The 71,538-nt window shown below is 41.3% G+C and overlaps 2 protein-coding genes across 4 annotated transcripts; one reads left to right on the forward strand and one right to left on the reverse strand.

Annotated features, from left to right (window-relative positions):
* Positions 1-19,496: 19,496 nt before the first annotated feature.
* On the reverse strand, positions 19,497-25,517 carry TFPI2 (tissue factor pathway inhibitor 2). Of its 2 annotated transcripts, none has more exons than XM_061468484.1 (5): positions 25,260-25,517; positions 24,978-25,157; positions 24,399-24,578; positions 23,002-23,175; positions 19,497-20,542 (listed from the first exon to the last, which is right to left on the reverse strand). In XM_061468484.1, exons 1-5 carry the CDS (start codon positions 25,339-25,341, stop codon positions 20,442-20,444), a joined length of 717 nt encoding a protein of 238 aa, XP_061324468.1. In that variant the 5' UTR covers positions 25,342-25,517; the 3' UTR covers positions 19,497-20,441. The 2 variants fall into 2 exon arrangements, with proteins under 2 accessions (XP_061324468.1, XP_061324467.1); XM_061468483.1 differs by having other exon boundaries at positions 19,497-20,545; positions 25,260-25,511.
* A 2,923-nt stretch (positions 25,518-28,440) lies between these two features.
* LOC133276999 (guanine nucleotide-binding protein G(I)/G(S)/G(O) subunit gamma-11) lies at positions 28,441-32,729 on the forward strand. 2 transcript variants are annotated; one of them, XM_061468486.1, is made up of 3 exons: positions 28,441-28,568; positions 29,094-29,197; positions 32,272-32,729. In XM_061468486.1, exons 2-3 carry the CDS (start codon positions 29,102-29,104, stop codon positions 32,395-32,397), a joined length of 222 nt encoding a protein of 73 aa, XP_061324470.1. In that variant the 5' UTR covers positions 28,441-28,568; positions 29,094-29,101; the 3' UTR covers positions 32,398-32,729. The 2 variants fall into 2 exon arrangements, with proteins under 2 accessions (XP_061324470.1, XP_061324469.1); XM_061468485.1 differs by lacking the exon at positions 28,441-28,568 and adding an exon at positions 28,708-28,958.
* Positions 32,730-71,538: the final 38,809 nt, after the last annotated feature.

Consider the following 71,538-nt stretch of genomic DNA (forward strand, 5'->3'; position numbering starts at 1 on the left):
TTCAATTTTGTATTATTTTTCCCTTGTTCATTCCTTAAATTGTTAGGACATCATGAAAGAGCACATTGAACATCCTCTGCATTTGCTGGAAACATTTTTTCAGGAGACCTACAATGATCCCAGATCTAGTAAGTATAAGAAAAAACTGCCTAAGGATGCATCACCGTTTGCTACCAAATGGGAATTAATATGATATTCAACATTTCTCTGACTGGATTTGTTTGCCAAGACTCTGGAGTGCCTGGGAGCTCTCACCAAGGCAAGAAGCTGCTGTGGGAGGCATTGCACAAGCAAAGGGCAAATTAAAAACCAGTACCCCAAGTCACACAATAAACCACTTGCAGTCTGCATAGATATAATTGCAGGAGGAACATTACTCATTGTTTTGTCTCATTTTGTCAAAATAAAAGGCAAGCTGATACAGCAGCCCCACACTAGGGACGCACAGTCTCCCATAATACTGGGCATGAACTCGTTAGACAAAATATCTGGCTCCTCATAGTCAGTCCAGCCTGACCTGTGAAATCCAACAGTTTGCATCTTCATTTTTGCAATTGCTATCAAGATGACATTACAAAACAAACCTGCAAGGACAGAAGTGGGAGCACTGCCGTGGAAACAAACTTGAGAGTGACAATGAAAAATAGCTCTGCTTAAATGCGGACATTTCCACAGTGAGACCAGACCCCTTACAGGACAAATGTGATACCCTGGTTAGAAGCTACAACTGTTGGAGGCTGTGGTTTCCTATCTACCCAGCAGTAGTAACAGTAGGAAATAAATACCTCTTATATTTGGCAAACAATATTAGGGGTTCCAGGTGAGTTACAATGCAATGTATGTAAACAGCTTTGTCTGAGAATTGCTGCTTATTTCCTTGAGACCCAAAACCAGACGTGGCTTTGTCCAGCAACAGAGAAATTCTTTATTTAGAGTTAGTGGAAGTTTTCAAGAGAAACAACATCTTTCTTAGCCTTTTTTTTTTTTTTTTGCCTTTTGCTTGTTTGTTTGTTTTTCTGTTTGTATGAGTGAGGATTCTTTACTTAGCTTTTTCCTCTGGAAAAGGTTTTCTATATGCACAAGACTATTAGTGTCTGAGTGCAGGTTTTCTTGAAAAAAACAAACATTACAGAAGGTTTGCATCCTCATGTTAACTCTCATTAGATGTTTAAGCCTGTTCAGTTGGCAAACACTGATCTAGAGTTAGCAAGTAACTTCCTCTTTCATTTCTATCTTTTCAGTCTTTGACAGATGTCCCAGCTGGATAAAAACATCATAGCATGAATATGTATAAAAGAAGAGGGAAAGAGTAGAGAAGATGATAGCCTTCACTTCTCTAGGATGGTCCATAATATGGTACACAGCAATGGTAGAGTCCTGCACACTCTCTTTTTCAGGCAACTTGTGCTGCTTAAGATAAGAAGCAAAACAGAGCAGGATTTGGAGGTGCAGAAAAGTCACTATGCCTGTGATAATTCAATTTCTGACACTCCTCAGCTTCTGGGATAAGCTCTTAGACAGCTTTTGTTTATCAAATTTGCAAACCTTTCACATACATTCACGAACATCTGCTTTTCAAACTAAATGTAGGAGACAATCAGTATTTTAAAGCAGATCAATCAGCACTGAGGATTTTATTCATATTTGTTCGGTTAATAATTTTAACATGTAAATTGATTTAGTTTAGAAGATATCTGGAGCCTCCTTCAGCAGGTGAGACTACCCAGACTGAGTAGATTATACCCCTTCACCGATTCCAGTAGGAACACCATTTCACCCCTGACTTTATTTCTGCAGCAATAAATGCATTCATTACTTTATTAAGCTTTATTTTAAAAGTAATTTGAGAAAAAAACTGGGACAATATTTGTACAATTTTTATGGAGGTACACAGGAATGAGTTCATCATGGCAGTATTTCATTTGCCAGAATTCTTTTCTTAGGTATTTAGTAATTTCTTTGCCTAGCTCAAAGATGATTTGTCCAGGGAATACAGCTGGGGCTTAAGTATCATTTAAGAAATCACTGAGAAAGCAGCATTTTGCATGCAATCAATTTATTTCACCCCCCAAACCCAAGAACCTTTTTTTACAATGATACTGTTTTCAGTGGTTAAAATAAGTATCTCCGTAAAGGGATCTGCACTTATCTAACTTCACTGTCTTCTAAACTGATTCATTTGAAACCACACACACACACTTCTCATAGCAGACAGAGATGCAGCCTAAGGGGGAGCTTGATCTAACAGTGCAAGGTAACTGAAATCACAACACAACGTGAAACTTTGCTTTCCAAAGGGAACTGGTCTAGCAATTGGTCTGGACATACTGCAGCAAAAAAACTCTTAAAGCACAATGAGTTGTCCTCACATTAGCATAGGTTTTCTTACCACAGGGAGCTGATTTGCTGAAAAACTTCCTTGGCTATTTCTCTGCATTGTGCAATGCTTAGTTACAGCAGTTAAAACAGGATTGCTTAGCAGCTGCAATTATTTAATCTACTGGATTTATTGCGTTTGAAAACTGAAGTGAGTTAGATGGTACTCTCTGGAGGGAACATGCAGTTACTTAGAAATTCATGTGAAATATTTAGGGTGAAGTAATTCATCTGGCATGGTGAACATTTCATCTCTGTAATTTAGCCCTTGATCTGTAACTGTACTTTGTTTCACAGGCAATTTTAGGGGTTGTTTTATCTGCTTAGCAATATAGAATAAAAACCTGTAAATGTTAAAACGATGCTGAAGGCATTCACTGCAGAATCACAACTGAAATAGATGTGACAGACCCTACAAGCAGAGTATGCTGGTATAACAGCACTGGCTCCAGAGAAGTAGTAAAGTGGAGAGCCAGCCCAGGAAATTGTTATTAAGAGCAAGATGAAAAGACACATACAAGAAAACTTGTCAGTGGCTGCTCTACAGCTGTCTGCATTCAAAATCCAGGTCCTCAGACTCCCAGATAATTTTGAAGATGTTAAATTCTGTAGATACCCACATTTTTTCTTCAAAGACTTCAAGTGAATAAAAATCCTTCAGCCATGGTAAACCAGCATCTCACTTGTAACCACTCTGGTGAGGCTTACCAAGTTGTCATTCTTTCATGACTCATAATCTTCTAGATGTTGGCATTCTTAGAGCACATACATGAGGAAAGTCTTGCACACACAGGGCCCATGGGAGATGGAAGATGAGCCAGAAGCTAGAATATGACTGTAAAGCTGTTGGGTTTTTTGACGGTGCTTGAGGGAAGAAGAGAGGAAAGTTATGCTTTTGTTGTTGGTTGGTTTGTTTTAGGGATTTTGTTTTGGTTGGTTGATTGGTTTGGTTTTCTGTTGTGTTTTTTTTTTCTGGAGAGGCAGATTCAGATGACAGATTCTTACGTTTTTCATACAAAATGTTCTCTGAAGCAGATTGCTGGAATCCAGGTCTCTCTTTTTTGTGTATTTCATTGGAATACAGTTACACTTAATAAGATCTTTCTCTTTCAATGAACTACTGACTGATGGAGTAATTTCAAGAAGAGTGATTGGGAGAAACTCAGCTACAAATAGGCTACACTGTGAGGCTAGAGTATTTATGAATACCTTAATAATACTACCAGATGTAGTTTCTCTCATCAGCACTGAGCTGATGGATGAAACAGTAGGAGTAATATTATTTAGTACTGACTTCCCTCCAAGGAAAGGTTCAGGTATGGACTCCTAACTGGAATGATAGGCCAGTACTCTGATGAGACTGAATCAAGTCCCAGTTGCAACCCACTTTTTACTACTGCCTTAAATATTAGCTTTAATGGATCCTATCCTCACCTGGAGTATTGTGTGCAGTTCTAGGGTCCTCAACATAAAAAGGACATGGAGCTGTTGGAACAAGTCCAGAGGAGGGCCACGAGGATGACCAGGGGACTGGAGCACCTCCCGTATGAAGATAGGCTGAGAAAGTTGGGGCTGTTCAGCCTGGAGAAGAGAAGGTTGCGTGGAGACCTCATAGCAGCCTTCCAGTATCTGAAGGGGGCCTATAGGGATGCTGGAGAGGGACTCTTCATTAGGGTCTGTAGTGATAGGACAAGGGGTAATGGGTTAAAACTTAAACAGGGGAAGTTTAGATTGGATATAAGGAGGAAATTCTTTCCTGTTAGGCTGGTGAGGCACTGGAATGGGTTGCCGAGGGAGGTTGTGAATGCTCCATCCCTGGCAGTGTTCAAGACCAGGTTGGACAAGGCCTTGGGTGAGATGGTTTAGTGTGAGGTGTCCCTGCCCACGGCAGGGAGGTTGGAACTAGATGCTCTTAAGGTCCTTTCCAACCCTAACTATTCTATGATTCTATTTGCTGGCAGTTAACGTTCCTTATGTGCAATATAGGGACCTTAAGAATGCCATCACAGGTCGTGGATTTCTACATTTGTACTGTGACAAAGCTGAATAAGTATGCTTGAATTTATTTCTTTCTTTTGTTTGATGAATCATCTTTTAACTAATAATGAGGATTTTTTAGCATAGCTGAATCTTTCCTGTACACTTCAAAGCTTCTGCTGGCACTCAGGCAGGCACATATTGAAGTATCTGCCTCTCCACTCAGGAGGCTGGGATATGCAGACTCCCCCAACAGCAACATTCAGAGTGCTCCATCACATGCTTGGCCAGCAGTTGTAGTATGTTTGTGTTGTCTCTCTAGAAACTATCTAAATCAGCTTCTAAATGTTGCCAAATTCTTCTGCCTGAGGAGCAGAAATCTGACAGTGGCTTTGAAAGGCAATCCTCCCAAGAGATGCTGTACACAAGCCTGCCACAGGGCCCTTCAGCCAGAAATACTTCTTCCTTGTTTGTCTTAAGGCTTTATGTTGGCTTTTTGCAGCTTGAAATAATGTTTTCTACCAGTTCAGGTAGAACATCCTTCTAAATGTTTATTTATCTGTTCAGTACCACAATGAGATCTGGGGTTAAATGCTACAGATAAAAAGGAGATTGAACTAACATGCACAGAGATGCAGCTAATACCTCTAAGTAAATGCCATGTTCATAGTACTCTGAGTGAAATGGCATTAACCAGAGGAGTGTAATTTCTCTCATGTCTTCCCAATCATTCACTCTTCCTTTCTAAACTGATAAACTCCCTATCTTCTCATTCTTGGTCTTAGTGACTCTGTAGCTTGGCAGAGACTTTACATTGTACAGGAGCACCCCCAGCAGAATTTCTTCAGATGAGCTATTTACAGATAAAATCAGAAACAATAACAATTTTAACTTGTCTTACTGAAGTATTTCCCTTCCCTTTCCTTGCAATACATCTGAAACAAACATGCAAGATGTTGAAGTGAAGGGGGAACAAGGAAACATCCTGTTACCTGTCCATTTTTGAAGTGCTTCTTGAGATACCAGATGCAGTTACTCAGAAAATCAACTGTTCATGAAATACAGAAAATGCAGCTTACGTCTAGGAAAAGACTGGGCAGAGGCTCAAATATTATTCCAAGTATTTAAGCCCTCCAGAAGAGATCAAATTGGCTTAAAACAGTTGCTTGCATTTTTAAGCCACCAACTCACTAATTTCCTCATCAGCAGGAAAGCAGCTTCTATATAAAGATGGAAACGAATTCAGAAAAATTGCTTAAAGATGGATCAGTACTGCTATTCCATAAAGGATATAGCACAGATCTTCAGGTGACCTACCTGGCTGACCAGTGACAACTTGCAGCAGGTAAGGATCTTCAGAGCAGTAACATGAGAGTTGTCAATGCAAGATGCCATGAACACTTAGCTCTGATTGTTAAGTAATTAAGCCTTGTTGGGTGCATTCTTTGCAACCTAACAGTGCTCTACCCTGCTAAATGATAGGCAAAATTAGTCATTAACAGGTCATGATCAAGGCTTATCATAAGTTTTCATGGGTATGAAATATTAATTTCTTAAAATTACCTGCATATGAGCCAAACATCCCTCACGTGAAAAGAGGGATTCCATTTTTCTGTAGAAAACTAACCTCAAAGGCTCTGGGAGCTCTGAAAACAAGCTCCTTGGTATTTCTAATAGGCTGAAAGGAGAGGAGGAAAAAAATCCTGCCATGGTATAATGAGAATATTGCCTTTTTGAACACCCTTTTCAGCTGCTGGGCCCCAGGACCCAGCAACTGTGGGCTTCAGTCATGTGGTGTGCAAGGAGGAAGCCTGTGGAGAATGCAGGGAATGCATCTTCTCATCAGGTTTTGGAGAATGCAAAGCAGGATCAGGATAGGGAGACACTGTAGCAGCTGGGGCCAGGGAAGGCTTGCTTTGGAAACAGCATGTCTCATGTTGTTCCTGCTCTGGAAAGAGAGAATGAAACCCAGCACAGTGCTTCTGGAAGGTTTCCAAGTTCTCTGCACGCTGATAGAGAAGCACAACATGAGAAGCTGTGTGTATATCATGGAGTACTGGGCAGCTGAATACTTCTGAGGTTCTTGATATTCTATAATGTGCAGGATGGGTCTCACAGAACACTGGATTTCCTGGAAGATTAGAGAATTTGTATTTTGCAGTAGTTCAGCATTTATCAAGAATAATCTCTTATTGTAATAAGGAATGAGACAAATAATACATTTTTTTAATGATATTGAGATTGGGTTCAATTTTGTATTCTAAAACTTCTCACTCGAGCTTACTGAATATAATTTCTCATTCCGTTCCTCAGTACTTAGTCAAATGGTATCTCATTTCATTGCGGAATATGCCAGCTCTTTGTGGCATTGGAACCAGAATAGAGTAAAAGAAGGAATTATACCAGGGACAGGGTAGGTTCTGCTCCATAGTGGAAATTCAGATTGAACAGTTGTCCCACAGTGCCATGTGACTGGCCTGTCCAAACCCAGCCCAGCATGATCCAAACCTTGTTTCTAATAACACATAAGGTGATCACTTCCTCAGCCCAGTTTGCTGCCAAGCCCCAGTGGAATGGAAACACTGGAAACAGTACCACAAGGGCTGAGCTTCATGGCACTGTGACAGCATGACCTGGGAAATCTGACAGGCATTTGTTTCTAAAAGTGAATTTATCCCCTTCTGAGCCATTAAATAGTTTCTCAAACACCTTAATGAAAAAGCATTACTTTACAGAAGGAAAAGTTGTCTTTTGGAGACCATACATTACATATTTTTGAGACATTAAAAAAATAAAGAAAATGGACAGTCCTCAGGTCAGTTCAGAGGACTTTTTGAACATGGGAAGAAAATCTCATTACAATACCAAAAGAGTTATTTTAGCATTTTTCCTGGTTCTTACATTTTTAAGAACATTTCCTGGTTTAATTGGCGTTGCTAACAGCTTTTCATTTTTTAGCAAACGTGTGGGAAGAATTGTTAAGTAATGTCTATCAATAGTAAAAGGCGGTAAAGAATGAGCTGAGTTACACAGAATACAACAACACAAAGCAAAAATTTCAGGGAAGAAAACTATTGAAGAAAAGCTAGTATGATTTTCTGAAAGATGTTGTCATCATATCTGGTTGCGGTAGGGCATGCCTGAAATTAAAATTGCTGAAGCAAATGGAAAAACCTAAGAAGGTTTTAAAGCCAAATCCTATTGTATAAAGTTAGTCTTAACTCAATTCCCAAGAATTTTAGTAAGAGTATTGCATGGAAAAAGACTGGAGGTTAGACTTCTGGATAGCAAGAAGAATATGGTAGGATGCTTCTGGGTTAGTTTTATGGAACATCATAAAACAGTGGGCTATAAAACCAGTGGACTATAAAAACAGAGGTGCATAATCAAAGCAAACTGCAAATACTCTAGAAACCAATCTTTCCATTTTAACTTTGGGGGAAAAAAATGACTTAGGAAGTGAAGGAACCATCTATGTTTCTTCCAAACACCCCTAACTAGCCAATATTTTATGTAGAAAACTAAGTAGGAGACAATAGTTTCTTTTACACTACAGTATATTAGTAACCCTTCATTTGAAAAAATAAATGCTTGCTCCTAAGATTATGATTTTATGGCAAGAGCCTATTACAGTTAGTTTTCTGGGCCCATTTTATTTGATTAGAAAAAGCATTCCAAGTGATCTCGCTATGCTTATACATTTCTCAGTACAATTTGTGTTCTATATATCTGTCTTAGATGACAAACTTTTAGGGACAAGGTCTTTTGCAAAACATCAAATAAGTTATTTATCTAAGAAGCAGAAAAGGGTAGTCTTGTACAACAACAGGAACTGCTGAGTAGATCTAACTTTGGAAAAATAGTATGACTATTTATGTAGCTTCTAAGAATCAATGGAATTTTACTTTTTGAAACATGGTATAGGAATGGGTCAAAGACACATGAGAAGACTCCCACCTGTGTCTACCTATGTCAAATATTGCTGCAGTATGGGCTCTTTCCATTATACCAGGTTTCCAACTTATGTGTTTAAAGGAAAAGAATCCAAATATTTAAAGTAGAGAAGAAAAAAAAAAAGTATGTAAGAAAAATAAATACAAAATAAAATTGTATTGACATAGAAGCTTGAAATAGAAAACACTTGGCTGAGCAAATTAAGAGTACATCCATTCTTCTTTCTGCAGACAGACCAACTTTGCCTTGCTTGTACTGCGATCTGTCTGGACGCAACTGTCTTAGTGCTAAGACAAATAACCTATTTGAGAGGCTGATTTTCTTAGGATTAAGTACCAGAATTACCCAAACTGAAGTTTGTCTTGTATCACAGACTTTCTGTTCTGTTTTAGGCAAATCAGTTAGGTCCTCTATGAGTTAACTTATAAGTAACTTTCATTAACTTTGTAAGAAATAGGTGTCTAACTGTCCTTCAGGACATGGCTCCTCTTTCTTGCTCTGCACAATGAACATTAAAGGACCTCACTTGTTCACGTAAGTACAACTGACAACACATCACCTGGGAGACTGTGCCCTGAGGCCTAGCCATGTGCTGGGTGTGGAATTGTCTCCAGTTTTCCTGTTGATAGGATTTCTTAGCTCATGTACAGTGTCAAGAAAATACAGCTCATTATGTTTTCAGAGTCACTTCAGGTCAGCAGCAGCATTGGTGCTTTCATGCAGAGCTGAGATGGGGCTGGTAACTGCTGACTCCAAGCTGAAAGTCTGCGGGCACAGCGCAGAAACTGATTATATGGCTCTGTAGGAATCCGTGCGCCTGCAGAAGCTGTAACACTTTCTTTATCTGCTCACCCACAACCCCAATGCCTCAGATAAAGGACACTCGTGGTAGACCAAACATGCCTAATAACGGCACTAATGGTGAACATTTAAGGACCCTGAAAGGACTCCTAGGCCTTGTAGATATTCAAATGATGTAACACTGGCTTTTTGGCTGCATTTGTTTGTGAACTCCTCAGCCAAATGATCGTACCAATTTTGTCATCTGCCAGGCTTCCAATAATTCTCATGGATATGAAAGGTTCATATGAACAGTGCATACATTAAATCCCTGACTGTGACAGCATTACAAAAGGAACAAACATTTTATTGAGAAATACCAGTCTGAGTGAGACTGACTGTTTAGTGAGAGCATACTTCTCCCCACACTTCATAGGGGAGAAAATAACAAAACATTTTGGTTCTTTACACTCAGTACTTTTTGGTCGGACTTGATTACTCATGTACTTCTTTTAGTAAAAATAATACATTTGAAATGTAATTCAATCTTACAAAACTCATCTTTCAATAAATCCCTGATATTTCTACTTTTATTTTCGTACCAGCTCAGCAGCAGCAGAAAATACTTAGAGTTTCAGAATTACCCAAAGAAAGGGAATTTTGTTTTTTGACAAGCAGCACTGCTTACTAGGCCTGCATTTCATGTGTACTGAGTGCTCCCGTTGCTTCCAGGCCACATTCTTGGAAGTTCAAGAAGTTCCTTACTGTCAGGACAAATTCATCAGTTCATGATTTACTCTTACGTTGGTCGTTCTCAGCCATCAATGCACTCCTGAGATTCCCTGCCATTTTATCAGCATGACTGGATCCACATGAACCCAAATCTCTGGCCTTTCCCACAGTCTGCTGTAAGGCCACTCCGTAAGAACGTTCTGATTCAAATCATGTCCAGGGAACCAAAGCAAAAACCATTACACAACACATAAGGTGCATATGATTTTTTCCATTCTACTCTCCACCCATTCAGCCACAAACCAAGTATTGTATGTGACAAAAGAACAGCTTGTCAGAGATGGGTAAGTGTGGTAGATCGTCCATCTCCCTTGTCTTCGCTGTTGCATTTGTATTTCCTCTTTTATTCAGCAGTCAGTGGGAGAATTTAGTTCTCAGAAACTGACTGTGTTTTCTACAGATTTCCAAAATAAACAAGGTAATGAACAAAAGAGCCAGCATCTGAAATCTCTTTTGGGTTGAATCTTGGGGAGGGCAGGTGGAAATTAAAAAAAAATAAGAGAAATAATTTCCATTTATATCACAATCTCTGCCAAAAATATTAGCAAAAAGTCAAAATCCCTGCTGGATGAATTCGGTGCAGCAGCACTTCCATTAACTGAAAGGACATATGGGTGCCATGACAGAACTTGACAGTAACTAGACGCTCACCTCAGTCCCATTACTGAGATTTTGTGATGTGACAACAGTGTCAGACATAAACAAGGACAAAAATAAAACCACCACCTCAGGACAAAAATTACTAAAATAAGATAATAAAACCAGCCTGTTTATCCTCATTAATTTTCCTAATTGCAGTATTATGAATAGAATGGCAGTGGTTTTATGAATACTTTTTCTGGATTACCTTTCAATTGGATGATAGGCATACATGAAATTCAGTTTCAGTTCCCTCCCCTGCAAAACTATTACCCTTACTTTACACTGCTTTGTGGCCTTTTCATGCAGTGCAACTCCCTTAACTGATCTGACCGACTTACCTCTCCTTACATTATTCACCAGGCAGTCTACTTCCCTAAGTTCTCCTTCTCTTCCATTATACAAATAGATACATATGGCATAAGCTGCTGCACTTTTGATTGAGTTTTAGTGCTCATGAAGATGCCAAATGACAGCACTTGGATCTTTTAACATCTGCATATCTTTTAGTCAACTGTGTTTAGGGTTGCTAGTTAGAGGTACTTCAAATTTCAACTTCCTTCAAAGAAAGAGATCTGTTCTTTGCATGCCAGCCTTGGACTATGAGCTCATTCCATAGTGTGCAGTAACCCTTGAGAGCAAAAATGTTCTGATCTTGGGTCTTACTGGAACTGGAAGTGGCAAGTGAAAGGCTGTGTATCACAGGAATCTGAACTATTCAGTATGTCAACACTATTTGAAGAGCCAGGTGTTCGTCATGTTCTTGTTTGCAAGCTAATCAGATTACTTGTTTTGAAATACGGATTAATGAATTAATCACAGGGTGCGGTAGATGTTGTTTCTTAATGTTCTGAGACCAGTTTAATATGAAGGGGTTTATTTTTTTTCCATGTATGATTCATTTCAGAACTGGAAAGCACAGAAAATAGAAATGCGCAAAGGATAACCGCTTTAAAAAATGAAAATGATAATCAGTGCCATCTTTGGCACAGCAAGCTTTCTTTTATGTTATCTGAAACTGTAGATAGTACCAGCAACTGTGGAAAGAGGGAATGATATGAGAGCTTTCTAGTTAATAAATCAGAGCTGAATGGAAAAGGGTGTGGTTTTGATTGTGCAAAATGCCAGACAGGTTTCTGGTTTGCAAAACTGAAACCAGGGGTGGTTCACACCTTGATATCTTCTGCATCATACTGCAGCATTTACAGAAATTCTACTTTTTTTTTTGTCTTTACCCAAATAATACCATTTGGGCACCCCAAATTTTACAAAATGCACTGACCTCAGTTTATTGATTCAAAGGCAGAAGGTAGCAGACTGGGATCTGGCCCTAGATTCTGCATAGAAGACACCATTTCTGACCAATTTACTAAGCCAGGCACTTACATGTGCACTTTTCACTTGTTTTCCTGTTTTTCAGCTATTCTGTTCTAGACAGCTGCCCACCTAGTGAGCCAGATTCTTGCCGAGCACTGCATGGTGGGATCCTGGCACCTGGCACACAAGGGAAAGGGTCTCAACACTAGGCAATGCCAAATTGTGTGATTCTGAGCGGGACGATTTGCATGAACTATGAACCATTTGGTCTTCAACCATTTTGAAAATGAGAGGTGGAGCTAGATTTTCAAAGATAATTACCTTAATACATAAAGATGGAGATAAATGTCCAAGGACAGAGATAATGTGACCTACACACTTTTAAAAACTGCCTGTGAAATTCCCACTCTATCAATAAAAGCTAGGCAACTAGACGCTTATTAAAATCCCATACATTGAACACCTTTGAAAATGTGGTCTGTTTTCTGATCCTTTCTTCTTGATTCTTCAGCTGTACACGCTGTACAGATACAGGATGTGCAGTTTCTCCCTTAACAGTCTCCTTTTGATTGTCCTTTGTTACTAAAACTGAGGAAATTCAGAAGCCAAAGTACAGACTGCAAAATCTGCATTGCTAGTAAAGGGGACGTAGTACAGACCAAATATACCAAATAAGGTCTCTCTGAGACAACGCAGAATCCCATACCTGTTGATTTGGAAATTAAGCATTTTTCTTGAACATTGACTGACTGTTAAATGGAAACTTAGCAGAAAAAAAAACACACAGAAAGACGGTCCTAATGATGTTTCAGAGCATGACTGTACCAGTGTCTGAAAGAGAGTAAGTTTGACAACAGTGAATGAATGCTACCAGTAATCCATACCACTGCTAGGTAAGTTTTTTTGTTATGTATTGCAATTTCTTTTCATATCTGCTTAGTTTGAATGCAATAAAATAGAGAAAGAGCTGTCATAGTCATTCAGCAATAGCAAAAATATTGAAGTCATGCTTTGGTGTGGTTTATGGAGCATTCCCTCCAGTGCTGTTGAGATTTACTGCATCAGCTGGAAAACAAAATAATCATTATTTTATGGGTTTGGATGTCTGAAGGAGAAAAACATTGTTTTTAGGCAGTTGCTGAGTACAATAATGTATTTCAAAGCTCTATTAATACTGTATGCTCCCACCTCCATGGCCAGATAGCTGAATTTATTTCTTTTGCTTTTTGCATATTAGCTGGTATACAGTAGTGCTGCAATATGACCATGTGGCCAAGTTTACCATGCAGTACTCAGAGGATGTAAATCAATATTGTTCCTTTGGGTAAAACATGCTGCTTTCAGCCCTGTGCAGAGCGTACTGTATAGAAAAGGCAGTGGGACGGTTTTGCTGGAAAGGGCCAGGGAATGAGCATCGCTGCACAACTTGCAAAAGTGTCTCTCATGAAGAGGAGGGAATCTACAAGAGCTGTGATCTATTCTATTCTATTCTATTCTTTATTTTATTCTGCTTTGCCTTTCTCAACTGCTCAAGATATGTCCTACTCTTTTGCTTTCCACAGAGCCATCTGAGTATTTCTCAGTGGTTTCTTCATAGGGCCAAGATTTTCAGCAATAAATAGTTCAAGGGTGTTTTGTGGCTCTGAAGTCTGAAGCCTCACCCTCTGCAGCTGACACTCAGCAAGCTCTCTCCTCCCTAACGCCTTTTGGGATGAAATGAGAAAGTGATAAACTGAGAAAAAAATAGAATCAGATTTTTAAAGAAGAAAACTAAATCCAAAATGCTACTGAGTGCTCACTATCACATGCAAAGGCATAATTCTGTCTGTTGGGGATAGAAATATAAACTATAGGTGTCTGTTCAAAAATGAGGCAATAAACAGTTGATGATTCTGTGTCAGCTTCATTGCAATAGGCTTGGAAAATGCTTCTTTATTGTATATCTGGAGATCAAGATCAACTTTCTATCAGCATAACTGCAGAGTACAGCTTGCAATCTTTTTTCAGTCTCAGTTTGGAAATAGAAAATACAAAACTGAAAACCAAAGTGAAGCGAGCTCTACTTCAGTGACACTTTTTTTTCCCAAGTGCTTGTAGCTTTAAATAGTTTTATGAGAATTACAAATTATTGTGATTCATACTGCACAGTTTTGCTTTAGTACTGCTTAGGTTAATTCCCACTAGAAGGATGCAAATTTGCTATTATGAGATCAGTTAAGGAATGCAAAATAATTGCCAGTACAAAAGCGACACTTAAAATAGATATCTATGAACATATAATACATTGGAAGGAAGAATATCCAAGCTATTTGATGACTTTAATCGAAACTAAGGGGATTTAAAAATGCTTCCTTTGAGATAAACCCATTTCTAATTACCATAGAATCATAGAATAATTCTATTCCTTCTGATATGCTATATGATAGTAAACACCTATTCTAAGTGTCACTTTCATACAGTGATATAATTATCTGAATATTGCTTTAGGTTTTAAAAGAAAAGTCTTGGAAGGAACAAGCCCTGATGAAACCCAATCAAGTAAATGCCTTTAATATTAGAACAGAATTTTCCAGCGTTTTTATATAATAGGCTTCATAGCAGTTTTGGTCCTAATCCCCTTTGAAGACATACTGGAGCAAAGAAATGAGTTAGTTTCCTTTCCCACCTGAAAGGAGCCTATAGCCCCACCAGAGCACACAATAATTCACATCATACATCCAGCAAACGTGTGGGCTCTGAAATAAAGGACGGGATTTTTTTGCTTAGCCTTTGATTATTTGCTTGCACCCACTGAAAAACATTGACAAAGAGCTCAGGCAAATCAGACACATGCTTGTGCAGGAGGATGCTTCTCTGTGCAAAAACATGTTTCTGCACTTCGAGGAGGTTATTGGAGCCTCTGAACTCACTCCATGACTTACTGAAATCATGGTAGAGTCCCTCTGGCTGGCACAACAGGAAATGTACAGGCTCCTTGTGCTCCAATGCAGCATCCTGGATCCACGAGAGCAGTAAACACCATTTGTAATTACTGTTTTTCTCATCAGACTTCCCTCCCACTTTAAGAGAGAAAAAAAGGGGGTTGGGGGAAAGGTCTTGCTAGTCTCACTACTTTCCACTTCACTGGAGGCATTTTTACAAAGCACCTTTTTTTAAAATTAATAAAACTCTAGATTTCTCCCTGTTGAAAACTAGTGTGAGGATGGAAAGCTTTTTTCTGGTTTGATAGGGTAAGTTTTTCACCCTTTAATCTCTTGACTCTTTTAAATAGCTTTTACGAGTATAATCTATCCTCTTTATCTTGCTTCCCACCCAGAGAGAGAAAAGCACCCCACGGAGAATACTGTTCATATGCATTTATTAGTTACCATGAGTTTTATTGCCGCATGTTGTGCTATGCTTTAAAAAAATTCAAACATGCATTGCCATCTTAGAAAAGACACTGCATACTTGCTAAGCAAGCAATACCTTAGCTCCATGAAACCTCACTGGGCAAAACAATTGTAATTCAGCTGCCAGGTATATGAAGGAATTCAATCTGTAATTAATATAATATGGCCTTTAATGAGGACCTATTATGAGAAAAAAATAAGGCTTAATATCACTATATGCTCACCAGCTCGAAGTTTGGCCCCACCAAGTGAGACAATGTGGTGTACTTTGAGTTCAAATTGCATTTAAAACCTGTCACACAAAAGCAGTAAGGCACCTAATCAGATGTGTCTGAAAGAGCAACCATTTTGTCCACGTTCATTTGAAATTATGGTCAGTACAAAGGGAGCCTTCTTTAGGGTGTTTTATTTCCCACATAATAGGTACTGAGACAAGGGGGAGCACAAAATTACAAAATGGAATATACAAACCTTTAGAATCAGTTTTAAGTAGTGTTAAGTTTGATGGCTTTGTAACAGTAGCAATGGAAAATTACTGAGGTGCATGATACACAGAAAAGAAAGTAGACTACAGCTAGAGAACATACTGAGAATTCTTGCACAAGATAAATCGTTATAGTTGACATAGTTTTAAGAAGAACAGTCTAGAAGAACAGGACACAGGGATAAGGAGTATCTGGGAATGGCAGGTGTCCAGGATGGGCTGCAGTTAAACTAACTGATAAGTAGGAAGACAGGAGGATTATTATGCCTCTGGTGCTAACGAACCAATTAAGCAATTAAGCTGGTAGAAGCATCTACTGCATGTGCTCCAAAGGCTGCCAGAAGTGATGAAGATTGTTGGAAGAAGTAAACGACCCTCAGAGAGCACCACCACAATTCTGTACGCACGCAGGGAACTTTCTGGAAAATTATGTAATCCATATGTAGCCTCATGAATATGTATGTATGCCCAGGGACTATATAAGGGCGGCTTGTGTAGCAATAGAGGGACACACGTTAGGAGGAGCTATCCCCCGTGTCTCCCGGTGCCACAATAAAGAATACCTGCTTGTCAGCTTGAAAACTTTGTTGGCAAGTTTGTTCCCGGAGTTTTCTCTGAATCAGTACAATGTTTTATGTTTCATAAGTTAGTCTTTAACTTGCCTGAACTCTTAGTCTTTTATGCATAGTTCAGACATGAGCTGGGAAGGCTCATTCCTCCGGCATTTATTTGGAAATCGCAGCTCATGATCAGTTGCTAACACCTCAAAGAGCATGCTTTTATTTATCTTGTTTACATAGAATGTTTTTAATACCACTGCTGTTCATTAGGCTTTATGCACTATAATCAACACCCCCTTCTCCTCAGCAAGTAATTTACCAGATGATAGACATTTCTGTACAGGACCACCATACACTGAAAAAATTAGGCTCACTTCAACAGAAGCAAGTATCTCTGCACTAATTATCACCAGTGATAGCATTTCTTTCTAGAAAGATAATGAGGCAGATTGTGCTTTCAGTAACACTAATGTAAATGCATAATAATTCTGACATATCTGCAATGTGGTTCTTCCACAGTCACATAACCACAGCTGGACTGCACTTATACAGTAGGAAACTGAACCCTGACTGGATCCAGAGCAGCTGCCCTCAGCAGTACAGCTGACTTCAAGTTTAGGGACAAGATCTTTCACCTCTTACCTGAGACACGAGTAGAGTGATATTACTATTGTTACTGTTATTATTAATGTGGCCCGTTGTATCTTTTTATTTTCTTTTTTTAATAAATGTTTGTGTTTTCCACCCTCTTAGCTGACAAGAAGCAACAGAAGAACTGGGACAATTCTGGCACTCAGAAATCTGACTCCATGGATACAAACCAAACTTATCACTGTTTTGCTCCTAAAGTATGGAATTGTGAGAATGCCATTTGGTTAAATCACTATTAAAATGAGATACGGTGACATTTTGCTTGTCATCATTTAATCTTATCAATTAAAAAAAAAACATGTGTTTCCACATGGACCTTTTTTTCTTTTATTTTTTGACACTTCAAATTCCACTAGAAGATGGAGCCACTCCTCCACCCTGGAAATATTTTACCAAGCAATTCCTTGAGCATTGTCACAGATTAAGGATGATGAGTCAGAACAAATTTTCATCTTTATAGCCTTCCATATGGTTCTTCACAAGATATCATGAAGAAAAGAACTGGAATTATGGGTCGCAATGGAAAGTTAAAGAGCTGTGATGTTACATGCAATGAATGGAGTTAATTCAAATCTGCTTAGTTCAGCAACCACCTCTCAGAGACATGTATGACTGTCCCATGCAAATCACTAGTCATGAGTTTCAGTGGCAGTTAGCCTATGCAAGACAAGATGAACCCAACTGATTATAATCACTGCTTCCCTCCTCTGCAGTAGAAGTTTGCACTGTGACACACGATACCGGCTGCTGGACACTGGCTACTATAATAAAAGTTAATTTGCAGGATGGTATGGGCTGCATTAATTTTCAACATGGCAAAATGCTAACAGTTGACCCAACCTAGAGCCAGTGCTGTTTCATCAGCAAACTGAAAAAGGAAGTAAGTCATGAGTCATATAAAATGCTATAGATGATAATTATTTAGATTAGTCAAAGTCACAGAAGTCTGGAGAGATAATAAAGTGAGAACATGAAACAAAAGCAGCAGAGAGGCAGTTGAAATTCTCTGCAGCTAAATAAAGATTAAAGCATTTACCTAGAAAGAGGATACAATTTATACAAAGTGGAATAGGTTCACTAAGGGACTGAAAGAACATTCCACAGCTCCCCTCCTTCGTCTTCTCTCACCCCCCCCCCCCCCCCCCAATCCTCCAGAATATTCTGCAGCCTTCTCACTAGGAAGCCCTGAAAGAATTATGCGTGGTTTAGGTTATATTTCTGATTGGCATCAGGTAGAAAAAGGGTTAAACCCCAAGCCTCTGATATTTCACTCAGTACCCTAGATGTAAGCCCTTGCATTTGGACTTATATTTATATGCAAGAAAAAAAAGAGTATGTGGAACAGCCGCTTTACAAAAGGCCACAGTGCCTGTTGCGGAACACTGGATGGAGCCCAGTCCATCAAGACAGCTCTTGCTGAGCCCCTAAGGGGCATAAGCAGATTATCAAACACTTGAATCCCTTCCAGGACACTAGCTGGATACCACATTGGTCAGGACATGCAGTGATGTGTGACCAGGCACACAAATCTGACATTGAAAGAGTCATACTGAGATGGAGCTACTATCAGACGCCGGGCTCTATTTAAATCCCAGGTATTTTGTATTCCACCCCAAGGTGCTCCTGAAAAGCCAAAGGCTCATAGAGGTAAGCAGTAATAGTCCATTTCTCAAACATGTTACCCACAGTGATGCTGTTGAAAGATAGCCACCATTTGTGTTTAAATTGAACTTTGACATCCAAAACAGGCTTGTGCGGTTTTAAGCCATTGTGAGAAATCTGCAACAAATGCAGCTGGGGTAACCCAAATGATAGTGCTATGTGTGAAAAAATATTCAGAGGGACACTCTCTGCTGCTCTAAGCAGCATGGCCAAAATTCACAGCCTGAGGGAAGGGACATGGGTAGCATCTATGCCCTGTCTCCCACAGGGAGGTTAGATTGGCCCCATTTCCATTAGAAGGCTGGTTACCAGAGAAGAGGTTTGGTATGAGACAAACATGCAAAATTGTCAGATTCTGCACTAACCATTAGATTAATTGAAATAAGATTTTTTTAAGATCAAGATGCAGCAACTGAGTGGTAGAAAGACAATAGAAAGCACAGACAACTGCTTCAACTGAAAATCCAATGGCAAGAGAAAAAAAAACAGCGAGAAAAACAAACCCTAACTGGTTTCTCCACCAAGTTCCCTCTCTAAAATGGGGATAAAGCACACACCTGAAATTTTCTGACTGAAAGCCAATGTCATTTCAAGCAAATAGCCTCTGCTAGCCACAGAAAAGCTCTTCAGATAGTGCAACATCAAAGAGGAGATCCAGCAGCAGACAATCAGCTTAACTAAGTAGCCCTTTGAGAGCAGCTCTCTCAGGAGAGCCAGCTGAGGCATAAAAAACTGCTGGGGATGAATGACATCAATGCAATTTACCGGCTTTCTTCACATAAAGACCTCAGCGTAAGGAAATGATTTAAGAGACAACTAAAGTCTGCTAGAGTCATAATTAGTAAATAATAGGTTCCATTACACATATTGGCGTATACAACTAATTCAGGATAATGACACAACAAGCTCTCCTTTTTTTCCCAAAAACATTTTATTAACATTACTTACGAATTTGTATTTAGAAAATATTGTAGGTGAATTTAATTGAAATTCAGACATGGCTCAAATACAAAACATAAAAGAAGGTGCAATAGTATCAACATAAGTATAATCTACCACAAGAAATACAACAATGCCTCAAAAGAGGGATTACACAAGATTTGCAGAAGCTTCTGATTTTCTGCTTTAACAGCCACTGCATAAACACAAACACCATGATCCTCAGCAGATACAATCAGCATAGCTCTGTTAAAATCAAAAATATGCAGATTTCTGCCATACAAGGATCTGGAGTGTAACTTGGCAGAAATGTTAAATGTCATGAAAAAGTAATGGTAACATTTTCATTTTAGTACTCAAGTAGCTTACTCACTGCCTTGTTCAAGTGTGTTTTCTTAACACCTTGACTATGAATGTAACCGTAAAGGACAGCCTACTTTAATAATAGAGCTGAAGTATGTAAAATGGCAGGGTAATAAACCTCTGAGTACACTTTTGAAAGGTTTCTCTTCTTTAGTAACCAGAGAATGCCAAAAAACAAAAATAAAAAAATCCATGGTAGAGATTTCTCTCTGTACCCTCCCCAGTTATACTAAGGGACAGTTGATTTGTCAACTCTTATTTGTAAAAACTAAAATATTCTCCCAAAGCAGTAGTAACATTCCCCCATAAAAACATGGAAATCTAAACACCTGGCTTTGCCAAAGTATTACTGCAAAAACAACAGAGCAGAAGAACCAAACTTCAGTTCATTCTATTTCTATTAAATGCAGTTCTTTATAAAGTGTAATTTGGAAATAAAAAGTAGTTCTGAAAGACAGAACTATGTCAGTGTATAAAACTGTGTGGAAACTATCTTACAAAAGAAGAAAGTGGAATCAAAAGAAGGTGTTTCAAACATCCAAGTGCACATCAGCTTTAAGACTTAGGGTTGTATGTCTGAGGTTTTTTAATCAGTTTTCTCATCATTTTCCTGCGGAATGCATTCGTTGGTTTGTTGATTCCTGGTTTCCGAGTCCCTGCTAAGAAAGTAAAGGAAGCAGTTAGGAAAACAGTATGACAAAACTGTTACTACTCTTTATTGTTTGGTTATTTTGGGGGTGGGAGGGTGTTACATTATGCTGTTGAAGCAGTTGATCTAATAATAACAAATTGTATCAGAAACTGCAAAATGTGTTCTGGACACCCTATTCTCACACACTGTAATGTTTCCAGTGTGTCAACCTTTGGCACTTTGGAATTTTGCTGCTCTTTTCCTCGGCAAGCATCCAAGTCTTTTCCAGCTGTTTTGCAGTGACAGCAGTATGGAAGGAAACACAGTGCTCTATTGTGTGTGTATGGTGGGGGAAAATGACTGTTACTGCATCTCTCAGAACAGTGGTATGCTTTAGTATGTGGTATGGTTTAGCGTGAGGTGTCCTGGTGTCCCTGCCCATGGCAGGGGCGTTGGAACTAGATGATCTTAAGGTCCTTTCCAACCCTAACTATTCTATGATTCTAACAGTGGGTTTAAATCTAAAACATAACCAGTGCTTGTGGGAGACAGAAAGGTGATGTTATTGGGGTTTTCTGCACAGAACTGGGTTTCACAGAGAAGCTGCAAAGACATTTGGGGTTAACTCTAGAAATGTTGACAAGGGCTACATGAAATGTGTGAGTGGCAGTTAAGAATACAAATACTTTGCAAATTTGACTGAAAATCTTTGTCTTTATGCTACCAATTATTAGCATACAAAGCCACTGAGGCCAGTTCCGAATCATTTCACTGTCAACCCAACATATTTTTCTTTTCCAAAAATCAACTTTTTTAAAACGAAATCAATCAGAAAAGTTTTCATTCCAAAAGCTATGGATCAGTTTAAACAGCAGTTGTATATTTGCCCAGTGAAGGTCAACTGGTTTCAACTTTAGACTACAAAAGGAGCAGGAAAGATGCCGGGGAGGGAATTGTGGGAGAGGAAGAGGAGTGGCTTAAGTTGCCTGAAAGATTTGCTTAATGCTGCTGTACACTCCCAAGCTGTAGAAATGAATATGTATAGCTCAACATTAATTAGCACCAATTATGCCCTTAACTATGGGCTTTGGTTATATCAAGCCTTACTGAATTGTGAAATCCACAAGTTGGTGAAAAAGCTTGTAAGAGATCATTTATGTTTGACTATCTGGTGTTCTAGTTGAAACAGACATTGTTTCCTTCCGTTTTCCATAAAAGAGTGAGGAAGGAAGGAAGAAACCCCAGGTGGATCTGGCAGGGGCAGAGCCCAAAGGCAAGATGCTGAAGAGGCAGTTTCCTTCCTCCTCCCTCTCTTTCTGCACATTTGGGCTGAAGCCTGGCGCTACCATTTTCCAGGTAGTAATAGATGCAAATTAGATAATCACAAGCATCTCATATAGACTTAGCTATTAAAGACTTTCTTGTAATACTAGAATGGCAGAGACACACTCAGGCTTGTCACTCTCAGAAATAGTACTGTCATGACTAACTGGCAAACAATTATTTTTACTCCTGAGCACTGTGCTCAGCATGCAATCCTTGCCACAGCCCTGGATTTACAGCCCAGAACTAAAGAATCATATCCTGATTTAAGCCTTCTGACTACACACCTTAAATACTGAAGTACTTGAACCCTGTGCGTATCTTGGAGCTACTTTTTGGCTTTTTTTCTTTTGTTTTCCAAAGGCATGTACATGCTAGAGAGAGCATTTTTTTTTTTTTTTTTTTTACCTGTTAGTATCAATTGTTTAAATGCTGTGCTGGCTTCACTTCCCGAGTGCTCTGGGAATCAACATATAATTATGTGTTTCTCTCTCTCTCATTGATTTACATATCAAATGAATTAAACTAGAGCATTAAAACTTGCGATAGCTGGTATGAACATACGAGTGCAGGTAAAAGCACAACTGCTTTGGCTTCCAAGCACAGCCAAGTTTGAATAAAACAATTAAGAAAAATCAATTATCATTCACAACCCTTCCCCCCACAGCCACAGAAACAGTTGACTCAGCACAACTGATGAGGCAGAAATCTTCAGTAATGGGAATGGGACATGGGAACAAGCAGCAGGAAATCAGGGGAAGGTGGTAACTGCTGAAAATGCAAAGGAGAATAAAAAATTGATTTGACAACTCACTTTAATCCTACTTAAAAATATCTAGAAGAAAATGATACCTTAATCAGTGCTCATGCTGGTAGTAAACAGTTTAAACAGCTTTTTCCTTGTAAGCTCTAGTCAATTAATTAGTGTGCACTTCTCTACACTTTGTTTAAAAATGGTGTAACCATCTCAGATCACATCGTTCTTGTCAGAAGGATTTATTGTTGCATCTCAATTTTCCCTGCCTTTGAAAATACAGAGTCTAAAATGCAAAAAGCATACACGTGTAGCAAGCCAAGGTGAGTAAAAGAACACTGAGTATCTCTTACTGGCATTTGGACTGCTTTATCTGTGTGTGACTGACAAAATGCAAACAATCTTACCTTTTCTGCAGACGTTGTAACAATCCATCTCAGTAACGAAGTTATTGGCATTTCCACCACAGCCGGTGTATCTAAACTGCTTACATGATTTAGTCTTGGTGTCATAGTAATAGCGAGGCACAGAAGAAGAGCACAGTCCTTCATCCTTTGGGCTATAGCATAGCGAGGGACCAACTTGAAAAATAAAAGAAAAAAAAAAAAAGAAAAATAAATTACATAAATGTAACCTCTATGCCAAGCTTCTTTACATTAACCCTGCAATAAATTTTGTGGCTAAGCATTCTTCCCACTGAAGTGACATGACTGTCACCAGTGACTTCAGAGACTTTCTACATCTTGTTCCTGTGAGTTACGGAACTGAGAAAGCAATGAACAGACCCAGAAAATAGGATTACCATCCCACAAGTGAAATATATCAGCCTTCCCCATTTGTGATGCCATACCTACAACAACTGAGATATTTATATAGCATCCAACAATATATAATAATAATTCCAGTGGAATGACCTCTGTAGAGGAAAAAGGCATTATTTCCTTTATCCTTGCTATGATTTTGTCAGCAAATCCTGCCCACTTGCAGCAAAAAGTACAAACCCCATCACTTTCCTCTCAAAAATTGTATTTCATTTTGCCTCAGCAGAAGTTTACCTTCCTTGCTGCAGCCCTTTTATCAATTTATTGGATGTGCAATAGACAAAAATAATTCAGCATTCACCTAAGAGGATGATGACAATCTGTCATCAGCCAAACATAACTGTCTCATCAAACACTAATAAAGCTTAGGCAGTGACAGTTTTTATACATTTTGGTAGATCTTTCTTCTTCAGAGATCCTATCTCACACTGGCTATTAATCTGGTTATTTATGACAGCACAGCTATAGTCACCTGCCATAATTACCACCTCTCTTCTTTAAAGCTCATAAGGAAAGACAGCGAAGAGTCATGCCAGGCAGAAGACTTCTATCATAAATTCAGTTGCCAAGTGCCAAAGGCCCAACTCACCCAACAGCATCTCTCAGACCTGAATTTTAGAAAGGCACTTTTGCTTTATATTACAGTATCACTGCCCTGATTATAATTGCCACAACACCTCACACATCTGCCTCAACAACACAGATCTCCAACCTTATTTCCCTTCAGATTACATGTGTACAGCTCTCTAGAATCAAGAGGTCAGCTGGGTGCAGCTGTGGGCATAAGGTCACAGTAAACCAACACAGCTCAGTAACAGATGAGACAAGTGACACAAAAATCTGCCGGCAAGATACACATCTGCTTCACAGAAGTCTTCAAAAATACCACTGTATGGGTATCCAGAAGAAAATATCAAATAAAATATCCTCTTCATGTCGCTTTCAGACCATCTATTTTATTAAAAATTTGGAACAACCATTACTTTTCTCTGGCAGGCAGTGGTCCACACAAGCCTGCAAATCTCTGAAGTTGTTGCCATTTCCATAACAGCCACCGTAGATGAACTCCTCACACCTCATTGAGCTCAAGTTAAAGGCATATCTTCTTAGATGACTCCTGCAAGGTCCTCCATCAGCCTCCATCCGGCATAATTTGGGTACTTCTGCAAGAAATACAGTTTTACCCTCTGTAAACCCTTTGTGCTCCCCGTATTACTGAGCAACGTGGTAGTGGAGACTACTCTATTACTCCGGCTGCAGGCAAGTCCCTGCTTGTCCCACTACCTATTCTTTAATAAAGTGGGATAAGACTTAAGGGAGGAATCCAAAGCATTAATTAGCAGTTAGGTTTCTCTGCATCAGGGAGAAGCTGCCACAGGCAGGAGTGAGCAATGGGGTGGGTGCAAAGCATCCCACCAGCAGTACACACACCACCACCCTCCACTACCCCCCAGGGGTCACAGAAGCGCCGCCAGCCCCTGCCGCCCCGGAGGCACTTCAAGGAACCCCGGCGGGTCAGCCCCCGGGAGCGGGGAGGCTGGCGGGCCGATCCCCGGACTCACTCTTGATGGTCCAGCAGCTCTTCTCGCAGTCGTCGAGAGTGAGGAAGTTGTTGGCGTTGCCGTGGCAGCCCCCGTAGGTGAACTCCTGGCAACTCTGCGTGTACCTGTCGTAGTACCAGCGCGGCACCAGGGCGCGGCAGGGCCCCTCATCGGGGGGCAGCAGGCAGGAGCGCTGCTTCTCTGCGGGAGACACCAGCGAACGGGGCTGAAGCCACCTCGGCGGCGGCGGAGGCCCCGGCCCCGGTAGCCGCCCTCGGGGCCCCACCGAGCGCCCGCTCCTACCTGTGAGGGTGCGCGGGGCCAGGGCTGCGCAGGCCAGCGGCAGCAGCAGCGCGGGCAACGGGAGGCGGCAGCGGGCGGCCATGTCGCGGCGGTGGAGGGCGGGAGAGTGGGTGGGTGGCAGTGGGGTCCCGGGAGCGATGGTGCTGCCCGGCCCGACGGCAGAGCTTTATATGCGCCGAGGCGGCTTCCCCGGGCCGCCTCCGTCCTTGCGCACGTAGTGGGAGGGGAAGGTCTGATTCAGCGGGGCAGCAGCTCCCCGCTGACCCGGCCATCACTGGGGCGCGGCAGGCTGCGCGCCTGCGTGAGCCCGAGCGTCGGGGGGCGCAGGAAGCCCCCGCTCAGCCACGGCCGTCTGGGGTCCCACTGTCGGGGGAGCAGCAGGGGCCGGGCGGAGGATTCTCCGCTGCGGGGAGCTGGCTGGGGTCCAAGGCTGTCCCGTCCCTGTCTGTGTCTTCCTGTCTCCCCCGACCCCCTCACATTACGGGATGATGCTCAAAGCGCATTTCCTGTTAATCACGGGGAAATCCGAGACTGGCCACTTAGCGAGAGTTCTCTCCCACCTCGCCGTCGCCCCCACGGTGGTCGCTCCCTGTTTGGAGGCTCCGGGCGGCTGGACCCTGAAATCCAACCTTGGGACCCTTCGGCAGATCCTGACTCAGCCGGGTCAAGCACAGGCAGTGCCGCTAGAGAAAACAGCAACAAACCAACGTCACTAATTTAGTACCGTTGTGTATAACGCCAATGAACTTGAGAAAACCGGAGCACCGTCAGCGGGTTTGGACTCCCGGGAAACCCAAGGGCTGAATGGTTGAAACCTCTAGCCAGTTCAAAGAGAGCTGGATTTCAGAAAATATCATGACCTGTTTTACTCTGTAGATTTTAGCCCCACCAGGCAATCCAGTGTGATCTGGGAGAGGAGGGGGTAAGCAGAAAACAGCATACTTTCCCTGTCTAATCTATTAGAGACATTACATTAATTAGTGTTTACTCCAGATATACTACAGTAAGGGAGATAAGAGTGGCTGCAAATTAGGCGTGCACTCTATAGATAACAATAAATTAATCTGATCTCCTATTGTTCTTCTCCGCTCCCTTTACAGCAACTGTGCCAGGCCCCAGTCCTTCAGGCAGGCTCTGCCCTCGATTGGATGGTGATACAGGGCCCTTGAAATCTGTGGCCTGCAGGAAAGAAGCCACAATATGTACAGGCTAAAAGGAGAAGGAACTTCATAGCAACCTCATTATTTCAGGAAATGATTTTCTGTCCATGGCTTCTCTGATTTTCTTATATTGTGGAGGATTACAACCTAGTTTTCTGACATAATTTTGTTTTTCGTAAAGACAAGAAAAAGAGCAAATTTAATCCCTACCCCACCTATGTGGCTTCTGAAAGGCTATGAGTATCACCTCTCCCTCCTTCTTCAGTACTGTTCCTTTTTTAGAATCCCCAGTTGCCAAAAGATAAGTGGGTGCTTTAATGCCAAAAAAATAAATAAATAATAATTAAAAAAAAATAAAAAGGTACAGTTTGAGGCATCACCGAAGGACACATCCGCAATGTTTTAGAAACTTACAGCTACAACTGTTAGCAACAGGTGTCCTCATTTTTAGGGGTTTGTTCAGCTTATTAAGCACAGCAACTGTAATAAAGCATATGTCCCTCTGGTAGGAAAGAACACACAAACAACATACACTTTACATTTCCAGGAAAAAAAAAAAAAAACAACAAAAAAAACATCAAAAGGCCATCCTACTAATATTAGGAAACTCTCAAGTGATTTTAACATGACTGATGTCCTTTAGCTTTCATTGGATTTTGTTGGAATTGCAAAGAAAGTCATTGAAATGCCACTTTAAACAACAGCAGCAAAATGAATGCTGACATGCAAATACCATTTTCCCTATTTCCCATTTCCTCTGTGCGCATACACACCAAAGTTTGAGCTAAACCCACCTATCCGTCAGTGCTGCAACACAGTGCAGTATTTATTCAGCAGCTTCTTCACTGGAACAGCAAAGTTCACTTAGATTAGATGAATATCTGTAAAAATGGATAAACGTGAGTAAAAGAACTAGCACAGCAAGTGGTACAAAGTCCTTTACTCACTGCCATAAGTGGAGCTAGTCATGTCAGCAGACAGCTCACCATTTCAGGGTCATCAATACCAAGCTGCAGCTGTCCCTCTCACCCTAACCACATTAACCGTGTGCCAGAGCCCACCCTCAGCTCACTCCTGCTCCCTATACCTGCCACCACCACTCCACACACTCTCTGTCTCCCTTCACCGCAACGTTTGTGCTCCCACCAACAGCCCTGGCTCCCTGGAGCCTCTGGCCCGCTGGCTTCTTCCACCCCTTTCATCTGGCACCAGGACCAGCAGCTGGTGGGGTTTGGGGTTGCAGCTGCCAGTCTAGATGATGGGGGTGTAGAAGCTGCATACCAACGACTGGGAGGGGAGAGATAACAGCCAGAGGGAGGGGAAGAGGAACTGATTTTAGTTAGCTGTCTAAATAAAATAAATGCAAAGAGCACTATAGGAGAAGCACTGGAGAAGAAGGATGTAAATCTTGCATACTGCTGACAGCTGCTTACATCTGGTGAGTGGGAAGAGCAGAAAGGAATCTCTGTAAGATTAAAAGCCAGAGGTAGAAATAGGGAGGTGTGAGTGCCTATAGGAATCTTTGAAGTGCCAGATAACAGGACTCATGCAGGCCCATTTTAATGGCCTGAGCTTTGTTCAGTTTAAAAGGTTGTGAATTCTGCCTCCACTGGTACTGCAGGAGAGCAGCTGCTAGGATCAGAAGAAGCACAGGAGACCACCCTGTTTCAAAAAATCATAGTGCCCAATTTGGCATCTAGACCTCGATAGTGTATATATAACCACAGGAGAAGAATTTCCTAGCTCCTTCTTGTTCCTTTCTGAACCCATCACTTCTCTTGTGGGGAGTGCTTCATCCTCAACACCAGTCAGAATACCATGATTCCAGAGACACTTGTTGCAGGTCGGGCACAACAGCCCTCTCATGCAGAGCTGCAATTGTGTTTTGAAGACATAGTTACCAACAAAAGTTGCTGTCTGCCACTGAGGCTGGCCACTCGCCCAAGGCACTTGACCTGAGAGCAGTTCCTTCCCCTCTCTACCTTTTAATCCATTCCATGTATAGTTTTAATACACAAGTATGCAGGAACGTGCCCATAGAAACCACCTGCTGCTACGTTAGCTGCTGGGAAGAGGAGCACGGAGCCCAGGGATCCTGGTGTCAGAGGCAAATAAGAATCACCGCGAGGGCCAGGAGGAGCAGAAGGAGGTGGCAGGGGACCAAGACCTCACCCCTGGGCCAAACCACTAGTCCGACCTTTCTGCTTTTGCCCCACGGTGGTGGTGAAGCGAGAGGGGAGATGCCGGCACCGGAGGGTCGCTGCAGCTCCGCACTCCTGCCGCCGGCTGCCCCTCGGGGGGCCGGGCGGCGGGGCCGAGCGCCCTGCCTGGGGCAGCGCCGGAGCGGCCGGACCCTCCCTGTGCCGGCAGGGCCCATGTCAACGCCCCGGCGGCCCGACAGCAGGGCCGGGGCCGGCGGCGGGCTCTAATCCGGTTAGGGGGGATTAGTGTGGCTGTTTAAAGGCCGGGAAAGGGGCGCCAAGCGCGTCGGGGAGGAAGCGGCGACCGCGGAGCAGCGGTGCAGCCCGGACGGCACAGTGTGAGTGAGCCCGGGGGCGGGCCAGGGCGGCAGTCCCACCGTCCCGCCGTCCAGCGCCCGCCCGGGGGCTCCGGCCCCGGCGCCCTCGCTGCCCAGAGGTAACCCTGTGTCCTCCCTCCCTCTGCGCTTTGGCAGTGTAGACGATGCCAGCCATCAACATCGAGGATCTGAGCGAGAAAGACAAACTGAAAATGGAAGTGGAGCAGCTCCGGAAAGAAGTGAAGCTGGAGAGGCAGCCGGTGAGTGGCCGCAGAGAAAGGCTGCCCTGCTGCCGGGGTGGACGGCAGAGCCGAGGCCGAAGCGGGTTGAAGCCCGTTACTCCCCGGGGAAGCTACAGGGCCTTATACGAAGCCCGGGGCAGGAAGAAAGAGCACGTCGGGCAGGCGGCGTGGCCGGGTGCAGCGGCTCAAGCGCGGAGCCGGAGTGTCCCGTCCCGCCGCGGCGGTCCCGGAGGAGGCGAGGGCAAAGGGATTTGGGGAGCCGCTTCTCAGGACAGCCCTGGGACGGGCAGGCTTTGGATCGACACGTCCTGTCAGCCTCTTTGGGGCCAGGACCGGGGACGGTGCTGGCGACATACCACAGCTAGTGCCGTGTCGCAGCGCCAGTCCTTCATGGGGGTTGCCGTGGAGCGGGGGGAAAGGGGCGCGCCATCCCGGGGACAAGGCGCCCGAGGGGCCGACACGGGCCCGCCGGGTGCGGCTGCTCCCATTGCATTTGGCACCTTTGGCTTCCCCTCCCTTGTGAGTCCCAGGAGCCCAGTGCCAGCAAAAAGCAGCCTTCCCTGACGAGGGAGGAGCGCGTCAAGCTGTTTTCCTCCTCTGTAAAACGCATTGGGACTTGGCAGTGCCAGGTGAGGGGGTGCTGTGCGGCGGGAAGTCTTCCTACGGCACCGCTCCCTGTCCTGTTACTGGACCCGTGCCGTCCCATCCGGGACCGCATCGCGTCTCCGAGCTGTGGGGCTGCGGCAGCCCTCTCCCCTCTCAGGGCAGGCTGTGCGGTGCCCGGGCAGAAGGTAGGATCCAGGGAGTGCTGGTGCTGGGCCACCATCCATCCATCCATTCATTCATCCATACCACCTCATCTGATAGAAACACTGGTCTTTTGAGTCATTCACACTGATTGTTCCTTTCCGCAGGTGAAATGGTGTCCAGTGAAAATTTTGTATTTTTGCACATTTTCTGTAGATGAAAGACATGCAGGACTGATCTTGCTCCATGATACAACTAATACTAATTTTCTTTAATATTCTTCTTATTATTTCTTTCTTTCTTTTTCTTTTTTTTTTTTTTTTTTTTAATTCTGCATGCCAATATGAGCAAACTACATCTGAACAAATGATTCTAGTTAGGACTAAAAATACATTTATATGAGGGAATCAGTAGCATTAGTCACTCTAATAAAATTGCATGTGTAGGTATTTAGCCCATAAAATAAGAAAGCCACATTCAGTTTTAGGTGTCAGTTATCAGTGACTGTGGGCGTTACAGTACAGTCTAAAGCTCCACCAGTACTGAGGGCTCCAGAACCAAGTACTGTAGATGTCTGTGTCATCCCTCAGAGAGCTCTCAAACAACTGAAATAAACTCTGTAGGATGTACAGATTTTTATTTTAATAATAATAATTTAAAATTATTGTCTTTGTTTTGTTTTTTAATAAACCAGAAGCCTGTTCACTTCAGGGAAATGGGTATTTTCACATCACCTGTAGTAAAGCACAGACAACATCTTCAATTTTAGTAGTGAGTTACAGAGGAAGTCTCTCTGTGAGAATGTAAGATGTGTGGTGGTTGCCGCAGTCCTGTGGTACCTGTATGGCTGATACAAGGACAGGGAAATGCAGAAGCCACACTTCTGTTGTCACCAGAAGTAAAAACATTTAGCGAAAGTTTTCTTCACCCTTTCTTATACATTTATAGCACTATGAGGAAATGTTCTTTGGAATAATTTTTCAAATTAATAAAAATGTCTGTGTATCTAAGCAGACATTTTTTTCTTATATGTGAAAATGATCCTGATAGTGCTGACTGAAGTAAAACAAACCCTGGTTCTGCATGTGCATTGGAGCACAACTTTACTATGGTATAAGGTGCCCCAGTTGGAATGAACAGGATTTGTAAGGTACACAAGAGCAAGGCACAAGTAACGGGATTTGTATGCCCAAATTCTTTGCTGTAAGGCAGCTAGAGGTAGTTAGACCTTATTTTATACATCACTTAATTGGAAACTAACTCTGAATTCTTTCTGGTGGCTTAAAGCTTAATTTTGCACAGGCCACACTGTTGGTCTGTGGTACAAGGTAAATTCATGGGTTCTCTTGTTACGACTTTACCTATGGAGTAAAATATAACTAACAAAGAAGGCCTTAAATTAGAAACACTAGTCATCTGGTGGTCTGGCCAGCAGCTGGTTCCTGCTGCTGACTCTGCACAACTGTGCCTCTGCAGGGATCACAAGTGGGAAGGGAGGAGGTGGGGACAGAGCCAGGAGCCCGTCCTCAGACATGTCACGCATTCGAGCACCTAAAGGCAGTTTCTGCTGACAGAGAAGGGAAACTGAGAGGTATGTGTGCACAAGGATCCTCTGGAGCTGGTGGGATTTGCTTGTGTGCCCTCAGGCTCCACTGGCACTGTTACTATGTGTACTGCATGTGCTTCCTCCTGTCTCAGTGAACGAAACTAAAGCCATTTCTTCTTCCCAGGCGGTTCTCTGTGGGCTTACCTACACCAGTGCTAGTCTTCTGTGAATGTCAAAGCAGAGTGTCATGCATGTTATGCTCTCTCATAACACAACAGGCTGTTTTATTAACCGTTGGTCAAAATAACCCCAGGTAACCTGTAAGTAAATTGTCTTTCCCAGCTAGGTCTTTACTCCCATTCATGACCTACAGCAGCTATTATAGAACCACAAGGTGAGAATTTGTATTACCACTGAAAAAAGTAATTATTGAATGCTTTGTCTGGGAAAGACACTTGAAATCATCAAGACTTGGAAACTGAATTGAAAGTTATAGATCCCGAACCCATTGACCGTAAGTCACGCTGATGCCAACGGAGGGTGTGATCTACATCTTAAAAACCTGTATTACTTTATTAAAAAAAAAAAAAAAAACCAACAGTTTAACTATGCAACAAGTGCTGTTCTGAGTGGTATACGCATTCGCAGTGGTACTCACATGTTCTGTGAACACTGGGCTGTGAAAAAGTGGAAAGAAGCTGAGTCTGCACATGCTAAGTGCTGGCTTTGTGCTCAGACTTTGTGTATCTGGTTGGGATGTGCACCGTAACGCAGCTGCTTCTCTGTTTTTTCTCTCGAGGTGTCCAAGTGCTCCGAAGAGATCAAGAACTACATAGAGGAGCGCTCGGGCGAGGACCCGCTCGTAAAGGGGGTTCCCGAGGACAAGAATCCCTTCAAGGAGAAGGGAGGTTGTGTCATCGCTTAGGAAACCCAGCCCGGCGCTTGTCACTTGTACCCGTAGGGAGTCATTAGCGTGTCCCCACTGCCGCCGGTCCGTGTTGAACGGGCACAGAAGCGGATTTCTAATTTTTTTTTAAATTCTTTTCTCTTTTCCTCACAAAAATAAAGAACCCGTTCCCCCGAAAGCAGCCGAGCCCCGCGTCGCTCGCTTGGCAGGGCCGGCTGCCTCCGACCCCAGCCTGGCCGCTGCTCTTCGCCCGGCGGGGCCGGCTCCTCTGGGTCGCGGCGCCACTTTCGCCACCCATTTATCGGTCGCTTCATGGCTGTTCGTTGTCATTAAAGAAAACCTGTCGGTAACCCGAGAGCGTGCCGTGGCTTGCAGGGGGAGAGAGGAGCTGGAGGCGGGACGGGACAGGGCGGTGCAGGGCCGCCGTTAAAGCTCGCCGGACCGGGCAGCGGCCCTCTCCCCGCGGAGCGGAGGGGACTTCGCGGGCGCTGGCGACCACGGCGCTGCACGGCAGCGGGCGACGGAGGCACTTGACCTCGGGGCTGCGCGGCGGCAGCTCGGGGCGGCGGGACGTGGGGTGCGGCAGTGACAGGCCGCAGCACCACAGCTTGCGGGCGGACCTTAGGAAGGTACCGGAGCGGGGGGAGGCGGCGGACAGGCCCGGGAGTGCCTCTGGACACCCAGCGAGCAGCCCAGCGCGGCTCGGGATGTGTTCAAAGAAGTAAAACTTCCCCCTGCCAGTGTCGTAAACAAGCCATGTGCTCCCCCCGTGTGACACTGCGGTAGCGGACAACTTCCCCGCTGCGTGCTGCCACGGGTGGTCCTCGTCCCGCGGGTGGGGGCACCGTCTGCTGTCCTTGCCAACTGCAAGGCGAAGGGCTGTTTGTGGCTGCAGAGCACGCGAAAAGGCAGAACAGGGGCAATTTGTCACTGCGCCCTTGCCGGAAGGGGTGTAACGGCAGGTTCCAGTAAAACCGAGCCATAAATCAAGAGGAACGGAGGCACTTTGGTAAGGCACCATGTGCACTGAATGCCAAGTGATGACCTGCAAGGAACGGTGGTGATGGTGAGCTCTGTATGCTTCCAGCAGTGAGGTCAGTGTCACCTGTAGAAGTCTGTAGTATAATTAAGCACACCTGTCAGCTGGAGAACGGATTGGGAGGTAGAAAGCGCTGGTGTGGCCCATGCTGTGGGGCTGTGTCTGCCTTTAAACTATGAGCTGATGAGAAGCGCTGGAGTTTAGTATTTACTACAAGGAGTAAAAAGTTAATGGCAGCAGTTCGAACATTGCTTCCCATTGGAGCAAGCAGGATGTGACTTCAGAGATAGGTGTTATTACATAATGGCCCTGATTTACTGATGGGTAAGTTTGTAAGTTCTAGTTGGTGGTGCAGGGCTCTCCTGTAGCCTTTTAAAACCAATATGCACTGAGTTGCCAGGTGTCCTATGTGACTGTTCCTGAGTTATGTGAATGTTGGTGTTTTTTTTCCCCTAGAAATTAACTTTCATACATTCCAGTGTTGAAACAAGACAGCACAAAGGCCATTTATTAATCAAGTTTTCTATCCCTAAAATAAAACATGTTATCATTGAGCTTTAGCAGTTCTAGGCTCATCTTCTGTGTTATAAAGAAGAAACCTGAGCACCAAGGAAAAAGATGTATGACTAGTGTGTTTCCTAAAAATTCAGTTTCATTAGTTTAATTTCTTGTGCCCTTCTGCAAAGCAGAAATAAGCTGCCAGAGAAAGAATCAGTAGGACGAGTCTGAAAGGAATCCTCTCTCTCACCTGGATTAATAATGCAGAATTTTGTGGTTAATACCGCACTGTCAAATTTGTGCTGATCTCATCTGGAGTAAGCCTTTACTTCATATGTCCGTGGAGTCATCTGCCTGATGAACTTGTTCCTGGGCACACTGTTCCCTGTTACCTGCCCAAGCACTGCAGCTGCATTAGTGAATAATCAATGGCCTTCTGAAATGCAGAGGATAAGGGTAGACTTTATGAAGGCAGTAACCCAGATCTGGAAGATTTTAAAGTCCTGCTTTGTCATAGATAGGTTAAGGCAGGTGTTGTTTTGTATCTCAGGTGTTTGCAACTGTGTGTTTACTGAGGGATCAGATGTAAAAGGGTGGGGGGAAGGGTCTGTATTAGTATCTGCTGGTGTGCTGTGTGACACAATGCTTTTCTTTACAAATACAAATATTTCTCCCCTTGTTTTTATTCCCCCTGTGCCCCTTAAAGTGTAGCTAACAGTATGCCCTACCTTTCTGGGTTTAATGCAGATAATTGCACTGTGGGCTAAAAAGGAATATGATGCTACATTTACCACGCAAATTCCTGTGATGAATTTATTGTAGAAGATATTACAGCAAGCAACATAAGCCCAGTTTTATTCTTGTCCTTTATTTTGCAAAATGCTTGTCTATCACTTATTTTACATTTTATCTGATCATATAGGAAAAAAAATAGCCCACCAGTTTATGGCAAATCCAGTCTGATGTTGCTCACCCCAAAGGTTCTAGCAATCAATTTTTGCTTAAGTTAAGCCTGTCCACAGTGTCTTTAGGGTAAACTGAAAAGTCTTCAGGAGGGAATGACCACTCCAGATCTGTAACACATTTTAAGTGTACCTGTTATGTAATCTGGGACATTCTTTCCACTAGCTAAATTCAGATGCAGCTACCAAAGTAATCGGAGAAATGAGCAGGGCAATTTCATGAGTAAGAACTGTTATTTGCCTCCATTAGTTGTATTTTTTAGTCTATTAAATTAATGTATTTTAAATGTTCCGTAATTTTCCAATTGTTCTGAGCAGGATGAGGAAGAGACTCTTATAATTCCAGGGGGCTGTTTTTAGCAAGGTTATTGAAATAACCCTGTGAGTGATTTCCTTTACAACTTTATAGGTCACCACCCTTCCTCTTGGAAATTGAAAATGTAACTTTTCCTTAACTTGTTGAACAATGCTTGCAGTGCACTGGTATCCTACAGCTTGCTGGAGTATTTAGATTACAGTATAACTGGCTTGAAAGAAAAAGATTTAACCTGCTTTGTTTGTGTATGCATAATAGTATGCATATACATATGGAATATATACATGCTGTCCATTTTTTGTTTCCTCTGGCATTAGTAGCAAGAGGCTTTGGGAAATAGGTTTGAGAAGGATTGACATATATTTTGCTGGAGTTGCATGTAATATAAATGAGATTTAATTTCATACCTAGTAATGACTTGGTGTAGTTACATTGTATTACAAGTCTGCAGGATGAGGGGATTTTCCCCTGACAGTGAGATTCTCCCAAAGGACACCGCTGCCTAATTTGCCACTCTTAGCTTGTATGTCACGAGTTTCTGTTCACTAATGCATGTATTTTTGCAAGATTTAAAGCCCCTTCATATGACAGCATGCAGGATCTGAACTGAATATTGACATTCATTGTAACTTTCCAATAAAATTACTGTAAATTCTCTGTCAAAAGAATACGGCTCTTTTTGACATTCTGCAAAACACTGAAGGGTGACCATCACAGCCACTGGAGCACCTTGGATTGAGTTGGTTTATTGTGTTTCTAGCAAATCATAAAAACCAGTCACTGAACAGCAAAGTGGTAGGTTGATGGTGTTACGAATAAATCAGGTAGAAGTTGGTCTCTCAGTAAATTAGGAGAGAAAAGACACAGCTGAATCTGCAAAATACATGACTTGCATCTGTAATTTTAAACCCTTATTTATTAGACGCGCCAGGTAAAAGTTGCAGGAAGGTGGCAGTTAATTGTGACTTTAGTAAGGCTCACAGATTTTGCACTGAGTGCCCTTCTGAGGGAAGCAAAATGTATTTGCAGATTATGAGGAATTTGCAATAGCCTTTGTGTCTGACTGAAATACAATATAAACATTTGGGGACTAGTTTCCTTGCTGGTATAGATACACATCAATATCCCTGCCAAGAATTTTTGGTGATAATTTAACAGAGAGAAAATTTTCATAATAGAATTTTGTTGTTATTGGAAGGGGCAGCTGGGATATACCACAGCAATAAGTGGAACCATCTCATACATGCACTAGTTCCCTACCAAGAGCTTCTTTTAAATCAGTTCAGGAGAGTAGAAGAGGAAAAAAAAAAGAGCTTCAGTAGTCAAGCAAGCTCTATAAAAAGCTTTTTCTGATAATCAGATTAATATCACTTAATGTACAAATGTTTCATTGTGTAACAAAAATGCAGTAAAGGCAATTATATAAGCAATGCTCTTATTTGTTACTCAGTGTCAGAGTAGTGCATACTACTAGATTGCAGTTGCTGTGTCCAGACATTGGATTTTTTTCCTGTTCTATATTCATGTTAGAACACATTTCCGCTGCATCTAGCTAAACTTTTCAGTGAGCATCATTTAGTAGAACTGGGCCTAAGGGGTATTTCTGTGGCTTGGGTCTAGCTATTATATTGCTTTATCATTGTCACATCTGATTGGTTTAGGCAATGGTTGCACACTTCTTATAGCCAACTAAAATTGTGTTTTAATAAGCAGTTTATGACTGAGTAAAAAACTGGGGTTTATATAGGTTTTGCCATGACTGATCAGAAAATGTAACTTTGCTTTTTTATGTCACATTTGCTTGAAATGCACAATTAACTCTCTTCCCCTTCCTGTGTGCCCCTACTAATGAATGTGACATCTCAGCCAGGCGTCAGGGTGTTCTGAAAGCTCAGCTGTATTTCAGCTTGCCTTGCTCTGGACTTTAAATTTCTGGGAGTTGGGATTTTTTTGCTGTTGCTTTTTCCTCTCTGTTTGGGCTCAGGAGAAGAGTAAAGCCTACATCCAGCTGCAGTCCTTGAAGATGAAATTTGATAGGTGAATCCTGATAGGTTATACAAGGAGACTTCCAGGATGCTTCGTATGCTGCTTAAAATTATTTGCTGTTACGTGGCCAGACTTGTGCATTTAGACAGTGGTTGTTACATTTTCAATGTCCTTTAACAGCCAGAGATCCCTGGTCACTAGCCCTTGGTGGTACCGACTGATGTGTGTACCTTAAGATAGGTTTCAATGACAAGTCTTTAACTTCTCATTGAAAACTTAGAGCATTAGTTTGTCTATAGAAGTTAGCCAGGACAAGCTTAGTAATGTTAAGTAATTCCAGAAATGCCATTATATCTGCAATCTGTTGTTTTATATATGGCAGCCTTCAAAGTATACCATGAAAACTTGAGATAGAGGAAAATGGTATGGGTGGCACACTGCACTTCTGAAAGTGCCATAAGTGTCTGAAATGGTGAGATGCAGAGATCCTAAGGAGAAGGGAGTAGTGTGAAAGCCAAACTGTTGCATGTGAAGCTGTACTTTGGTGGTGGATGTCTGTTTCCTGCCCATGCCACGTCCCAGGCCACTTGGGGAGAATGTCCTCTTTGAAAGCTAAAAGGACAGAAAGGCTGGAGTATGGTGTATGCTCTGATGTATGCTCTGATGTACTCCTGGTCATGCCTGCTGGGGTGTGGTCTCTGGCAGGGCTGCAGAACTGGCAAGATTTTGTCTGTCCTGCGGAGCCTTGTTTCTCCTCTGTCAGCACTGCCCAATTGTGCTGTGGGCAAGAGGCTGGGTTGGAGATGCTCTGCAGTGTTTGAGAGCAAAGCTGCTCTTCAGGCACATTTTGGAGGGTTTCTCGGGAATAAGTCCTCTCAGACCTGTTGGCACAAGCATTGATATTACAAGTGTGCAGTGGAATAAGCACAGTATGTTGTGATTGCATTTTTGAAGGCAGAATAGGAAATGAGTCATCATGGATTTCCACTCTAGCAACAGCTTCAATTTCAACTTTCAATTTGTCATTCTTTGTCTTCCTTCTACTCTTCTTTGCACTTTTCCTAATTATCAGCTGAGGGCAAAAAGTATCTCATTACTCAGGGAAAGGTTAGGCTAGGTTCAGTGCTTAGGTTCTGGACTAGACCTTTTATTTTGTTAGCATGATGATGATGTGTGTCCTCTGCTCCAGCAGTGGGACTTCCAGATGTGTCAGCAGGGTGGGGGGGCTTCCAGATGTGCACAGGGTGGGGAGGCAGCACATACTTCTGCATTCCCTGGTGGTCTTGTAGGTTTTTAAGTTTTTGGCAAGCTTTGGCAAAAAATTTGTGGTTGATTTGGGGTTTGAGGTTTTGTTGGGTTTTTTTGTTTGTTTGTTTCCTGGAGTAAAAACTGTAGCCAGATGTATGGGACAAAGCAATCTGCAGTGTTCATATTTCTGAATCAGTTATCAGCTTTGCTTTATGTATTAGATATGTTGTGAGGACCTGTGTTGCAGTGAAAGGGAAGAAGCACAATGATTTAAGCAGAATCATGTCTAGTTACTTCCAAATGAACAGACCAGGCAAAATGGCAGAACACTCATAAAGTACATGCCTTTTCTTTTTCCCCCCTGAAAAATCAGATTTTATAAAAATAAATGAGGACAGGTATTTTTTATTAGATAAAAGATGCTGCCAACTCTTATGTTAGAGGTTTTCCCTCTGCTATTTTTTTTCCCCTTTGAGAAAGAGAAAATTTAATTCAGTAACAGTTTGTTCCTGTATTTGCTGAACTCTGCGGTCTTTGGTATCCAGCGCTGTAGCAGATTGCACAATTCCTTTGTTGCCTGTGGCATGGCTTAATTGAAGGTACAAAAAGGAATTGTAGTGCTCTAATTAATGAATTTTAAATACGTCTTCCCATTTCAGCCATATGTTTTCCAGCACATAGGAAATTTTTCTGGTTTTCTTTTATATAAGCACACTGAATATTGTTTTTAAATCCACTGGAAGCTTCTCTGGAGGCTCAGTTCTGGCCACAGCTATGTGCAAATGGCAGTGGAGAAACCCAGACATGAGCCAACATGTTATCTGCCCCTTTGAACTGTCTTTGTAGTGCAAAGCTGGGATTACCTTTTTTGCCCTAATTCTTAATGTCTCAAGTTTACACACTGCCCACTGGGAAAAGGGGAAAGTTAAACCAATATGAAATCTGTGTGTATTTATATCTAAGTGCGCACACATGCACAGAGAATTTCAGGGGTTATATGTAACGTAGCTGACATAGTTGATGTGTCTCCTTTATTCTGTCAAGTGCTTAGTACACGTAGAAGCAAAATAAAAGATCAGCAGTGGTGTATTCCATCGAAAAAGAAGCTGGTGAGCATTAAGTGCCTGCTACAGAGCCCATGCTCAGCCAGGTACTTCAGTGTGGTCCTAACCTTATCTTTGTGTAATCCCACCAAGGCAGGGAGACTAGCAATGTGTTTAAATAGAGTAGGTGGAATAATTATTTTGCTTTTCAACATCTGTTTAAGGTTTTCAGGTATGGAATTAAAAAACAGAGAAAATATAGTTGTATTTGATTTAGCTTTCCTTATTTCTTTTTAATTAAACTTTCTGATGGCTTGAGGTGACCTTTCCATTCAGCAGGTTTGTTTTGTTTTGTTTTGTTTTTTCCACTGAGTGGGTCACATCTTGCCCTGCAGGTGCTGCATGGAGTGGTTGGGTTCTGCATGCAAAATGCATGAAAAGCTGGGGAAACCAAAAAGCTTAAAAACCTTAAGTCCAAATTACTTCATTTTTGTTCTTTATTTTAATTAAATGGATATTTTGCCTTTAGGACTTTTTTTTCCCTGTTGGGTGTTTTTCACAGCATCATGAAATGAATATCTACACTTCACCTGAACTTCTTCAGTTCAACCCTGTATCACTGTGGAAAACATTTTCTTGGCTTGTTCTGAGCAGTAGTCTGGTGACTGCTCAGAGTACAGAGGTTTCCTTATCATCATTGAGGCCCAGTCCTGAATCCTGTACTCAAATAGGGTAAATACCTAAGTCATAACCAGAAGAAAGTGCACTAAATAACAATGTACGATCAGGCCAGGTTAGCACTACAGGGAACACTTCCAGCCTGCTGTGTGGTTAAATCGTCTTTGTATGATGGGGATATTTTTAACCTGTTGTGGTCCTCCAGGTTACATACTGCCTCTGATTCTGCATATGACACCATTGGAGACTGTATGAATGCCTCTTCAGCTGATTGCTGCTGGTCCAGGCTTGCCACCACCAGGCTGGGTGATATAGGCACTCAGGAAGTTCCCGGCTCAGCTACGGCCTCTTAGCATATGTCATGGGGACTGGAAGCACAGGAGCAGCTGCTGTCCTGCCAGTGCTGGAGGGACCTCATGACTATGGGAGGAACAATAGGACCCTGCTTTGCCCACCATGTACCAGTAGGTACTCTCATCAGTGAGATGCCATGGCAGAAGCATCACTCTCCACAGTCTCTCTAGCAGGCATCAGCTACGAGGAGCTGAGCTTCTTTCACTTACCTGGATTTGTCCTTGTTCTGTCCTCAGTATGTTTCCCCAACCCAGTCTCCTTCTCTGCACCCTTTCCCTAACTTTGTAAAGACTATTACTGGGAATGGATTGGCTGCCAAAGTTTGGTTAGGGCTTTGGAGGTGTTGTGAGGGAGTTGAGGAGGACAGTGGCCTATAAGCTCAGAAGCCAGAAGAAGAAGGGAATATATTAGAAGAGTCATTCTGGTGTGCTTGGGATAGAATCACAGAATGCTTAGGGTTGGAAAGGATCTTAAGATCATCCACCCTCTCTACTGTGGGCAGGGACACCTCACACTAAACCATGTCACTCAAGGCTCTGTCCAACCTGGTCTTGAACACTGCCAGGGATGGAGCATTCACAACATCCTTGGGCAACCCATTCCAGTGCCTTGCCACCCTAACAGTAAAGAACTTATTCCTTATGTCTAACCTGAACTTCCCCTGTTTAAGTTTAAACCCATTATCCCTTGTCCTGTCACTACAGTCCCTAATGAAGAATCCCTCCCCAGCATCCTTAAAGACCCCCTTCAGATGCTGGAAGGCTGCTATGAGGTCTCCACGCAGCCTTCTGGTCTGCAGGCCGAACAGCCCCAACTTTCTCAGCCTGTCTTTCTACAGAAGGTGCTCCAGCCCCTGATCATCCTTGTGGCCCTCCTCAGGACAATGGGATGCATGTCTCAGGGGGACCCAGACAGAGACCAACAAGTGGGAAATGAACAGCTGCTGTTTGGATGCATGAGGCTCTCTGAGGAGCAGGTGAGAGGACCCTCACAGGCTGTGGTGTGGTGGCTAGCAAGGAGCTCACTGGTGGGGTCCTGTCTGCCTTGCAGCCATGATGTGGTTTTGGTGGCTAGATTTGGTAGCACCCGATGGATTGCCCATAGGTTTAACCACCTCAGCTTTGCCTTATATCTTGCTGCAGCACTGCCTCATTCTCAGCACTGGTGTTCCTACAATGCTGAGTTGTCTTGTGGTGTAGTTGTTTCTGCTGATGGTTGTGAAAAAAAAAAACACCTGAAAGGAGAAATGTTTTGCAGGCTGTTAATTATTTTCTTTAGTTATTACTGGTGTTGAAGATGGGGCTCTCTGGTCTGTTACCTCCTTCTTTTCAAGTCAGTGTGTTGCTAATGCCTAGATATAGCCACTGAAGAACTGTCATTAGTGGTTTGTTACTTATTTATTTGCTTTTTTTAATATAAGATCCCATTAATTGTGTCATCTTTTATTATATTAATAGAGCTAAGTTTAATTACTGTAACTTGATTTAAAGGAAAAAAATCTTCCTTGTAAAAATATGGTACAGTTATGTGGCACCAGTAAATCCATTTAATCTTTTTAATACAAAATACCATTTTCTCAGACATTCTCTTCTGCTTTTCTAGTAAGTCTAATCTCAGGTATAAGTTGCAGAAAATTTTAGTCAAAATTTCTATTACTTTGTAAGAATTCAGTTTACTGTTTTCAAGACTCATCGTCTTGCTAATTGTGTGCTGAAATATACTACTACTATACAGTATTATAAAGGATAGATATAAGAGGTACAGTGTGTAGAAGTAGTATGGCCTTTAATTTCTGATTGGAGGTAAACCTGCTAGTGAATAATGGAAAGAAATCTCTAATTGCTGTAAAAGACATCTGTATGTGCTCTCATAGCCAAAACAATTCAATTAGTTTCTACTGTTGTAGAAATAGTGTGTTTATTTTAGAATATGGTGAGAATTAAGTGGCAATCCTTAATGTTTCTGGGTAGGTGCTGATATAATATCAGCACAAAATATTGATCATCATGTCAAGAGAAATCCCTAGATGCTTATCTTTTAAGTATTGTATTAACTTCCAGTGGAAAATAATAAAAGTGTGCAACTATCTGGCAGTGTTTTTGGCAGGTATTTTCATTGCTTTGCTTTAGAGAGACATTAAAATAATCTATAACAAAAAAAAAAAAGATAATTAAAATCTGAATTTCTCTATCCCCTCCCCAGCCCTGCCACTGCATTTCCCTGCTCCTGGGCAGGAAGCTACAGGTGCTGTTTTCACAGAACTTGATGTCAAGACTGTTTTAAATGAAAGCACATTTATTTTTCTTACCGTTATTCAACACGCAGTAAGTTTGTTGGCTCGATCAGTTTCCGACTGGGCGAATATCCACAGTGTTTTTTGAAATAATTCACGGCTGACATCAGCCCTGAAGCCGTTCTTTCAGAGGCTCCCCAGAGAGCAGCCCGAGCTCTTGCTGGGATGCAGGGATGCAGGCTAAACCAAGGCTGTCTCCAGAGCTCAGTCCTCTCGTTTTGCATCATGGTTCATATGAAGCAGCCTGAAAAAAACCCCACCAGTCCCATAATGAGGCTTACTGTGTCCTCACTATCAGGAAAATAATAGTGTCTGTACTGGCAGAGTGTGCAGTACAGACATTCTGTTTACTGGTTTTATCAGCAAGTGGAGAATATATATGGCTCCTGAATTAAGTTTACATCCCAAATGCACTGACATTTGGCCAGCTAGATCTGGTGAAAAGATTTCATTTGTGTCTGGGAATATCTGTCAGATAGCATCTCTAGTATGCAGTGTTAAAATATTTCTAGTGAGGGGAGCTTTAGGTGTTGTTATAGTTGGTATCCTAGTGATACAAGTATAGATGCCATCACCCATGATTTCCAGATTTCTTATGATAAAGCATATAAAAATAAGCAGGCCAGCTGCTCATGTACTGCCAAAAGCTCACTTCTGTGTATTTGCCAAATACTGCATGTATACCTTATGATTTAGGTTAAGGTGCCTGCATAATTTGTGCCTGCAGCTGTTAGTGTTGGCTTCTAAAAGCTGTGAGCATTCAAAAAAAATACATAAATCCAAAGTTAATTAGTCAAGATCTAAAGTAATTCAGGTATGAAATATTTGTCTGGGGGCATGGATGTGAGGAAGTCACCAAAGCCAAGGGGAGGGGCAAATCAGATGGTTAGGTGTGAAGCATTATTTGACCTGTATTGAAATAAACCTGTCTTTAGCAGTGTTTTAAGCACGCTGTATGATTGCTTGTGTTCCTTCAGTCATTGCTGTTTGAAACTTTGAAGCCCTCTCTCTCTCTCAGTTTGCTTGTATATGAAGGGATGATAATACCCAATAGTCACTACTGAAGCATCAGCCAGTTGACCAGTGCTGCAGTTCTCCAGCAATGTGGCTTACATTTGTATGTGGTAGTACAAGGGGAGGTGTTCCCCCAAATAAATAGCATGTGTGATTTTTTTTGCAAACCGTTTGGGTCTAAAGTATAAAAGTTTTTGACAAGACCTGTTTGATTTCTTTGCAAAAATGCAGTTTGAAGTTGATGGTCCAATGACTAAGAAAAAAACTGTGGATACCGGTATCCAGGCTGTGACAGTAATTTCTTTCTTTAGCTCAGAGGTATGCACTGTTTGTGGTGTGTCCAGTGAGGTTGTCTTTGGGATGTTTTTTTTTGCTGCTGTCATGCAAGGGAGAGCTTGTTTTACTCGACATGGTAAACTTCAACTGGTAATAATTAAACTTCAGCTCTGTTAATTAGAATTTTACTGAGAGGCACAGGAGCAAGTAGGTTATAATCTGCAGAAATCATGTAAAATAACTTCTCTCACACCTTAGCAATTCCTCTGGCTCTGTTTAACTTCAAAGGTAGCCTTGTATGTAGGCTGTGAAACATTTGGCCCAGTACCAGCCATAACAACACAAAACTCTGTTAGTACATCCACTTCATGCTTTTGCCAAGATCCATCAAAACACTGAAATAACTTTGTGCACGTACTTCATAACCTCTTCCAGGCATTTCCCTGGATGTTATGCGATGAGAATTGCCAGATGTTATTACAAAACAATTTAAAAAGTATTTCACCACCTGTAACTCAACATTGAGGGTCAGTGTCCCAGAATCTGAGCATCTAAGATATGGCAATATAGAAGTTAAGCTTGTAGATAGTGTCCTGGTGAGTATTTTGTTACTATTGATCATGAGGCCTTCATTATTCAGTATAAGAGAGGGAGAGGATAATTACTGAATGAATTGAATGTTCTCTATATCAATTTCTCAGAATTTGGTAAGAGAAGTGAAAAAGTGTTTGGTTTTTTTTTTCTGTTACCAGCAGTGAAGTACCCTTATTTCTGTGGCTGACTGGGAAGCAGAAAGCAGCCATATATGGGATGAAATTCTGCAAAGAATGTGCAATAAATAGATAGTTCAGAAGAAGGCTCTGCAGGGTCTCATGAGCACAGCAGTCTGGGAGGGAGAAGAGTCTTTCCAGCTCAAGAAATAGTGCCACAGAACTTGTTTACTTAGTGTGGAGAGAAGACTAAGAGAAATAAGTTCTTAAAATAGTAAATTCTCCCTTTGTGAAACAGTTTAGCAGTAAAACTGTGGTCACAAAGGCATTACCTTTCTATTGGGAACTGGTGTTTGTTTTGGTAAAGTTTGGTTTAGGGGCAGGATGGTGGTTTTTTGTTACACATTTGGACCCCCTTTTGCCTGCTATTCTGGGTGTGGGGTGCACTTGATGGCATGTCAAAAGCAGCCTGTGCCAGCTTCCGGTTTGGCTTGCAGCAGCAGGCAGAGGTGGGCACTACACAACTGATGGCTTTTGAGAGCTGTTGAGATAATGTCTGTCTTATGCCAGGTTGGTAGGCAGCAAGAGCAAGGTGACAGAAGAACAAACGCCCCATGCACCCAGTGGCATGGGGCTGCTTGACACAGAGCCAGTGATGTTTGGGAGTTACTGCCAGGCCCAGAGGTCAGCTGCAAAACTGCAGCTTGCCCATTTTGCTCTCATTCTGTGCCCATGGAAATCTGGAACTGTGTGGGCTGACATGTCCAACCTTTGAGCTCTGAAATCTGAAAATGTTATTGAACATAGTGGCTGTGCTCCAGATGTGTTTTGCTTACAACAGCTGGAAGGAAAGACAGCTGCCTGAATAGAACAAGGGCACTAGTCAGGCAGCTTAGGACCCTGACTTTTGGAATGTGAGCATCAATAGCCCAGTTGAGAGTTGCCCAGGAAAATGCTACAAAATCTGGAAGGAGACCAGATTTTTCCAGTACATGTTTTGTCAGATTCTAGGGAAATCTAAATTCAGACTGGACGTAAGTACCCTGAACAACACTGATGTCCTTAAGAGTGTTTCAGGCAAAGGGAGAGGAAATGAGTTCTCTCCCACTCGCCTGTCTTGCGTACCATGTGGTCATTGTGAACGGATCATCATTATTTTTTTTGGCGGGGTCCCTCTGAGGATAATCCTGGCTTCCTCTCCTGTCACTTTCTAGAAACTGTACCCAAAAAAGCTACCAAATAGTGAGGGGGAGCTGCCATTTTCATAGGTCTTGGAGAGGTCTAAACGAGCCCTGATGACCTCCTGTTATAGTAGCTGTTACTGCTAAAAGAGATATTTAAATTTGCCTCATTACGCCCATTGTAGTTGTGGGTGGGCACAGGAAAAGGACATCCAATGGGAAGTAAGAAAATTAATGTGCTTTCAAAATCTTCTCTGTAGTTGTTTTTTTTCTTTTTAAATTAAAGTTTTTAGACAAAAATTGTCAAAGTTGTTTATGTAGGAATGTCTGTGTTAATAACTTCTAAAATCCATTTTTCAAATCTAGATCATCAACAAGGAGATTAATCCCTTTGTGAACAACTGGGAGGAAGAAGGACATTTCCCAGCACAACAAGTATTTAAAACCCTGGGACAGGCTGAATTCTTTGGTGTGGATAAGACAACAGGTAAGAGAATATGTAACTCCTGAGTATTGATATTGACCGTGATAGACTCCTTACATTATCTCAAATCACTTTTGCCCCTGATCAAAACATGGTTTGGAATTCAATGCAAAGTTTTCTTTTATTCCTCAGTCACAGGTGTACTGGTTACCAGCTGCACAAATGCAGAAAATAAAGTTGCTGAGTGCTCAAATCAATACTCTCCTAAATATAAGCATTAAAAACCTGTGTGCCTGTTAATTTAAAGTCAGCAAAGTGAATGTCACTTCAATTTTCAGCGTAGCATCTGTATAATGACTTTTCTTCTGCATCCATACACATATGGCATAATCTCAATCTTCATTAAAGAACCCCCAGTTTGAAGGCATTGAAAGTGCTGTAAGATTTGGCCTGTTATACTTCCTTATCTTGTAACCTCTGCATCATTGTCATGTATTGTGTCACCATTCAGAGGATGAGGCTTGTGTAGGTTTTAGGCCATTATATCCTAGACTGTCTTTAAAATACACTATTCTAGCCCACACAAGCAATAAAGAACAAAAAGCTGATGATACAACCAGCAAATTCAGAGAAAGTCTCATGTATACATACATACATTGGTGACAAATGTCAAGAAGCCCAGAGGAATAGGAGGTGTTTCTGCTCTTCAGCTGAAGTATTTATTTCCATAGGTTTGGGGTTTTTGTTTGTTTGGTTTATTTTATTTGTTTGTATGTAATGTAATATATATATTTTCAAATGCTACTGTTACATGTTCCTGATGGAATTCACTGGGTTCTCTCTCCATCCCCCCCCCGCCCCCCCCACTCCCCCAACACTTTTTTTAGTCTAAAAAGTCTAAAATCAAGTTTGCATAGGCAAACCTTTAGCAACTGTGGTGAATTCAGAGCATTCCCAAGTGACAATATTTGAAATGAACTGCAGATAATTGCCTATATGGAGCAGCTCACACAACCACACCACGTTGTTATGTTGCCAAGGGACAGGGTTTGAACTGTGGAACAAATTGCGTATTTTTACCACTTACTTTCAGAGGAAATGTTTCCTATTGAAACGAACTTTTGTATTCTTGTACATTCCAGCTTGGAAGGTTTTTTCCTATAGCTGTTCAGTTGTTGGAGCTCACAGAACTGTTTAGCTTTGATTCTCTGACAAAATCCAATTAAGTCTGAGCTGGTATTTCTTAACAAAAATGCTGACAGTTTGAGATTATACTTAAGATCTATTTAAAGGACAAATAGGATTAGTGGAGGGGGGAAGAAAGCCACCTCTACCTCTGCTATAATTGTTTGATAGGCGGATTTGAAAGTGTCTCAGTGGGGTCTGCTTCACTCTGCTGATATTTGTTTTGGTTATAATAATGGTGTGTCGCATTGCTGCCATATTACAGCCCTGTCTTCTTGGTATATTCTTCTCAGGACATGCAGAGGCCTTGCCTGGGGTAAGGTACCTCAGTGCTGATTATGCTGTGCATAAAGTGTTGTGGAGATGGGAACTTTGTATAGTGCTTACAAAATAGCTAGGACAAGAAATAACAAGTGAAATCTAGTCAAGAAAGGACTTGAAAGGACTTGCAAAGGCAAGGATGGGCACAGAAGTTGCATGCACTGAGTACACTTGTCACACTCATGATTAAGAATATTTTAGCTTTGGCACTTTTATCTAGCTGTTAATCTGAATTGTTGGGCCTCTGCAGCTGCATTTTATAAAAGCTAAAAAATCCCAACTTGCTGGATAAAATTCTCAGCAACAAATAGTCCATCTCAGTTCATCTTCTAGAGCAAAGTACCATTGCTTACAAAAAATGCATTAACTCCCTGGAAGATGCTGCCTTTGCAGCGTTCAGCTGTGTAACAGAATGTCACCAGATCCAGTGTTGCTCTGGTAATAGTGTAATACCATCAGGTACATCCTGAAAGACCTGAAACTTTATTGTGATGGTAAGTGAAATAATTGGATGTGTAACAGCATAATCTCAGCAGCTGGAATTCAGTAAAGCCTGAAATTCGGCATCTTCTAAATTAATACAAAATGCTTATACTTGCTGTATAGTGTGCATATGTAGTAATAATTACAAATGAAATTGAGATATACCTTTTATACTCTGCCCAGCCACTTCTGTTATTTAACTACTGTGTGCAGAGGAAGGGAGGTCTTAAGAGACTTAAGGAAGTCAGGAGCAGCGGGGAGTTTTGGAGGGATGTTGGGGGAGGCCTGGAGGAGAAAGGTTAAATTGTTTTGGAGAGAGCAATTGCGACACAGAACCATGTGAGTAATAACCTCCTGTACTTTCTCTTTCCAGCTCAAACCAAAATTATAATTATCATGTTGTATCCCTTCAAACCCAGATCCTAAAGCATTCTCTATATAGAAGACTGAATTTTTCAAGTTAATTCACTTTAGGAGCACCTGTTGTTTTGAAATGTGAGCTTTTCTGAATTTGTCTTCTAAGATCATTCTGTCGAGTACAGTTTTAGTTTGTTTTGGTTTCTGCCCCACCCCGTAGAATTAATTTTGAAGCTTTCTGGCTGAGCAGAAATGGGTCACAAACTTGTTTTGCTTAGATAGAAGGAAACATCTGTTGAATTTCAGATTTGTTGAAACTGGACTCTTTCCTGTGTAAACAGCATTCCCTTTATGAACAATGAGCTGCTTAATGGGAGTTAAGTTTTTTAAAAGAACATGCCTTACATGTGTCCCTTATCACTGGAAACTTTCTCTGTGTGGAGAACTGATTTGGAGCACTATTTGTATTGCAAAGGCTCCATCAGTTCCCACCATATGCAGTTATGGGCTACAATGTTGTCAAGGTTTTTCCTGTATATTTTTTCACAGTTGTTTACACTTGTAGTGACTATTTGCTGTAGTACAGTAGTTCAGGATGTTAGTTGGAGGGGTCATGTAAACACGACGGGCAAAGCCCAGCCGTGTAACCATAATTGGAGAATCCTTAAGATGATCAATGGATTTGCCATATGATATTGTCTGATCAGTCCTCTGCCAAAGAAAGATTATTCTGATCGAACCATTACTCTGCTCTGGTATTTTTTACACAACTTGAAAATAGTACATACACTGTTTTTTCTTTGGGGAAAAAGTTCTATTATGTTAGGAAATTCTTCCCACTAGTAAAATATATGCTGAAAAAATGACTATAATTTATGCATAAAAAGTGTCTTTTTGCTTTCTGCAAAATTTGTTTTACAGAATCACTCACTTCAGCCTCAAGTGTTTAGTTTTAGGGGGGAAACCCAACATCTTTATATACTTATTGTTCATTTATGTTTGCTGTGTGTTTCTCCTTAAATTCTAAAGTTTCTCAGCTATTGAGGTATTTATTGACAGTCCCAAAACTAAGGGCAAAAATACCATGGAAGGCAGCAAAAATATTTTAAGCAGTCATAGTAGCTGGAGATTGTCTGTTTTGCTAAGGGAAGTGGGCAAGACATATTCTTTGGAGTATTTTATGTGCAGATTAGATGATATAGTAGAGTAAAAGCTAAAAAGATCTATGCCATCATTTGTGATCTTATGGCTTATGACTCAAAGCCTTGGCTATTGCTAAATTTTAGGGCATTGCCAAAGATGCAGGCTCAAAATGTACCATTACGTACCTGCTTGGGCTGATGCAGGTGATTAAAAGTTGTTTTTATCAGCTGATGCAAAAGTACAGGAATCTTTCAGTAAAGGCTCAAGGAAAGCAAAGACGAGGGAAGGGAAAGGTTTGTAAGACGGCAGTGTAGGCTGTCCTGCATATTCACATGGCATCACCATGAGGCATGAGTGATGATGATGCCCACTCTGGCTATTTCTTTAGTGTTTTCTAAACACTACACAGACACTCCTGTAGGAATATTTAGCAGAATGTGTTAGCATGTAGAAATAATTATGACGGCTATGTCCAAATAGTACTGTTCATTTATTTCTGTCAAACACTAAACAGTGCACTTGCAGAAATATGTTCTTTAATATATCAGGAAAATCCATAAACTCCATGGTAGAACTTGTACATGGATAGGAGAGTACAGTTTTGTACTATCTCCTTCACCTACTGCTGGGATATATGCTGGTTACAGGACTGGAGGGAGTAATAATCGGTGCGTTCTTGTCACTTGAGACAGATAAGCATCTGATGACACAAAACAAAAGTTTCAGATGACTGATCACACTGCAACTGGAAAACAATGCAATATTTTTCCTTAAGGAAAGCCTGTTTGTTGCAACTGTCTGTGTTCAATGTGGGAATATATATATAGACTATTGTTTAAGGTTAATTTTGTTGTTTCTTCACAAGTATACATTTCTCTGGTCAGATGAGACCTTGTGAGAGTTTGGTAGTGGAGAGTCACTTAGAAAGAGTGTGTGGGGTTCATTGTTGTTTTTTTTTTTTTTTCTTTTTCCCTTTCTGTAATACGAAGCATTGTTGTTATATGAAATGAGTGAAAGAACTGGGAGGAGCAGTGAATTCTGTTACTAGAAATGCATTTGGTAGTTTAGGTGAAACAGGTTTATGGCCTTAGGATTGTAATTGAAATAAACTTTTTCAGGTGTATCTGAAGTTAAATAGAAGCTAAAGGGGATAAATAGAAGCTAAAATATAAAGAAATAAAATAATAGTTTTGCTCTAAAGTTTGTAAGAGAAGCCATTGTGTCATGTTTTCAGATACCAATGAACTGGTAAATCAGCACTCTGAAATATTTACCAACTATGAGGTATAGCTGTTCCACAATCAAATCCTTTTGATAAGCCTCTGAAAAACAATAGCTCAAAGTAAGTCCCTGCTTCATTTGAATCAAGTTGATGACAGGATTAGTAATGGATGGCAGGGGTTTGGAGACCTTGATCATGTAAGTATAAGAAATCTGACTTTCATAATTTGGTGTATTGGATTAAAATCTCAGGAAAACAGGCTTTTGTGTGTGTATATGTAGGTTCTGTGTGGCTGAGACTTGTTTTTTGCCTTTCCTTTTGTGAAATGCTGACAATTCGAATCTCATTTAGCATCTTGCAAACTCAGGATGAAATGCAATTGAAAATAGTAAGGGGGAGTCAATTTGCGGCATTTCACAGGTCATCAGATTATTTCTGATCAAACAAGGAAATAGATGCTTGAGTTCCTCTTTAGTTTTTTCTTGACTCTGTACGTGATTTGGAAATGGGCATGCTTCATTCTTCATGGCCAGTTAGGAATTACAGCAGTACCTCTGGGAATAGCTCGCTCAGCTATCAACAGCAGTTTTGTACAAACACCCAACAGAGGACAGATTTACTGAAGGACAGTGAGTCTTTGTGGAAGAGATAATCTTCCTTTAAATGTTTTGTTGATAGAGGGATCGGATTAGTTACTGGAATTCTGCTTTTGTACTTGAGATAAAGCAAATTCTCACACTTGGGACTTGTAATACAGGACACAGCAGTAAATCATACAGTTCAGGTATGCATATACTAATACCTTAGGGGCAGATGAAGAATTTCTGAAATCTGGTACAGGTAATTACAGCTAATGTCAAAATGGCATTGAGAGAGAAATTTAAAGTGCCTTTTTCCTGGAAGAAGTTAGTATACAACTGGGAACGTTATATACTCAGCTCAGTGGAGTTATATACGTTATATATGTAGCTCAGCTACGTATGTGCAGTTACGTGCTTGAACTCTTGACACACAGTTCTCACAGTTCTCATACCTGCCATGCCAAATTTGCTTCTGCATATCACAGGCTTTGCACAAACTGCCATATCCACATGTTGTCTTGAAGCTGACTAGGAGCACCTAGTCTGTATGTAAGAGACAGCTACAAGCAGTTGTCACCGTTCTGTCCCTGTTCTTCACAACGCACGGGGTTGCGCACCAGGTGGTGCAGGAGAGCCCATCCTTTTCTCTTGACTTGAGTTTAAGAATGCACCAATTTGAGTGCTTTGTATGAGGCTTCTTAATGAGGCTTCAAGGTTGAACAAAACAATGTGGATTCATATACCAGGTATGTATCTTCAGGGGACTGCAGTCCAGAAATGCAAATGGAAAAGCCAGGGTGGGAAAGCAAAGGTACAGCTGTGATGTTGGAAGGTCACACTGAAACAGAGTGTCAGTTTCCAGTATCCAAACTGTGGTTCTATCTAGTGCCTAACTAGTTCTGACATATTTTTTTTATATACTAATGCTTGAAGCTTCAGGACAGACAAATCTCACCATTGGTTAGAGTTTTGTCTTCTCCCTAATGCTGAAGTTGCAACAATAATAGTTTTGTTACTGCTATAAAAATATGAGAGGAGGACCTGCATACTGCTGAGAGGTCCAGGAGCCAGATCTAACCCGTAGAAGACAAATAATTTGACTAGTTGGCACTGAACTGGACCCAAAGCTTAGCATCATGATAAAACACAAGAAGCATTCGAAAGTGGTAGTAGTATCTTGTGATCGTTTATTTGGAGGTCAGCTTGTTTCAGAAGCTGTGTACTAAATGCTGTTAGACTGAATTGAATACTTCAATTAAGTTTTGTGACTTGTCTTTTCCTTTTGTGGAGTGTTCTTGTTTTTGTTTCCACCTGTTCCTGTGCTTCTGAAGGTCTCTGTATATAACTTTGGTTTGAATTTCCTTCAGTTTTGCAGAAAAACTGCTGTGTTGCGAAAAAAGTGGTGGTTTTAATAGGGCTTGAGACTTTATCAAGTAAGACGTACTGTTTGAGAAGTTTCTTCTAGAGAAGATGAGTTAATCTTTTATTTCTGCCTATTGAACATCAAGACTCTTGACAAACCATGGGCCAAGGAATGAGCTTATACTAAAATAACTTTGGTATTATGGGTCTCTGTAATTATACACAATTGTTTCTCAAGTCTCAAAAGTTTGATGCTAGATTTTTGACATCTGTCACATACCCAGAAGGAATGATAGGAAAGCTTTCTTAAAGGTATAAATGCTGCCTTTATGCTTTGAGATGTGTCAGTACGCCAAGTGTGGAGAGTGTAGAAACATTGTATTTATGCACATAGGCTTGATTCGCTTTCACCCACTCACATTTGCATTATTAACTGGTAGGAGTGAAGGCTGATTTATTTTCTGAGGCTGAAATGGGGAAAAATACTGTGAAACAGTAATTCTGAGGTTGACATGGGAAAAAGCCTCTGAAGAGCTGTCGGCTTGTGAATGCTTGCAGATCCCATAGGTCAATAACCAATTCACATACACTGAATGATGTCTGGCTTCAAGAGAGGATTAACAAGATTGCAGTTAAACTGTGGTGTTCCTAGGTGTTTCTATCCTCAACATATGAGCAAGATAAGAAGCTGATGTCTAGGCTGTGCAAACCTTAACATGCGAAGCTGAATAAGAAGAAATGAAAGGGGGGAAAAATGTATTTAGGTTCTGATCTAACATTTCTAATCCCTAGTGACCCAGTTCATGCAAAATCATAAGCATCATTAAGAAGCTAATCCCTTCAGGTCTTGCATAAGCCCTTAGTCACTCTGGCATCTGTAAGGAAGTTCAGAGGTCCCCATACCAGTGAAGTGCCTTTTCATAGAAGTAAAAAAACACGTTGTGCCCTTGCCCATAGCAGGGTGTTGCAACTAGATGATCTCTAAGGTCCCTTCCAACCCAGATCATTCTGTGATTTATCCCAGAAAGGGTGGCGGACAAAGGCATGGACCTTCGTGAATCTGTGTATGACAGGCAACTTGCTTACAAGTAAAGTAATGCACACAACACATAATAACTTCATATGCTACATGGCAATAAGATGTCTGGGAAGGGTAGCAATATAAGGAATTTTCATTTAGAACAGAAATTGCAATGTTTTTAATCATGCTGTGTTGTGTGGAATACGTATCATCATTTCACAACAAACCTGGAAGTTAACCGCATCTAGTTATTGTAACATGGAGCTTACATTTATACTGCTTTTAGGTCTACTTTAATTTAATTTTTTACCCTCATGTAATACTGATATGCACATCAGAGACTGTGTGATGTCCTCTAGTAAGTGGAGTAGTTGTGGCTTTGAACTGATTGTCACTTGGTGTTGGGTACTCTTCAGGTTTTTTTTCTTATGTAATCTGTAATGTCTGAGGAGAACAACGCAAATGTTGTTTCTGCAAACATAGCATAGAAAGGACACTGATAAGATGTGATGAATTGATAGCTATTTTTCTTAGAATTGTGGATAAAAACAAAAGAAATTATTTGATTTGTGCTCAAATTTTTCAGATTTCCCTTTTTTGTGCATGTTGCCTTGTGAACAAAAAGGAATATAGGCAAATCTGTCTTTTTGAAGCTGCTGAGGGATTAGTTTGTTTATTTGTTGGTTTTTTTTGTGTGATGGCTTTTTTTCTTTAAATCCTGGTAAAATGCTCTCTCTGCAGACTAGCATCAACATGCTGGAAGTTTAATGTTGTAGTCTTAATGGGTTTTGTTTATTTGGTCTCCTATGTGTAAATGATGAAAACGTCATCTTAAGTGGAAACACATACAGTTAACATTCAGGGCAAACTAGATCAGGTGTCAGTGTAATCTCCAGGGGGAATGGTTGCACAATGCAATGTAAAAATGAAGGATGGGAAAATAGCAAAACCCCAAGGCTCTGTGAAACAGTACCAGTTAGTGGGGAAGGAGCACTGATCAGGACTGGTGGTGGATTAGGTGTGCTGGGCAGAGTCTGTGGCAGTCTTGCCTCTGCAGTATGGTGCCAGTGAATCTCAGCTGTCTGAGAGATTTTGCAGCTGACTTTGTTGGTGGAGACGCTGGGAGAAGGTGCAGCAGGTGTTTATTGGGGCAGAGGTTGAGGAGTGGGCATGGGATAACGGGTTTCAGGAGGAAATGAGGAAGAAGCCATAAAATGGTGTGAAGATTAGTTTAGCACCTGTATTCCAGGCATGTTTGGTTTTGTGCTGTCACTTTGAAGTCATGATCATCTGCAGGCAGTACAGCTTCACCCTGTTTGAAGAGAACAAAAACTAGGAAAAACGCATGTCATTGGGAAAAAAGGTATTATGAAAAGGAAGGCTGAATTAAAACTTTTAAAAATTATCTTCCCTTTGTCCACTCAAGAAACCCTTTAAATTAAATTTTTAGGTGTTTTTTGAGGTTTTTTGTTCTGGTGGGTTGTTTTTTGTTTGTTTTTTTTTTTTTGTGTGTGTGTGGTGGGGATTTTTTTTGGGAGGGGATTGCTTTTTTAACTGCATAGAATTGTTAAAAAATATCTGTTTAAGTATTTGAAGTTTTGGCTAACTGTGAAGGACAGTATGATAAGGGAAGTGTTCTTCCAAACACCAGAATTGTTAATACACTGAAGTTGAATACCACTTTTCTGTTTTAGAGAATCCATTTTGAAACCAAAATTCCATGTCAGGTTTGGCTGTTTTTTTTTTTTGTTGTTGTTGTTGTTTTGTTTTTTTTTTTTCTCTTTATTTTGCTTTTCTTTGTTTTTCAAGTAGATGCAGGAGACCATTTGTTTGTCCCGAAGTATTTCTGGCAGGACTATGGCATTTGCTGAAGAACATGCCTGTTTGTTACCTTTCTGCCTTTTCTGGGGCAGTCTGGACAAGCTGGTTTCTCAGTCATCTCTAGTGCAATAGCTGTTGTTTCCTATGAGAGCACAAACCAGCTCTGTGGTCTTGTCTGCTCTGGGAAATGTCATCAGTGCTGGGAAGTGGGAGCCAGGAGCACAGCATGGTTCTGGAGGAGGGCAGGGACTTTTTTTGCACAGGACCTTTGAAACACCGTGGCCTGTGTTTGTGCACTCTCCTTGAGCCTGTGAGGTTGTCGGAAAATGTGCACTTGCCCAAAACCTCAAGCATTTACAAATTAGCTTTACTTGTACAGATGAATGGGGAAGCAAAGGGTGGAATTAATGGAAAATTTCCTTGAATGAATGTCACAGGGGCAAGTGATTTTTTGTTTTGTTTTGTTTTTTTTTTCCCCCTGGCATCGTTAAATGGTTTAAAACTCTCTGAAGGCGACTTTAGTCAGCGTTTCTTTTGCTTCCTTTTCTATATGTCACAGGAAATGGACGAGACTGTTATGCTCACCCTCGCTTTATTATTCAAAAACTGGGGTCTCTCAGAGGAGTGGATCAGTGAGTTATAAGCCTGCTATAAGGAATTATCTTTTTTCCCTTTTCTTTTTACATTATGTATAACCTATGAAACTCAGCCTACAGAAAACACAAGGAGCAAAGTTTAATAAGAATCCATAAGCTGTTACATACCTTTATAGATGCTGGACCATCCACAGTTACTTCAGGGAGAGGAGTTGTGTTTCTGATCATTTAACTACTGAGTCAGCTGGTGGATACACCATTTCACGCTTTCTTATACTTTATGGCCACCACTGATACCCCCTCCGAATAGCACACCTAGCACTGCTTTTTAAGTCTGGCGTGGATAACATAGCATGTTTGTGGATAGTAGCAAGTAGGTGGATCAGAGCTTTAGTTCCAGGAAGAGGTTGTAGTTTTATGCCAGAAATCTAAACTGTACCTCATGACTTTAGCAGCCCTCTGGGCTGAGATGTGGTTGAGGGTGTTGGTCATGTCAACCTGCTTGAGAGCAGAGTTCAGCCTTTGGTTATGGCAGATGCTGCTCAAGGGTGGTTTGTGCTCCTCTGGATGGAGTTCAGTGCTTCACTGAGGGCAATGTTCAGGCCTGGTGCTTTGATTGGACAGCAGGAGTACCACTGTGTAGTTGGGGAGGCTGGCATAGGGTCTGAAGAGCTCTGGAAGAAAGTTCAGTTTATTTTGATTGAAACATTTCTCTCTACCTATTGACCCGTGGAGGGGCTTTGCAGCTGTAGAACTATGATAGAAAGGGCTGAGTGCTCTTACCCGCTTGAGAGCTCTATGGTGAGTCCTGTCTGAAGCTGAGCTCATGCGGACACCCTGTCAGAGCACTCTTCACATGCTGATTGAGCACTAGAGGGAAGATTATATCAGACTGCAGCCAGCTGGTCCAGAATTGCTAGAGATTCAGGTGGAGCATGGCAGAGCTAGGGCTTATGTGGGAAGAAGATAATTTGCTGGGAAACTACTTTTAGCAGGAGAAGATTCACTCCAGGCTCAGTTTTGCCAGGAATAAAAAGCTCAAGTAATAAAAAAAACAACCCCCCCCCAGAAAGCCAACACCCTTCCTCCGCCCCCCCCCCCCCAAAAAAAAAAACCAAAACAAAACCCAAAACCCACCCAAAACAACAAACACAAAAAATCAACAATAAAACCCCCCACAGTGGACAATTTGGCTTTTTTAGGATACTTCCACAGCCCAAGAGAGGAAGCTTTTAATTTTTCCACTTCCCTCCATGTATTGGGATGGTTGTGATCCCATTTTTTATGGGTCATTACCATCCATGTTTTCTAAATCTTAACAGTTGTTTTCAGGCACCTCTGTCTGCTCATGTTTTCCCACTGAGCCTCTTAACTCCTTCTTCCTCTCTTAAGAGGATTCAGGTGGATCCTTGGGTTACTTCTCTAACAAATCCTATTTGCCATTTCTTCTTTTTTAACTTACTTTGGAAGGACTGAGGATAAAATTATTTTGTGATAAACTAATGAAATTCTGGGTGTAAGAGGAGGGAAATCTTTTATGGCCAGATATTCTTGGCATTACTAAAGACCTTAAGGTCCTGAAGGCTGAGAAAATTGAGGCTTTTTTTATTATCTACTTGCAGCGGATTTATTCTTCAAAGCCAGTGCCATTTAAGAGAAATTTAGACAGAGGGACTTTTCTTTGTAGGGAAATTTATTAAAGATTAAATTGAATATTTTTATCTTGAGCTGGTAACATGCTATGTTTCCTTTACCTGGTCTTTAGTTTGTTCTTGCTCAATAACCTTTCCAGGAGTTTTAATTTGGAAGAGAAATAGAACATCTTACTCTTTGGGCATTCTAATAGGCATTTGCTTTCCAAGTCTTTCTTCTCATAGCTGTGCAGTTCAGCCTAAATCCTGCTATCATGGAAAACTAACCAAAATGAAAGTTTCTGAGTCCATTTTACTAGCTTTTTGGGCTTTGTTTTAGGTAGAATACTGAGGATTTTCACCCCTTTTCTTCTGAAGGAAGCAGCACAGGAGCAATTTGCTCTTCTGTAGCTGATGGGAAGACGCTGTTAGCTGAGCTTGTCACTTGCAGCGAGTCAGGAAATTCTTTCCAGTGTGTCCAGATGCTTCCTGTGCACAAGGCTGGTGTCATACTTGGCACATTATTAAAAAAAATAAAAAATCATCACGCTCAGACTGCTTTTGATTTTGCTTTTATCTGGGTCCTTTGGCACCACGGAGGGAGGACAGCCATGGCGGCTGGACATTGAGACTGTGCTTGGGGTTGTTTGGAAGAACAAAAAGGAACTGTGCAAAATGTAATCATTTGGGGGTTTTTAGCTGTTGAAAGCCTCCCTTGGCTTTCTTCTCCATGACACCTGTATGCTGTCTTCCTTGCAGTAACAGACTAATTCATATGCTGCACATGTCATGTTCTGCACTACTAAAAAATAGTTATGGCAGCTGATGTTTGTAGCATTTAGTGCTGCATTTCAAAAGAGATGATGTTGGCTTCTTTGTATTCTGTGGGGAACATGAGCTGACCACGTTACATTCTCTGACCCCTTTGTAGATTGTATTATTCTCTTTACATGCCTCTGCATGGGAAAAGTTGTGTAAACTGTATGTCCTGGTTGTGCTTGTAAAACCTGTAGGCTGGTGAATCTGTAAGAGAAATGATCATGAATTTGCTGCCTTTGGACAGGTCTCTCCTGAACTTCCAGTCACCATGCTAATGAGACATCTGGATAAACTAGATTCTCTCAAGAGTAAAAGCAGTTTCCTATGTTTTCTCCTTACCTTCTTTCAAACACAGTGGTGGGAATCTCATCCTCTGTCTCTGCCCAAGTCGTAGCTCCATGTCATAAAGTCCGATAGTCCCAGAGGAGGACATGGAGAGAGGAGAATAACAAGGAAACAAAGGGGGAACATTCTTCGAGTAAGAATCATTTTAACAGGAAACATTTTGCTTCTTCCGGTAGACTTTCTTTGTAACTGTTTTCAAGATGCTAATTTAATTTCAGGTTTGTATTTATTTTTTGGAACCGAGAATCCAGTTTCTTCTCTCCAAGAAGAGAGGTATGTATTTTGGTCTTTGAAAACTGTCTGGTATTGCTTACCATCAACTTTGAGTCACCAGCAGATCTCCAATATACAAAAGAGGTGTTATGAGTTCTGCTGGGTGGTACTTTTAAAACTGAAGGAACCCTTAGTTTTGGAGATGCCCACTGAACATGCTTATGCAAACTGGTGCGCAGAAGAACTGACCTGGGCCATAGGCTCACTGCACTGGGTAACCCCCAAGTGACTCCAAAGATTTCAAAGTTGCATATGTCTGCAATAGATCAAAGTCTGGCCACTACATGGTTTCTATGGTGCTGCCCACTAAGTTAGGGAAAGGAGGGAAAATGTCAGTTTTCTGTTTGGAGACAAGAGAAACAAAGTGGAATGAAAAGAACTGGACTTTCCCTGAGGATATTGTTCAAGCAGTTTAGCTATCTGAAATGTAATTCTCTATACTTGCATGTTTTATAACACCTTCCAACTCTGGTCTGCTAAAGCTTTAACAGGTTTTAATTGCTTCCAGGTTTAGGACAAGTGACTTTAAAACAGTCTGAGATTCCAAAACTAAAAATACATGATTATGGATGTTGGAGATTTTTACCATCGTAGTGACTGTTATCTAGATCTGTAGCATAGTGTGGTTTCTGCATAGCATGGAGCAAAGTGGGAAGTGTGGAGAAGGGGGGACGTGCAATGTTGTACCTTGTGTCTGCATGATGTGGAATCAGGAAGCAGCATCAGGTTTCTGTCATATGTCCAAGCTGCTTGTGGCTCATGCTGTGTACTATGGATGCAGCTGTCTTGAATGAATTTAAAATCTTTTGCCTGGGTTTGGGTAGATTTGTGTTTGTCCCTTGGTGTGCTGTGGATTGTCTTCCACTGATGGATTTAGTGAGGAGAAACTGGGTAGAGAGTGGGTATGTTGACATGGCTGGTAGTTTTGAGGGATGAAACTGCCCCCTTGCCTGCCAGTCCAATGAGAGCTGTAGCAAGCTCAACTGTAGTGAAAGCTGGTCTTTCCCAGCAGAAACTTTTGGTGTCCTGATGTGGAGATGAAGCAGCACATGTGAAGGGTGGTGATCTCTAGGCTGCTATATCCCATTTGCTGTCTCTTGAATGAAGACAGTGATAGTGCTTAATGGAAAAAATTAGTTGATATTTTAAAATAATTTTCCTTTCAGTATTTTATTGATTCAAGGGGTAGTAGTGAGCTGTGTTCTGTAAATGACTCCACATGCTGAATGATCTCATTTTCCACGTGGGAGTGCAGAATAACATTCAGAAACACAAAAGATTGCATGAAAAGGTGGCTTTAATTATACAAAATTACTATCAGAAGGCAGATTATTATACAGAACATTCTTTTTGACATTGTGAAACAGCTCTTAATTTAATATTAAGTTTAACCTGACAACACTCAGAAATAACCACAAAGCTCTGCAGTTTAATTTCTGGCAAGGGAATATCCTTAAAGGTAGTTATTGAAGCATGTTAACAAGTTTTTTTTTTGGGGGGGGGAAGGAATTTAAATATAAGTTCTACTGAATAATAATAAAATGTTTATTGAAATCAGTGATTTTTGGCCATAACAGAGCTCAGTGAGAAATAACAAAATGGAACAATACCCAAGTTGTTCTCTGAGTCCCAGATATCTACTACCTATAAAGCATGAGAGCACCCCTGAAGAAAACAACTTGGGGATACTGGTGGATGAAAAACTGGACATAAGCTGACAATGTGCACTCACAGCTCAGAAAGCAAACTGTATCCTGGGCTGCATCAAAAGAAGCGTGACCAGCAGGTTGAAGGTCCTGCCCCTCTACTCTGCTCTTGTGAGGCAGAGTACGGCAGTACTGCATCCATCTCTGGGGTCCCCAGCATAAGGACAACATGGACCTGTTCAAGCAAATCCAGAGGAGGGCCAAGAAGATTATCAGAGGGTTGGAGCACCTCTCCTATGAAGACAGGCTGAGAGCATTTGCATTGTTAAGCCCAGAGAAGACAAGGCTCAGGGGAGAACTTTTTGCAGCCTTTCAATATTTAAAGGGGGCTTATAAGAAAGGTGAACCCTTTAGTAGGGCCTGTAGTGATGGGACAATAGGTGATGGTGTAAATTACAGGAGGGTAAATTTAGATTAGATGTAAGGTAGAAATGTTTTGCGATCGGGGTGGTGAGACACTGTCACAGGTTCCCAGAGAAGTTGTGGATGCCCCATCACTGGAAGTGTTCAAGGCCGGGTTGGATGGAGCTTTGGGTAACCTGGTCTAGTGGAAGATGTCCCTGCTTATTGCAGGGGTTGGAACTAAATGAACTAAATGACCTTTAAAGGTCCCTTCCAACCCAAACCATTCTGTGATTCTACATTGTTAACATCATGAGTGCGCAAGCGCAAACATGAAAGTCTGCAAAAAAAAGACAGATTAACATTTAGTTGATGTATTAGAGGAAAATTAATACAGCAAATAAGAGGAGAAATCAAAACAGTGTAGCTAGCAGGCACCAATTTGTCTGTGACCACAGTTACAAAATGTTCAGTAAAGCAGAGAGTGGTGAGGTAAGGCTCATGTTTTGCAATTATCCTAGGCTTCAGAGCTGCACAAGCTCTTACATGATTCCTTTTTATCTCTGTTTATGCCAGAGGAATGCTGGCCTATTTTAAAAGGAAAAACAAACCAAAACCAACACAAGAGCTACACTTACAGGGTTATAAAAGTGGGATGGAAATTCCCACATGGTCATAATTACTTTTGCTTGTGTCTGGTGACCACCACTATAAACAGGGCCTGTGATGGTGGGTGGTTGGTGGGAGCTCAACGCTGGTCTGAGACACCTGCCAGGAGGTGGCTTCACATCTGAGACCTGAGATGCAGAGCAGGCAAAGATAGTCTGGAGCAAAGCCAGGAACTGGACCCTAATTTTAATGGTGTGAATAGATGAGATGAATGTGGGAGATTCCTGACCAGGATGGTTTGTGTTTGCTCTCAGAAAATCTTGAGGGAATTACTGTAGTCCAAGGCTTGAAAGACCCAAGCAGATTAACTTTGCAGAGAGTGCTTACTACTCTGCTTCCCCTTCCCCTCTCCATTTTTGTCTGTGATGTTTTTCAGCCAAGTGAAAGTGTTAATTTTAGAAATACAGGGAATGTTTTAAAAGCATATTAGGAAATGTTCTTGCTGCTCACACATCAGGCTGTGAAATCAATTGGCTAGGGTGTTTTTATTGCAGCTGAACCTGGAGAATCTGAAGGATACCACAAATGTGTTTTTAATGTGTTGTCAGCTGCAATTTTACTTCTAAGTAATAAATTGCAACCAATCAGAGCATCAGTTAGGGGAAAAAATAGCTCAGTGCTATGGAATCATTTTAAAGTGCAGGGCCAGATGAAAACATCCATGTTCAACATAGGTTTTGAACTTCATATTTATGAATCAAAACACTCCTTTATTATTTTTTGTGAGATGTGTGTTGCAACCTGCTCTGCAAAGGAACAAACTCAAGGGATTATAGGTAAGCTTGTTTTCAGGATGATACTCTGTGGAGACCATATGTCATCTTTTGTGTCTTATTCTTGCAACAGTGCTTTACACACTCAGGCAACTGGCTAAAACTTGTGTGTCAATGGAATAAAGTGTCCCTGTTGCTTACCTGTGATTTTTTTACTGCTTAGGGGCAAATATTGCCTGTCTTCAACTGCTGTGCAAGATAAGGTTTGAATGTTAGGTATTGTCTCTTTTCCTATCAAACATCAACGAGAGTTGGGCATGTGTTTGCAATTTCAGTTTTTTTAAAGATTGAGATTGTAATGAGAAAAGGGAATCAGTGTGATAAATATGCTTCCTCTGTTTACTTTCTTCAAGCATCTTTCTTTGTTGGTTCCTAACGAAACTTTCAAGCTGCGTTGAAGCCTGTAACCAGGTCAGTCAGTCTGCCCTAAGTGTTCAACTACAGCAGATCACTCCTGCCTCCTGTCCAATTCAACTGGAGCAATGCAGAGCAAGGAGAAGAAGAGATAGATGACGAGTCCTGCTTGCAGGGATTTTAAAGGCAGCATTCTCACTAACTTTAATAAGCCCTGGATTAAAGGGCAGGAAATATCTCCTGCAACTTCCATGTAACCAAGGGAAGCTCCCTGAGCCACCTGTAAATGTGACAACTATGGGAATGGGCACATGTTGCAATACCCCTGTCTTGTCCAGAACAGCTTTTAAAGTTTGGGCAGAGGTTTAACCATGATGAAATAATTATGCTGCCTGTGCTGCAGTGGTGGTCTTTGGAAGCAAGCAAGGCACTGAAAGCTGTTGTTATGAACCTATGATGTGTTTTCAGTTGGCTTTATATATAAATATATATATAAAAGGCTCTTACATTATTGAGTGCTTTGTTTTCTTTAAACTGTCCATACTTTTGGATGTTACCAAGCTAGCCAGATAACTCAAGGTCCCGAAGATAATCAGCTCCTGCGTGTCTGAGAAAGCCATTAATGGGTAAGAGGAGTGAGACAAGAACAAGTGCCACCACATGGAGGTGTGAGCTGAAATCATCTGCTCCCTTGGCTTATTGGCTGCCTTGATACCAGCTAAGGCAGCCATTTTTCAAGCTACTTGCCCTGTGTGCTGCCTCTTGCCCGTCTGCTGCATGGGGGCATAGAGGGGGGAGCTGGTGGTGCAAAGCCCTGGGGAGCACAGGACAGTGGGAGCAGAGCATCTGAAGCTCTGCTTTTTGGACAGGATTTTCCTTGACATGATGGCAAAAGATACCACAATTTTATTCTTCTTCCCTTGTTGGATTGCCATGCAGAGTAGTGATCATCACTGATGCCATAAATATTTATAGAAACAAAATTCCATCCTGTCTTCCACTTTCACTGATGGCTTTTTTTCATCCTCACTGTTTCTCTGCTTATTGTCAAATGATTCATTTTTTGTCATATGTACTCCTTACTCTATGCTTGTGGGCTACTGTAATATTGCATATATTCAGGTTATTGTGAGAATTATTGTGCTAGTTTTGGAGGAGTGCTTTTTTACTGTGTATTGTGCACACTAGCAATGTTTCTGTATTGCTTTGAGATGGTATGTTAACTGTTGTCAAAACTGTTTTTTTTCCTACATTAGTTACACATCAGTGGAGCTTTTTTTGATATTTTAAAAATGTTTCACTGGTTTATTTTTTCTAAGGATAACTTTATAAAGGCATTTTCAGTAGCTGTGCTTTACATATTCATGCTCTTATGCATATTTTACAGAGCCTTAATATGCTAAAAAAAAAAAATTGGGGGTCAAGCAGAAGCTCATACATCCAATTAATGTGTTCTAGTAAATGGCCTTAAATCCTTTGTGCATTGGGAGTGGGGCACAGAAAAACCTCTCTTGATGCATATTTCCACTTATTACCTCAATATTTAATTAGTATGGCTTAGTAATTCTCTAAGTTTTTTAAAGATTTAATTTGAAACTAATTGGACTAATATACTGACTGTTAATTACTTGGACCTGCAGATGTAGAAACAGTAGGAAGTAGGTGCCTATGAAGACACTAGGTGTGGTTCTAGGTCAAGACTGAAGCTCAGGTGTGGCTGAGTAGACTTAAACTAAAAGGGGAGATTCAGGCTGGACATGAGGAAGAAATTTTTTGCAATGAGGGTGGTAAAATACTGGAACAGGTTGCCCAGAGAGGTGGTCAATGCACTGTCCCTGGAGACATTCAAGGATGTGGTCCTGGGCAACCTGATCTAGTTGAAGATGCCCCTGCTCATTGCAGGATAGTTGGACTAACGACCTTTGAAGGTCCCTTTCAACCCAAGCTATTCTATGAAATGTCCTCAGCTTTCTCTGTACCTCTTTTTGCCATCTGCAGAGAGGGAGGAGGTGAGTGGCAGTAAGCCCTAAGCAGGGGCTGTAATGTAAGTTAATAGTGGCAAGACATGTTGCTGATGTGCATACGTGCATACCCTTTGTATACACATGTGTGCATTTTATTATACATATATGTGTGTGTATGTGTATGTGAAGACACATCATAGAATGTCTCAGATTGGGAAGGTCTCATAAAGATCATTGAATCGAACTCCCTGCCCTTCGCAGGACTACCTGAAATGAAACCATGTGACTAAGAGCATCATTAAGATGTACATGATGTACATATATTTTCCAGGCTCTAAAGAAGTATTAATAAACTATTTCTATTTTGCAATAAGTTTTAAAGGGCAAAACAATTGCATTGCTTGTGGAATACAATGTTTTCTCGGAGGCCCTTTCCTAATTGGGTTTATGGGTATAGGTGGTCTCTGGGGGAGGCCTTATTTCTTAGAGGATCAGTGTGCTTTTTCTTTGGCTAGTTGGAGATGCTTATTTGTTAATCAGCAAGGTAAATTTCAGTGAAGCATAAAAAAACTCTTAAGTTTTGCATTCTTGCTACTGAACAGATGGACGTTAGTGTAAATTTGCAATAAATGTGCCATACTGAAATTTGAAAATTTGCCAGTGTGATTGAAGTGAGGAAGCCTGCTCATGCTTCATAACTCCTGCAGTTTTGCGTAAGGATTTCTTAAGCAATCTCAAATTATCATGAACAACATACACCTGAGTCTCCCTGTCAATTCAGAAAAGATGTGGAGGTTCAGAGCTCACTCTTAGAAACATAAAAAGTCAAAATTGTGGTGGGGTTTGTGGTTTTATGGTTTGTGTTTAGTTTTGGGATTTTATTTATTTATTTATTACATTTTCTAAAACAATGCTGTCCATTGTTTTTTTTGCTGATAGCTTGGTTTTCACTGTGACTTCAGTCCAAGGTCTTCATCTTGCTGAGTGGCTAGACATGACTTGTTAGCAGTGGATTTGCAGGCAGAGCAGCACTGCTGCTGCATGCTGCACAAATCTTTCCTGGCTAGCTGTTCTCCCATGTGTCTGCAGCTCTGCAGGGGAACAAAAGGTATGGATTGCAGAGCAGAGAGCCTGCTGCCTGAGGAACTGCTCTGCCCCTGGGGGGTCTGGTCATGCAGTGATACGGGGATTAGGCTTTTCTGTCATTTTGTTCCAATGGCAGCATGAACCCAACTTCTGCCTTATTAAAACCAGTACATTGGTAACTGCGATGGGAAAATATTAGCAAGGCTCTTTTTCTGTGAGTCTACAATTTCCCCTGATGTGGTGGCAACACATATTTCCAAACAAATTACTATTTGGAGGAGTGCCCTGCTTTTCAGAGACCCTCTCCTGCTGTAAATTGCAATAATGCAGTGTGAGGGTTTGCTCTTCACACTGACATCAAAACTGTGGCTGCTTTCACACTCGTCTGTCAACCTCCTTGCAGCAGCTGGAGACTGAGTGACTTGAGTCTGTAGTAAGGAGGGTGACTGCAGTTTCTGTCACCCTTCATATTTAGAAAAAGGAACAGTAAGATTTCTTTCTTGTGGTAAAATTGGCATTGCATACATCAGCTGCTCCAAATCCAGAATACCGATTGAGGATATTCTTAAATGAGGTGTCTTTTGTTTGACTGTCTATAGTTAATACAGTATTTTAATAAACCATCTTTCTGTCAGCAAGAGACGCATCTTTGAAAGCTGTTTGTTTGACTCTTGGAATAACTTTGCTGTGGTGCTGGACTGCTGCTGCTAGTGGAAGACCTAAGTTCAGTAAGTAGCACTGAACTGTGTTCTGCTGTCAGAAGCTTGCAGTTATCCTTTATGTAAATGTAAGCAAAATTTGATCCCTTCTTTATTTTAAGATGTTTTCTTTCTTTTCTTTGCTACAAGGCTGCTTTCTGCATCTGTTTACCACAAATGTTGCAAGAGTCATCATTGTAATTACTAGAGAGAGCTCAAAAATGAGGGAATTGACTTTTCCTGTGTTTCAGGGAGTATTCATCTACAACTCTTTGCCCAAACCTGAAATTATCTGCGTATTTTACTAACACTGAAGGATGGATTTGGAGTGGTAGCTCTTAGCTAGGCATGTCTTGACCTGAAAGTTTTGGCAAGCTAATCAGTTCAAGGAAGAAACAAAGAATGCTCAAAGGATTGATTTGTAGGAGCAATTAAAGAGTTCAGTAGTTGAGCTGGGGAGTGGTTAAAGGCATGTGATTATAATGTATGCGTCAGGCATAAACAAGGAAGGAGGAGCTGTTTAGGACAATGAATGAAAAGGGGAAATACAGCCTGAAAAACTACCAGCAGATAAAATGGTGAGAGTTATCACCAAAAACTGGAAAACTTACTGCTGGAGGCCTACCAGTTGTATTTAATGGGCAGGAGAAGGCATGCAGCTGGGACTCACTCTTCTGGAACTCATGAGATTCTTTAGTTTCAGATTTAGTGTCAAGTAGGGGACTGCTTGAGCATGTCATCTGACTCCAGGTTTAATATGAGTAATTAAGTTCCATGCGGTAATCAACTGTTCAAATCCAATACATGTGGATAAATTAGGTAAGTAGGTTTCAGCCTGTGGCCTATGGCTCTCTGAAGGATATTTTCAAGATGAATGCAAAAAGTTAAGGAGGACAGCAAACTTCTTGTCAGTAGGCTCAGATATTTGCTGTAAAAAATTATGTCCCTGAAGGTGGGAAAAAGGCCAACAAAACAAAAGAAATAATTAAGATATTGCGTACATCTGTATGTGCTTTAAAAGACATCAGATTTTAATTTTTATAGAGGAACGGGCAGCACGCTACTTGGCAGGAGTTTTATAACAATTTGTTATACTCCCGGTTTAAAATCTGTCTTGTTTCAAGACTCAGTTTTGCTATTTTCAGCTTCTGACTGTTGGCTCATGTATTACCTACCTTCTCGGTTATCATTGTTTTGGTGACAGCAGGGAGACCAAAAGCTACTGTAAATGTATCAAAAAGTAGCATACCAATATAAGTTAATTAACAAATATTTGAAGGGGTAACATCTCTATCAGATTTCAGGCCAGAGCAGGTAGCATCTTTCAGTTTGGAGTCGGTGTAGAGTGGGTAACCTCATGCTGTGTGCTCTGGCACAAAAGCGTGTTTGTGCCTGATCCAGACCGAATTTTTACTGTGATGGAGTTGCTTGAGGACTGGCCTAATGTCAGTGACTGGGGAGTCCTGGCTCCTATGAATCTTCAGTGGTGCAGCTATCTATGATAATTTCTGTGTTATGATGCTATCCAAGTTTTTACTTGGTGGGTTGATTTTTCTTTTTCCAGATTTATTTATGAAACACCAACTTAAATTAATTTTTTAAATATTTTTTTTTTCCATTAAACTCAGGAAATGCCTTAAAGGTTTTACCTTTGAAATAACAATGAAACGACAGTGCAATGAAGAATTTTAGATTAGCTTTTGTAACTTAGTAAGTCAAAATAAAAACAGAGGGGGTCCTGTGGTCAATATTAATATTTACATATGAAGTATATAAGTAGGAATTCAAGAAATTAATATTCTTTAATTTATATACAGACTACTTGTACATGTAATATATATGTAGAGTTACTTGGCTTTATTTCTCATGTCCTCAAGTCTTTCTTGTTTAACCATCAGTAAGAGCATCTACCTTTATAGATAAGAAACAGATAAAAATATGTTCTCAGTGAACAGTGTCACAGTATGAATAATGAAGAGGGAATCAGTTTGGTGTTGTCAATAGGCAGTTTGTCTTCAGCATCTTCCTAGAATTTTTTTGGAGAAAGTGTTTATTAAACAATTTCAAATATGTTTATAAGTTCTCTATATGCAATTGAACGCTTCAGTTGCATGTATAACCTATGTAAATTCTCAGTAGTGAATTCTCTTGTGAATTTTTAGTATTTTTTTTCTTCCTTTTTTTAAGTTTTGCTCTGCTTCTGTGTAAAAGAAACCTGGCATCACTGAAAATAGTGAAAAATGTGAAATCATTTATCATGAAACTAATAGAAAATAATCTCAGAAAAAGATAACTAGACTGATGCTTTTCCTGTTTTTCTTGTTACTCCCTCTAGACAGCTTGTTAAGTCGCTTTGAAGTTAGAGAGCATATGTGATGGAAGGACTTTCAAAGTAAATTTTGTGGAACAAAACAAAATTGGTGTGATTTTGTTTGTATCTCTTGCTATTCCATCATCTAAAAGACCCAAGTAAGGTATTAAATAGACAAATCTGAAACGTCCTATATAGAGCTTGGATACAGGACAGAAGTTTTTTCATATACATCTAGTTTCATTTTACATTATTCAGACAGTCTTCTTCTTGTGCCTAGTGACACATTAATGAATGTGTAGCACGGCTGTTAGCATTAGAAAAAGGGTGTTTTTATGTGAAAGCATATTTTCTTGTCACAAATGTGCTTTTAAAGCTAATTAAAATATTATAAGTTCATGCTTAAAAAAGAAGTATCCTTCTAAGAATTAACAGTAGGGACCCAATTTGTTGTGCAGGGCGATAGAGTAACTACTGAAGTGCATTGTAAACTAGTCTTAGTACCAGTTATTTCCTAACTCTCTTGCATTAAGGCAGTAACGATTGTATGGCTGAGGGATGGGGAACAGGTGGAGGCAAATTATGCTTGGGCTGAAATAACAGCAGCGCTGCTGACAGCAGTGGTGTGACAGTCACCGCTGCACCAGGAGTCTAAAATTCTCCTCCTGCTGACCTCTGCTTGCTGAGGGTGCAGTAGTTCATACTTATGTCGGGATAATCTATTATCTTGAAACCAATCTTCACAGTGGGATGAAGAAAATGACAGTGCCAGCTGGTAAAAATCACAAATATGTGTTTGGGGGGGCAGTCTCTGCAGGGCTGTATGCCCTCACCTTGCGGTTAGGTTTGTCCTGTGTCTGCCCATTTCCATGGAGGCTACTCTTATACTGGAGGAGGTTATGGGATGTCAGTAAAAAACTTAATCTATTAAAACATGCAACTAGATGCCTGGCTGCAAAATTGGAAATGCAGATTATAATTTTTTATTTTTTTTTAAATTCTTGATTTAACTTTGCAAGAACATCACAGTGTGTCCCTTTGGCTGCTCTGGATATTGCACATCGGCAACTTCTGTCCACCTGAGGTCTAGTTTGCTCTGGAGGCCTCCAGCTTGCATTTTGCCCTGCTGGTATTTGAGGAGAGCTTCTGAGCTTCTTTACCCCATGGTGAACCTGGACTGTATTTCTCCAGGGTCTCCACCTGCCTCTCAAGAAGCTTTCTCTTACTGTTTGCTTTTACCAAGAGGAATCTTCAGTTAGAGCGCATACCAAGATGGTTGTGAGGATTCATATTTCCTTCCACCCCTTGCTTCATTGAATTAGGTTTAAAAATAAAATACTTTTATTCTTAAACTTCCTTCTCCTTTGTTTTGTGCGATGGAGAGCATCACTCCTCCCTTCTGTCTGCCTTCCTTCCCCATGCGCTTCCCTGAAATTACTCCTCTATTGTTGTTCCTTAATTAATTACACTTTTCCCAGCTTCAGGTAGGTTTTTTTTCTCCTCCTTAGACTTCTTCAAGTCTGTGGCAAAATCCCGTAATTCGTGTGTCAAGGGACTTGCTCATTATACCTCTCTTTGGTATCTTGCAGCATCTACTTTTCCATAGAGACCATAAACAACACAATGTTAAATGGCAGGCAGCGCATCTTCTGCCAAGTTACTTTGTCCTTCCACACCATCCTCTTCCATGCCTTTTACCAGTTTATGGATCCTGCTGTCATCATTAAGGGGAAAGAATTTTTTGTCTTTTTACTAAGTATTAAGGCATTTTAAAAGAAAGTCTGTGGTATAATACCATGACTTTATTGCCTTACTGGCCATTTATTTTAAAGGCACACAAAATCCTTCTGTGCTTATGCAAGAGGATTTGAAAATGAAGTAGATGGGTGGGTAAATGAGGGATAAGAGGTATGGGTGTTCAGCCCCTTTCTTTGGTATGATGTTTTCTTAGCAGAAAAGACCTGATAGCATGTATCTTGTATATCCAAAGTGAGACCTGCCTGTCAAGACTCGGGGACAGCAGCAAGGCAGTGTAGGGAGGCGAGGATTTTTTGCTCAGCGATGGGCAGAGCAC

The sequence above is a fragment of the Pezoporus flaviventris genome, unplaced genomic scaffold (assembly GCF_033815535.1).
Source record: "Pezoporus flaviventris isolate CSIRO_AGI_PZ_B2104156 unplaced genomic scaffold, CSIRO_AGI_Pfla_v1 ptg000047l, whole genome shotgun sequence".
NCBI classification, from domain to species: Eukaryota; Metazoa; Chordata; class Aves; order Psittaciformes; family Psittacidae; genus Pezoporus; species Pezoporus flaviventris.

Coding starts and splice junctions, on each gene's coding strand:
- TFPI2 (XM_061468483.1), bottom strand. CDS start 25,341: ATGGCCGCCCGCTGCCGCCTCCCGTTGCCCGCGCTGCTGCTGCCGCTG. Junction 23,176..24,398: donor CCACTGCCTGCCAGAGAAAA/GTAATGGTTGTT, acceptor TTATTTTTCAAG/TTGGTCCCTCGCTATGCTAT. Junction 20,546..23,001: donor TTACAACGTCTGCAGAAAAG/GTAAGATTGTTT, acceptor TTACTTTCTTAG/CAGGGACTCGGAAACCAGGA.
- LOC133276999 (XM_061468486.1), top strand. CDS start 29,102: ATGCCAGCCATCAACATCGAGGATCTGAGCGAGAAAGACAAACTGAAA. Junction 29,198..32,271: donor TGAAGCTGGAGAGGCAGCCG/GTGAGTGGCCGC, acceptor TTTTCTCTCGAG/GTGTCCAAGTGCTCCGAAGA.